The 71,933-nt window shown below is 34.9% G+C and overlaps 5 protein-coding genes across 17 annotated transcripts in view; all 5 read left to right on the plus strand.

The window, feature by feature from the left end:
• Positions 1-2,375: 2,375 nt before the first annotated feature.
• On the plus strand, positions 2,376-21,504 carry LOC120344328 (uncharacterized). Of its 3 annotated transcripts, XM_078112776.1 has the most exons (29): positions 2,376-2,529; positions 3,042-3,224; positions 3,505-3,645; positions 3,927-4,100; positions 4,533-4,672; positions 5,878-6,004; positions 6,506-6,627; positions 7,214-7,397; positions 7,483-7,627; positions 7,810-7,951; positions 11,028-11,187; positions 12,220-12,333; positions 13,004-13,117; positions 13,700-13,813; positions 14,195-14,308; positions 14,403-14,516; positions 14,831-14,944; positions 15,089-15,202; positions 15,382-15,495; positions 15,707-15,817; positions 16,129-16,269; positions 16,495-16,668; positions 16,892-17,040; positions 17,323-17,473; positions 18,109-18,230; positions 18,930-19,128; positions 19,783-19,912; positions 20,111-20,255; positions 20,639-21,504. In XM_078112776.1, the coding sequence occupies exons 1-29, from the start codon at positions 2,466-2,468 to the stop codon at positions 20,780-20,782; spliced, it is 3,960 nt and encodes a 1,319-aa protein (XP_077968902.1). In that variant the 5' UTR covers positions 2,376-2,465; the 3' UTR covers positions 20,783-21,504. The 3 variants fall into 3 exon arrangements, with proteins under 3 accessions (XP_077968902.1, XP_077968903.1, XP_077968904.1); XM_078112777.1 differs by lacking the exon at positions 15,089-15,202 and having other exon boundaries at positions 2,377-2,529; XM_078112778.1 differs by lacking the exon at positions 20,639-21,504 and having other exon boundaries at positions 2,377-2,529; positions 19,862-19,912; positions 20,111-20,240.
• A 4,151-nt stretch (positions 21,505-25,655) lies between these two features.
• LOC120344327 (uncharacterized) lies at positions 25,656-43,345 on the plus strand. 9 transcript variants are annotated; one of them, XM_078112768.1, is made up of 32 exons: positions 25,656-25,746; positions 26,234-26,416; positions 26,682-26,822; positions 27,116-27,289; positions 27,759-27,898; positions 29,049-29,175; positions 29,575-29,696; positions 30,282-30,465; positions 30,554-30,698; positions 30,871-31,012; positions 31,710-31,863; positions 32,201-32,308; positions 32,677-32,790; positions 34,063-34,176; positions 34,257-34,370; positions 34,698-34,811; positions 35,484-35,597; positions 35,901-36,014; positions 36,449-36,562; positions 36,658-36,771; positions 37,075-37,188; positions 37,334-37,447; positions 37,623-37,736; positions 37,838-37,948; positions 38,853-39,026; positions 39,253-39,401; positions 39,674-39,824; positions 40,409-40,530; positions 40,832-41,015; positions 41,288-41,417; positions 41,614-41,761; positions 42,104-43,343. In XM_078112768.1, exons 1-32 carry the CDS (start codon positions 25,683-25,685, stop codon positions 42,245-42,247), a joined length of 4,251 nt encoding a protein of 1,416 aa, XP_077968894.1. In that variant the 5' UTR covers positions 25,656-25,682; the 3' UTR covers positions 42,248-43,343. The 9 variants fall into 9 exon arrangements, 8 of the variants coding, with proteins under 8 accessions (XP_077968894.1, XP_039269422.2, XP_077968895.1 ...); XM_039413488.2 differs by having other exon boundaries at positions 32,195-32,308; positions 42,104-43,342; XM_078112769.1 differs by lacking the exon at positions 37,334-37,447 and having other exon boundaries at positions 32,195-32,308; positions 42,104-43,342.
• Positions 43,346-51,757: 8,412 nt separating this feature from the next.
• LOC120344348 (chymotrypsin B-like) lies at positions 51,758-58,166 on the plus strand. 3 transcript variants are annotated; one of them, XM_078113045.1, is made up of 11 exons: positions 51,758-51,907; positions 52,438-52,548; positions 52,868-53,008; positions 53,520-53,693; positions 53,924-54,072; positions 54,359-54,509; positions 55,111-55,231; positions 55,590-55,747; positions 56,244-56,373; positions 56,565-56,712; positions 57,119-58,166. In XM_078113045.1, exons 1-11 carry the CDS (start codon positions 51,844-51,846, stop codon positions 57,260-57,262), a joined length of 1,491 nt encoding a protein of 496 aa, XP_077969171.1. In that variant the 5' UTR covers positions 51,758-51,843; the 3' UTR covers positions 57,263-58,166. The 3 variants fall into 3 exon arrangements, with proteins under 3 accessions (XP_077969171.1, XP_077969172.1, XP_077969173.1); XM_078113046.1 differs by lacking the exon at positions 52,868-53,008; XM_078113047.1 differs by lacking the exon at positions 56,565-56,712 and having other exon boundaries at positions 57,119-57,242.
• A 3,788-nt stretch (positions 58,167-61,954) lies between these two features.
• Positions 61,955-64,669, plus strand: LOC120344360 (uncharacterized). The gene is made up of 6 exons (XM_039413550.2): positions 61,955-62,554; positions 62,675-63,156; positions 63,236-63,394; positions 63,530-63,588; positions 64,093-64,256; positions 64,390-64,669. The coding sequence occupies exons 1-6, from the start codon at positions 62,273-62,275 to the stop codon at positions 64,534-64,536; spliced, it is 1,293 nt and encodes a 430-aa protein (XP_039269484.2). The 5' UTR covers positions 61,955-62,272; the 3' UTR covers positions 64,537-64,669.
• Positions 64,670-68,095: 3,426 nt separating this feature from the next.
• Positions 68,096-71,933, plus strand: part of LOC120344347 (uncharacterized) — a 9,421-nt gene continuing 5,583 nt past the window's right edge. The window contains exons 1-2 of the mRNA XM_039413524.2: positions 68,096-68,356; positions 68,665-69,416. Of these exons, the coding sequence (XP_039269458.2) occupies positions 68,144-68,356; positions 68,665-69,416 (965 nt within the window). The 5' untranslated portion in view covers positions 68,096-68,143. The remainder of the gene's footprint in view (positions 68,357-68,664; positions 69,417-71,933) is intronic.

Raw genomic sequence — 71,933 nt, forward strand, 5'->3', positions numbered from 1 at the left:
TCGACTTGAAATTACCTATTTTTAGTTGTGAATATGCTAGGACTGTTTAACTTTATGACGACTTGTTGTAGGAAGCTACCGAAGACTAACAAACTACAACCCTTTTTGATGTGCTTCAAATATTTATACCCTCGTCCTAATGAGCAATAATATAGTGTTCAGTCGAAATTTACCTTAATAACCGTCGGGTAAGAGCAATCACTTCGGATTTCCGTGTCAAAGAAAACAATAATCATCAAAGAATATGTGGAAGGAAACATATTATGTCTTAGCTACCGCGAGATAAAACTATTTCGTCTCGCCGAATTAATACCGGTAAGCTTAATTACTTTTTAATAGCCGCTTAACTTGTCGGCGGCAAAGTTCAACTTTTTTCTTGTCTGTTTCAGAGCGAAAAGGAAAATGCGCTCACTCTCTCGGTAGAACACGATTGACAATATGCATACTCTTCCGTTTCTTTCGTTGATTCCATCATTTCTTATTATTATATTGTCAGTCAATCTAAGAATAAATATCATTCTGCGGGATATTCATAGGTATTTTTTTAAGCTACACTCTTCCATAATATACTATACATAATTAGGGCCGGACCATGCCTTTTAGAAGAACTTAAGAATTTGGTGCCCTATATATAAAATATATTAATTAATAAAAATGGTGTTTCAGTAGTCATCTAAGGCTAGGTTACGATTAATTTACATGATGTTTTTCGAAAGTAATTTTCGTGCCTACAAACATTTATATAGAAGTTTTCAATCCGGTTGATATTGAAGTACAAATATGAACCTCACTTGGTACCCTAAGCACGTGCTTATTTTGCTCAGTTATTAATTAAGCCTTGTACAATAATATAGTTTTAACCGCGAAAACTGGTTGCACCTGACCGTCAAACGATTTTTTTCGTTCTATTCTAATCAGAAGTTAGAATGCGGGTTGTCACCACGCAACACACTTTAGTTCACAGAAACGAACTTTTATTCGGCTTCCCTTTTACTAAGCTGATCACCATCTATTCAATTATTAAGGAGAGGTCTGAATTTGAAAATCGCAACAGACAATGATTAATGATAAACTGGAACCAGTGAGGTAATAAATAAGCAAATACTTTGCAAGCTACTCTTGCAAGGGGGGCTTATAGTGAACACTGCAGCAGACACACGTTTTTACAAAGTCGCCCGATTCTGAATATATACAGGTAAACTATTTCGTACTAAGGTTCTTAAATTTATAGCTTGTTTTTTCAAGTTGAATTAGAAAGAGTATCGATTTCAGTGCAATGTAGCAATGTTGTTGTGGTTTCAAGATAGAAATGATCATCAGTGCATCCACTAACTTTTTCTATTTGAATAATTTGATACAATGAAAGAATATGGCTGCGGTATGTGTAGCCAAACTGATACACATTGAAAATAACGTGCACGATTAATTTCGGACTTTTTTTTTAGCAAGTAGCCTATGTTTAAATTCATAAGGGTCAAATCGAACCCCAACCGCAATGATCATCAATAATCGTTATACCTATGATCCTACTTAAAAGCCCCAAAAGAAGATTATGGATGGCATCTCAAATTCAACATCTTATGCCAAAGTTATTTTTAGGGAGCACTATATTAGCTAATGCAGAACGATTATAGATTTGTTGCGTTTCGATCGAGCTAAAGTTGAAACGTATTTTCAAGTGACTTTATCTTCAATCTGTGACGAGATGCTATCTTGTACGTCGTATCGCATGTTACGATGTTGGATTCAACATTTCACTAATGTAGTAGTGCAATGGAAGCAGTAGAAATTTATTTTGCGAACAAATAATAGGTACGTAAATCATGATAACTTTTTTTTAAAATTGGGAAACCGCTGCTTACATTAATTTCAATTAGTTCAATTAGCTCGGTTTTTCACGAAGCATACTCTTTGCTTTGCGGTTGCAAGCAATTATGGTTACACTACAACTTATCGAAAATGATAGATTTGATTTAGTGTTGTTTATTTAAACGCTGTGATATCGATCAGAACATATATTTTGGAAACCCCCTGGGCTAAAATTTTTTTGGTGGTCAGAGCCGCAAAGTGTCTGTAGATTAGATAAGCTCGTATTAATTTTAATTGCCCTGTTATTCCGCGAGTAGGACCTACAGCGATCGATGGAATTTATTAAGAAGTATTTTTTTTTTCATAAGGTTGAGGCAGTTTATACACTGGCCAAAGATATTGACATCTTAGAATAGGCTAATTGCGGAACCCGTGATAAAAATAGGTTTATTTATAGTACTGTAATATATTCGCATGGAACCAGTACATGCAAATATTACATATGTGCATTATAATGAATTGACGCTAAAATACTGAATGTCTGAACCTCATATGGTGGCTTAATTTGCGCGGAACTGTTCACTTTATTAAAACACTATTCATAAATATATATTTTGGTTTTTAATTACAGTTTTTTATTAAATCTGTCGCGGGCCATGCTTATCCCAATAGTATTTCTTGTTCTTGTTTATAATATTGAAGAAACAAATGGAAAACAAGGTAAGTTTTGAGCTCATAAACAATTTTCATTTATAACTTGAAATGTGACAACTTAAATTCTGGGATATATTCCAAAAAGGTTCAGGTACCATATAAACTGAAATTTAGTCAGATGCAAATATTTTCAACCAAGTTTAGTTTTAGAATCATGCCGACTTGTTCGAAAAAGTTTAACTGAGAAAATATTAAAAATATAATGATGAATACAAAATTATCAACTAGCCTTTATGGCCGAGTATGTCGTATTCCGTTTGCATGAACACCAACTTCGGTTCCTGAAAGTTACCCTATACACATGGGTTTGGTGTTGAATACGACCTAAATATTGCATAATGCATGAACTTCCTTTTTGTATAGAAAGTCTATTTTAAATTATTTGAATATTTGACCATTTCGTAATGAAAATTACGACGTGATCCGAAAATGAACAATATGGTAGTTATCATTCATATTCGAATTAGTTCTAGAATAGATTACCGTATAAACTTATAACTATAGGTATATTATTATAGTAGTTTACTGCGGAGACGTAGGATTTTTACAATACGGAGACATTATAGCTTCGAGAGAACCTCCCTACACAGTGGGCATCGTTCTAGAATTTGCTTGTGATAGGGGTTTTAAAGGAAAAGGCAAGAAACGCATTTCATGTTTGAAGAGTGGTCATTGGTCGGATCCTGTACCGTATTGTGCACGTACGTGTTTATTATGTGTATTTTTCTTGTAGAGTTGTTTTTCAATTAACTTAATTCAGTCGCTGTTATATATATACGTGATATATATATGTGATTTAATAAATCACAGGACAATCGTAATTATGGGTAATGTATAATGCTGAGTTCTTGGAGTAGTAAATTAAGTTATTTGTGATTGCTTATATTTTTGTTCATTTATTTTCAAGATTTTTGTATTTTCAATTTAATAAATCCACTAACAAAAGATGATCTTTTTATGAAAACAATTTTATTTATAAAGCTGATCCATGTCAAAGAGATTTGACAAGGGTGGATGAACGAAGAAAATGTCGCAAGCCTTGTATAACTAACCAGAGTTGTAGAGGAGGTTTTAAGCGATGCTTGTGCGATGATTGGTGCGGAAAATCATGTTTTAATCCAGGTATAATTGTTCTCGTGATTTACAAGTGTAAAAAGTGCATAATTACGTTAATTTCGTCACTTATAGAAGGTCTTTTTGCTTAGTCTTTTTCAGAGCGATTGCACGAAGAATACTTTTAATATTCTGTGCCGTTTCTGTAAGTTATTCTAACAGTTTTATTCACGATTTAACAATTTCGATCAGAGCCAAAATAAAGAACAAGGTCCTCAACTAATCTTTGAGTACCATGACTATTGTGGTTTTGTGGCTAGCTAAATCGAAAATCAAAGGCCCTATTTTAGATGCGGATTGCGTTGTACCAAAAGTTCCAGAAAATGGATACATTATCAAAAATAAAATATCATATGGAAACACAATAACGTATGGGTGCAATGAAGGATTTACTCTTGCTGGCCCAATAACAAGAAGATGCCAATCTGACAGGAAATGGTCAGGGGTCGAACCAAAATGTGCCGGTAAGATGGTGTTGTTTTTTACATGGTAATGCCTTATTTGAATGTACAGAACTCGAATATATCATACTATTTCGATATTTGCTTGGAATATTGGTAACTGAGGTATATAGTCCTTTGTTCATATCCCACTTGTTTTCATTCAAATAAGTTAAACGTACATTCGCATTGCAAAGTTTCATATTCTTTCTTAAATTATACCTCAATGAACTGAACAATTTTTCGTTTATATAAGTTCAGTGCTTCATATATCAATAAATCACACCTTACATGTGTCAGTTACTAACTTATACACATTGCCTACAATTGGTAAAATACTTATATCAACATTTCTATACTTTTTGAATAGTTTCTCAAGTTAGATAGATAGAAGACTTCTGTATAACATTACATGAACGTTTCATAATCACTGTTCCAACAAACTTTTCCTAAAAGCTTTTAGTTCATGTGGACATTCCACCTACGATACTCATCCTAAAATTTCTGGGAATGTGATTGAAGGAACAGATGCTGAGATTGGGGAATGGCCGTGGCAAGTGTTGTTGTTCCATAAGAATAAAAAACTCGTTAGAGAGGTATAGCAATGCATACTTTTTTTGCATATTTTTTACAATAATTATGACACCCATTAATTTAAATGAATCATCTATACAAATATATTCTCCATGCCTTGGTGCATCGGCAAGTCCCGCCTTTTAACTCTGAGAAGCTGCTCATCGAAATGATCGGCTTGCAGACTGTGAAGCTGGCTGTATTCCTGACTTTTTTCTTCTGTCTAATATGACTGGCACTGACTTGCAATGTATCGGATTGATTTCAATATGAAATATTCAATTTATTTTGGTACCTGATTGTCGAAAGATGATAGGGCAATTCAAACAGATGAAAAAGCTACAGTATACTAGTCCACGCTGCGGTTCAGGATATTATGATAGGGTTAGGTTTTACTGTATAGTTTCAGATATTGCTTATTTTATATTCAGTTAACGAATTTTCCGGTCTATGAACTACAAGTCTGCGACTGTTATACAAATATGGTTTACAAAGTAGACAAAGTAAACAAACAGCCTATGAATCAATGAAAAAACTTAAATAGACATCCAAGAACGACAAAGTAAATTCAGAAAACTAAGCCATGCTTTGGCCTAAATCCCAAACTAGAAAGACGCTGCCAAATGCGAAGGGCAACCTGAAATAACTAACCGACCTTGAGTCTGAGTCGGTAAAAGGCGGGGGAAACTTGAGCTCGAGGCACGTGATATCTCTGTGATGTCATAATTGGTACAGTATTCAATGACCCGTGACGCTACTAAAAATTTAATATGGGAAAGGTTGTCCTTTACCGATCTTTTAATACTTGTTTCCGTGATATGTAGAAATGTCGGCACAACAATTTCGAAATCGAAGTACATAAAAATGTATTTTTCCACTAAAATTTCTGTCAAATATAAAAAAAAACGAAACGAGCAAAAAATGGGAATTCCGCATCACCATAAAAAAAATTGAACTAAAAAGTTATTCATAGTTTAATTTAACGGCACTCAAATTGATGTGTCAATAATTGGGGATTAATAAGCTGCTACAATGTAAAGTTTAATATGACAGTCCAATATTCCTCTAAGAACCAGGCTATTTAAATTGGAACTATACATCAATCACCATTTCAAAAAAATTGCAAACATGTCTGATTTGTGTGTGATAGATATAAAAATCAGAAGGAACCAAAACATTGACCCAAAAGTGACACCAAGCTATTTCATTAATTGGTGTTTTGTTGAAGTTTTATGACAGAACATCTGGATTTGGTGGTGGATCAATCATTAATAGCCAATGGATTTTATCAGCTGCTCATGTATTTGACATTCTTCCGTATCGTAATCCCGAAAAGTATTTTTTAATGGCTGTAGGTAAGTTCAAGAAGAACGGGTGCTTATATAAATAGAGAATGTTTGATGGTATTTGATTGATGGGATATACTTCAATATTGGGTTATGTTTTACGCTTGGCTGAATAAAAACAAGTACTTTCACTACCTTGATTTACACATTATCTGAAATGAAATCAATCAATCTGATGGAGCAATTAAAGCATTTTGCTGTTCTTAATCTACTCTGTTTTTGAACAGTCTCTATAACTGTATCGAACAAATAAAACGTATGTATAAAATGTAAAAGTATTAAAAATGGATAAAAACTTTATAAATTTTTTTATTTAAACATTGAAGTTTCCTTCGCCAAATTTTTTTTGTGCAAGTATCTACGTAATTGTTTAATAGTTTTAAAAAATCACAATTGTTATAACCAAGGATGGTTTCAAGTGTTTGATTTTCTCATTTGCTATAATATATGAAAGCATGCAATTTTAATCTAATGATTCATCATCACCCATTTTCTGCTAATGTTTTTTAGGAATGACCAAATATCCCAACGAGGACCAAGGCATTCCAGATCAAATCAATTTTTATGAAGCCGAAAAAATACAAAAACACCAAGATTATGATTCATCGACTTTTGACTACGATATTGCAATGGTATGTTTCAGAACATGAATAGCGCCTAAGGTGGTTAATGTATCTCACCGTGTTGTGGTAAACTGAAGGCGGCAGCAATTGATTGTAAACAGTCAATTTGCAAGGTTTACATTTACAATGGCGTACATTATACAATTGTTATAACTTACCATTAGTATTAGCGCTATATTTTCATCCCCGATTACACCACATGTCAACCTAACACTATCCACGTGCCTTGCATATACGCATTGTCAGTTAGCCTTGTTACAGTGAAACTTTTTCAGTGAATTGCTTCTTGCATGCCAATACCATTTCTTCTGACTTTGTAAGAAATCACCATACTTTTGAGTAAAGGCAACCAAGGCCTTACTCTGACCAAAATTTCATAACATATAAAACCTCAAAATTAATTCAAGAAAACTGCAGTATTTCAATTTGAGCTGTATCAGTTGCAGTTGCTTGATCAAAATAGTAAGTTAACAAATATAGTAGTTGGCGGTAATCGTATTTAAAACCATTTTCTCAGTTTTTATTAAAATTTTCTGTAAATGTAATTCATACATAACCTTGGCTTTTATTTCATGTTGATGTCATGTTTTGGCAGATTAGAGTTGGAAAAAGACTTAAGCGGAAAGGAAATATTTTTGTACACGATATAGAAGAAATAGACGGTTCAATATCATTCTCACAGTATATTCGTCCGATATGTCTTCCGTGCATGAAAGGCGATATGTTGCAAAAAGTTGATATTTGGAAAAATTTCGATAAAAGGCTTTGTAATTTGCAAAGTGAGTAGTCTGATCAGATAAATTTATAAGAACAAATTATACCTGCGCAGTTCTTTACGCGAAATATATTTGTATATGTTTTCAGGTAGATCGTCAACACCGTATGGTGTCAGTGCAGGTGAAAAAGCAATCGTTACAGGGTTTGGAGAGAAAAGGGATTTTGATTCTGAACACCACTACCGACCGAAGTCATTGCAAAGAGGCGAATTGGAAATTCTGGGTGACAACAAGTACATAAAAAAGTTTCTTTCAAATTCATTTAAAATTCAAAGGTTTTGTTTGAAACAATTTAGAATAGTGACCCGATGTCGAGGCCTTATGCACTGAATGAAACTGCAAACGACTCCATTGTCTAAATTTTATTTACTTTTTGGAATGTCGTAATGAAATTGGGTCATTTTGTTTCAAAAAGATGTGTCGATGCGATAAGAAAAATCCAGGTAGAAGATCGTAATGCTCGATATACAAACAGGATGATTTGTGCCAAAAGTGCAAATAAAACTTTAAAAGTTGATGCATGCAAAGGAGACAGTGGGGGACCTCTTGTTAAACAGGTACTTCTTTATTGAACACTGGCCTATGTTTCCAGAACTTAAGTTAACATGGTATATATCCCCAACTTTGGGATTATTTACAAATTCTTCATTATCTGTAACTTGTCACATAGGACATAGATCAAGGGTGGGCAACATACGGCCCGTGGGCCGGATCCGGCCCGCGAAGAGATTTTGACCGGCCCGCTGACTATATCCAACCACTCTCTGTAATGAGGTCCGACGCATCATTCCTGAAAGTTAAAGATAAATAAAGCACAACCGGTGTATAGTAAAACGATATAATTTGCCGACGTTTCAAATTTCTATTCAGAAAAACTTCATCAGGGCATGATATGAAGAGTACACTATCGTATATATATGGAGTAGAAAAATAAATAAAAAAAGATAGTAAAAATTAAACGGCGTGAAAAACTGAAAAAAAAGGGACAATATGATAATAGATCCGAGTGAATAAGCGCAAGTTCAAACAATTACGCGACTATCTAAACAATGATTTATATACATGCGGGAACAATGTAGTTTCTTTATCGTTCATTCGTTCAATTTTTCTCTTTGTTGATATCATAAGATTCGAGAAATAGTCTTTTTCTGTAGTGAATTTCATGTTCCAATATCCTGCTGTTATCCCAATCAATGCTGTGATCAGTAGAAAGGGCATGCTTCGAAAGGGCCGATTTTTCAAATTTCTTTTGTTTTGCATCACGCTGATGTTCTTTTCTTCTAGTTTCTAGACTTCGTTTCGTTTCTCCAATGTAGATAGAGCAACAATCAACGCATGGGATTGCATATACCACGCCGTTTTTCTTGTTGGGGCAAGGGCGGTCTTTGACATTAGAAAGTAGTTGGCCAATTGTGTTTTGGGGCTTAAAACTAACTTTAATCCTTACATCTTCCAAAATTCCTTTAACATATGGAATGGTAGTTGACGTGATCGGTTTCAGTTCTTCTTTCGTATCTTGACGGTTGCTCTGATTACTAAACATTTTCTTTGGGTATCCATTATGTCTTTTTAATGAATCATGCGCTATTCCTGAAAGTTGCCTATCTACTCTCACCGCACTGTCAGTGCAAGCTAGTAAAATAAACAATTGCCTTAGTGAACAAACAATTGCGTTGGCACACTTGTTAAACAAACAATATAAGGTCAAAGCAGAAAGCGTTGTAAACATTCCATAAACATAATCCATATACACATAAACAGATTTATTATTTTGTCAACCAAAAACAAACGGCAAATACATAACACAGATAAAATTGCTTCGGTATTGACAGGAGAGAGCGATACGATCATGAGGTCATCGAGGTCAACTCCCACCTTATTTTCTGAAGTGATCAAGTTTCACACTGAAGATGACTATTAGAAAAGTTGGTCTGTCAAATAATACTTTTAAAAATTCGATGTAATCTCAGAAAACTATTGGGGGAGGGCATGTTTTATTGAGAACTCATTTACACAATAAAAGTTCTATATGCTTTAGATCAGTGGTTCCCAATCGTTGGTCCGTGGGCCGGTGCAGGTCAGCGAGGCTTTTTTGCCGGTCCGCGGAAAATTTCATTTTGTTTTTTTTTTACCGTCTCCAATGAACAAAAACAGCTCATTAAAGCACGAAGTGTTTTCTCTTCATACATGTCGTCCAGGTTTATATTTTCACATATATCTCATTCGCCAGCTAATTTGTCCACATGAATCCCATTTTTCATACATCTCATTCACCAGATATTTTGGCCATATATATCTCGTTTTCCTCATGAATTAGTTGCGGGAATTATTCGCTCTTTAAAAAAACGACTTTTTCAGCGAGACTTTTCTGTTGCGTAAAATATTCAATTTACTTAATTGTGTTTAACGCAAACTCACGATGGCGTCTTTATTATTACTCTAAAAAACAAATTTAATATGGGACATAAACACATGAGATAAATTGCCGAGTTATATTTAGTTTTGATAGGTATGTTTGCACGGGACACTTGGGACATGTGGAACAAGTAGGACACGTGGGGCAAGTGGTTACAAGTTGGGACACGTTGGACAGGTGGTACACCTGGGACACGTGGAACAAGTTGGACAACTGGGGCACGTGGGACACGACATTTTGGAGACACCGTTGTTTTTTCTGTTCGTACTTTGCAATCGTGTGCATGTTATTTTTGCGTTAAATAAATTTCTGAAATTTAGTTACTGCGTGAAAATGCGTGTTCAGATATTCGCAAAAGCTTTGTGCAATCCAAGCGTTTGATTTAGCGACGCGCAATTGCTAATGTAAATCAGAACTGGTATATATAAATATATGTGTATTTGAGTACGCGTCCCGCCATTGGTTTCCTCATCTAGAAGTGGCCCGCGGAACAAAAAGGTTGGACATGCCTGATTTACAGCTTCCTCATTATATGTAACTTGTCACATAGAAGATAGATAATCTTCATTACAACTTGAAAATATGTCCACGAAAAAAAAACTCTTGTTCCACATAGCACAAGTTTCACTACGCTCTTTATATTCTAGAGTCTAGACTAATCTAGAGTCCACTCTAAACGAACGACTTACGAAGCAAAACTTTTGTTATATGAGATTCTGCTTACCTGTTGCTATAAACTCTCAACTTCTTATTCAAACCTCTCTGTGACACAGGTCATATACGTATATAGCATTACGCGAAACTCATATCGAAGGATAGTCAGTTCACCATGCAACGCGCAACACATTACTTGAAGATATATAAGAAACTTATGTAGAAGGTGGGAAAATACCGTTTTGTGGTAGAGTTTTATTCCGCAAGCGCCAGAGTCATAACTGATCGGCCCCGATACCGCGGCTCATTCATCACATTCTTATTGTTTTTTCTCGGATTCATGTGATATTTCAATTCTCTCGAATTGTTCGAAATTGCACCTCGATGGGATTTCTCTATTTTAGAGGAAAATCCACTGAATAAACAACGGCCTTGTTTGAGTTTCTAATGGCACGTCTATTGCCATCTTCATAATATGCAATCCATATTGTATTATATAACTGTCGCAAAAGGAGAATTAGTGAAAAAAATCTATCAAATTTAATATATTTTTTGGTGTTTAGTTGGGGAAATCGTCGGATTCCACACAGTGGTTGCAAATTGGTGTCGTTAGTTGGGGATGGGAATGTGGAAAAAAATATCCTGGATTTTACACATCTGTTCCGAAATTAATGCCTTGGATTTGGAAGACTTTAGACGATTCTAAAAATACAGCTAAAATAGGTGGGTTGTTAAGTTTTTAATAACGGTATTCCAACGGATATTCAATGATATTCACTTCAATTTATACTATTTTGTTCTATTTGATAATTATCAAACCAAGCAACGATTAATACAACCAAACACTTCAATGAAACGGAAAGCATACAATAAAAACATTAACACCAGGCAGCACAATGCAAGAAAAACCCTATACACAATAAAAACACTGACGGACCCTGAAATCGAAGACAACTTTCAATAGAAGCAAAATGATCCCTAGAATCCGGTACACTAAACTAGCTACTACAATTTGCAAAACAGGCTGAAAATAACTTATGACAAACATTTTAAAAGACAATAAACAATTCTATATGTGCACAACATTTGAACAGTACTGATGAAAGCTAATTCTATGACAACAACCCAAAACACAACCCTACATAATCTACGATGGCACTGTACTCACACAACAACATGGTCCCAACATCAACCCACTGTCAGGCACAAAAACATCCAACAAGTCCTCATCCAACAATCACAGACAACCATCCCTGATAACCCACCGAAGACCAAAGGCACTCCCCCACACACTAAAAACCAAAAGCCAATCGAAAACAACCACACTCTGACAACTGTACTCTGCCAACCCACCGCACACGCCAACCGGCCACACCCAAAAGACAGACCGACAGTGTCACAGCGCCCCCAGTGTCTTCAATGCCAAAATACTAAATATGAAAACAATATCACATGACATCATTTTACAGAAAAAAAAGGGTCGTCACACTAGGAAATGAGTTGGTTTGAACGGCATCAAGACTTAGGTGAAAACACTTTTAGTTGTGTTTAATGGGACTGAAACATATTACCAGGTGGATATTCACTAGGCTATCAATGACAGTCCCCCAGCTCGTAATAGAACTAAAACAAAAAAATCGGAACAAATTTATTGCCTAAGCCTAACACGATACATACTTTGGGAGTACCGATAGATCTATGCTTGTGTATTGTAAACGAAACACAAACATTGCTAAGAGTGGCGTTTTATTGCAGAAATAAACAACTGCAAACCTAATCCATGTAGGAATGGAGGTCGGTGTGCAACAAAACCAGGAGGGTATTCGTGTTACTGCTCTATCGGTTTTCGAGGAACGAAATGCATGTCAAGTAAGTAAAACGTTTGGATTTAGCTAAGCAGGCGATTTCCTGCCTATTGCCTAACAAAAGATGGCTTTATTTATCCCTTCTTTTTATCTTCTCTTTTTTTATGTTTTTTTTTATGGGGGGGGGGGGGGGGGGGGAGGGGGCAACGTAACATGAAATGAATAATTTATTGTTACTCATCGATATCTCACGAAAGCGAGGTTGAGTCTGCTTTAAAATTTACATGTGCTTTCATTCATCCTATTTCATCCTAGATTTTTGAAAAAGCGAGAAAACGTGTATGACCTACATTTTTGAAGCGAGAGCACGCATGTGCTGAATGTGTTTGCTACATTGATAAATCGGCCATCTCTGATCGCTATCTCGTTTATTTTATTGGTGGCTCCAAAGAAAAGCCGTGTTAAGTCAGTGAATCAATGAATCCATAACAATGAATCTATTTTCTTTTTATTGAAACCCCATGGCAACTACCGTGATTTCTTGTCGTTTCAGTTCAGAAACAGAACACTGACTTTAATGCCTATAATGTGTTTAGTTTAATATACTTTACAGTTTGTGAACGTATCCATGCACCTATCTATCGCCGAAACTTTCATCAGCTAAATTCAATTTCATTGCCAGACGTATTATCATGAAGACTTCGCAATTTTATGAGTCATTATAAAATTTTTAGACATAGATGATTGCTCACCGAATCCTTGTATGAACGGCGGAATATGTGAAGACAAAATCAACGATTTTGTATGTAATTGTGCTGAAGGATACAGTGGAAAGAAATGCCAAACTGGTATAGAGAAAATATCAATAATTTTTTAGTTTATCAAAATAATATTTTACTGAGCAGCAGCATTTCCAATTTTTTTGCTTTGGAACACTTACGTTATTATCTCGCCTCGCGGAACAGCAAAAAATTAGAATGTTAGATTGATAAAGAAAAAATTGTTTAATAGATTTATTTTGTACATCATCTTGCACAACCAGTTTATCATGACATCTAGAAACTTTCAGTTGTGAGCCAACATTCCTTTGAAAAGGGTGGTTTCAAAATATTTCCTAGCCTATGGTATAATTGAAAAGGTAAAATTGAAAAAAAAAATGGTTAACAATATTGAACGGTTGACGAAAATGCTATGATTTCTATGCTGGCCCGCTTGTTTAGATAGCAAGACCTTTCCGCATGTTTGTCGCCAGTTGGGAGACGAATTCACGACCCAGGGGCGCCAAAGTATGGCCGAATTAACCATGGCGACTAATACAGTCCCAATAGCGATCGCAGTTCCACGGAACACTCTGAAGAACCTCTCGGAACACAGTTCAAGAAACGCTTAAGCGTAAACTGAATGTTTCGCATTTCCAATTTTCTCTGCAGACATCAACGACTGCCTTCCAAATCCGTGTCTAAATGGGGGAGAATGCGTCGATAGAGAAAATGACTTTTTGTGTTCATGTGCTGATGGATTCGATGGAAAAAAATGCGAAAAAGGTATAATACTTAAATAAGAACATGCTTGGTTGATTTTACTCAATATCAATGGAAATGATATGAATGTTGTATTGCATAAATAAACAACTGCAAACTTAATCCTTGTAGGAATGAAGGTCTGTGTACAACACAACCAGGAGGGTATTTGTGTTACTGCCGTAACGGTAACGCGATGCGAGTCAAGTAAATAAAACGTTTGGATTTATTACTAACTAAGCAGGGAGTTTTGTAGCAAAAAAAAAACACAGATCGATAAGTAATTACCGATCTAAAGATCGAAAAGTAATAGGCATAAATCTAACGCTCGATGCAGCTTATTCCCAACTACATCATATAGTGCCAAAACTAGATGATATAAATCAATTATTACAAAAATTATAGACATAGATGATTGTTCACCGAATCCTTGCATGAACCGTGGAATATGCAAAGACAAAATCAACAATTTTCTATGTACTTGTGCTGAAGGATACAGCGGGAAGAAATGCCAAACTGGTATAGTAAAAATATTGATACATTTTGAGTATTTCTTAATAACATTTTACCAATGGGAATAATGATTGTTTTACATTTCCTATTTTCTGTGCAGACATCAACGACTGCACTCCAAATCCGTGTCAAAATGAGGGAAAATGCGTCGATAGGCTAAACGACTTTTTGTGTTCATGTGTTGATGGATTTAAAGGAGAAAGATGCGAAATAGGTATAATACTCAAATATGAACATGCTTTGTTACTCGATATCAATGAGAATTGTTTTGAATTATTTTATTCCCGGATATTTGATGATTGCTCAACGAACCCATGTTTAAATAGTGTATTTCGCAATGATAATGTGAACTCTTTCTCCCCGAAAGGATGCAAATGAAGAAAGTGGGAATTTGGTACATTTACTGGTTCAGTTAAAGATAACACATGTAATAATCAACGCAAAATAGATAAACATGTAATTAATATATCTATGCTTGTGTATGTAACAGAAACAAAAACATTGCTAAGAGTATAGATTTTATTGCAGAAATAAACTACTGCAAATCTGATCCATGTAGGAATGGAGGTCTGTGTACAACAAAACCAGAAGGATATTTGTGTTTCTGCCGTAACGGCTTTCGAGGAACGCGATGCGAGTCAAGTGAGTAAATTATTTGAATTTACGCTTTATAAAATATTTGTATTTGCTAAGATGCTGGGCATTACCTGCTTACAACACAGGGAAAATAAAAGACGGTTTTCTCTTCCCATTTTCAGTGTCTTTCTTTTTTTATATTTCTTGCAGACATTAACGATTGCCTTCCCAATCCGTGTCTTCATGGTGGAAAATGTCACGATAAAGTAAATGACTTTTTTTGCTCATGTTTAGAAGGATACAAAGGGAAAACATGTGAAACAAGTAAATTTCCTAATTTTGTTCACCCCAGTTATACTTATCAATAATTTAAATTAATTAGGCTTATTCATGTTGAATAATGAGCATTAACGATTATAGAGCGAATATTGGCTTATAAAGTAACTAGAGAACATTTTGCTGACAATGCTAATGAATTGCTCTGGCATTCATTTTCATTTCAGGTACAAATTATTGTCAGAGCGCACCCTGTAAAAACGAAGGAAGATGTCAAAACTTACCTAGAGGTTTCGAATGTTTCTGCCGTGCTGGTTTCAGAGGAAATACTTGCGAAATAGGTGATTTGAAGTAACCTACTCTCTGCCCCATTCAATAAATGGTGAAGTATTACCATACAAAATATTACCATAAGCTTGGTTTTAAATGTATTCACTGTTAAATTATTAATATTGTTGCTTAAAAAATGAAAATCAAATCTAATAATAGCTCATGTTTCAAAAAAAAAAAATGGAATAAATAATTTTTTAAATCATTCAATTGAATTTTTAGGAAGATATTGCAGCCCAAATCCTTGCTATAATGGCGGAAAATGCTACGAAGCTGTTGATGGCTTTCTTTGCGAATGTCCTTCTGACTTCATGGGTGGAAAATGTGAAGTGGGTAAGTTTGAAGATGTCGATTGCTTCCAATCCAGTCGATATTGATAAATGATTGAAAACTAGTAGGTGAACTGAAAACCTTCAGCAGAACCAGTAGGGCAATATATATGAGCTAATACAATAAAAGTTTTATATGCCAGGCGTTTTAACTTTGCGTACAACAACTAAAGCAGCGAGGGTGAATAGTCCGATGAACAGTTGAATTTTTATCATTTATGTTTTTGTTACAAATGAGAAATCATTCGTTTTTAGAAAAAAACTATAATTAATTTTTGCTATAGTTTGGAAACAAACCTCTGGTTTTTCTATTAGCTATGGCGTGCAACAGACATTTAGGATTGGTCGAAACAGGTCATAGATGTCGCAAGCAGTGCTCAAGAGACATAGAGTGTGTTGGATCAATGAAAAAATGTCGATGCGATGGGAGGTGTGGGATGTCATGCTTTAATCCGGGTAACCATTAATAAGTAACTTAATTATTTCAAAGATCGTAAATTATTGCTCTAAAATTCGGAAGCTAAACAGAAATTTTACGGACAATAAGATGCCAATATGTGGCTTTGTATTGCATTTTTTAAATGTCAGTTCTCGAAAAAATTAGTAGTCAGTCTAACTCTAATGTAAGAAAAAGACCCGATTCATCATTTTTTCGAAATTATGAGAGACTTTTCACCACAGACGCAGAATGTCCACCATTAGAAAATCCAAGAAATGGATACGTCGTTGTAGGAAAAGTTACTTACGGAAGCGTTGTCAAATACGTTTGCAATGAAGGATATACTCTGGTTGGTCCGGATGAAAGAGTTTGTACTTCAAGCAGAAAATGGTCTGGACTTGAACCAGCGTGCGTCGGTACGTTGGAAATTTCGGTTGAATTGCATCAAAAATGGTGTCCTATCATTCGTCAAAAATATTGATAAGTTAATTTTGTTCTTTTTATATTAAAGCATAATTATTTTATTATAAATATTAGCATTCAAGTGAATTTTACTATATATGGTAGATGCATTTCATATACACCTGCAATATATATTAAATTTATGAATCAAAGCAAGAATAACATTCTCATATGCAGATTTTTCCGAATGTGGTGTAACTGGGCCCCTAGATCCAAACCTTCACAACCAATTGGCAACCAGACGAGTGAAGAGAGTGGTAGGCGGCGATGATGCACCGGACAATGCTTGGCCTTGGCAGGCATCGATTTTAACCGCAGTAGTAGAGGTACATGGAAACTTACATATTTTATACACCAGTGGTTTCCGAATACGAAAATACTTTTAAGATTGCCGAAGAATTTACAAATAACACATTTTTTTAATTATTAAGAAACTATTGAAAACGTTCTCAGCATACAACAATGAAAAATATATTCAAGTGTGTATTTTGATAAGATAGAATTTACTTCCGGAACAGATATGAGTAGTCTTCTTCCTTTTATCATGCATGTTTTACTGCAACTCCTACTCTGACGTATTTCTTTTTTTACGCTTTCTTGTATTTCAGTCAGGTAATATCAATGTCGCTGATACTTTAAAGCGATGGGAACTGAAGGCAGCTGGAACAATAATAAACAAACAGTGGATATTAACATCGGCGCACTTATCTAGGGACGTGGGCCTGAAAGATTTTGACCGTCATTACGTCATTGTAGTTGGTTAGTAAGCGAATATGCCGTGTTGTATTGTGAAGCCTGATTACAGAAAGTAAAGCCAGTAATGACAGAAAAAACTTCTAGAGTCTGATTACAAAAATTAAAACGTTCATTCTTTATATGTATGTCACTATATACGTTAAAACTGCGCAGGAATAATTGCATTTTTCGTTTGTGGCGATTATTTAGATTGCTCATTAAATACGAACCAGTTCGTATATATAGTGCTCGACAGTCTTTTTGAAATACCAAGTTAACATTAATATGTCGAGGCAAAATCTACAATGAAGGAAGTGTTCTGCGTAAAACAAAGCTTGCCACTTTTGCGCACGGGAGAATCTTGCGCACCAGAATCTTGCTATATATATATACTGCATATAGGCAAAACATAACATTAATATGTATTAATATGTTAGGGTAATTATTGCAACCCGTTTGGAAGTTAAACTCTGGTTGACAAATAAATTGGCCATTGTCGTTTAATAATAGATTATTATTTGAACAGAATATTTGCAAAAGAATTGAAAAGTGAAAGATGAATTGCAAATTTATAGATTCTAAACTTCTGTGCTGACTTTAATGTTTTGGATTACAAAGGTTTAAACGTCCATATAAATTCGCTAATTTTGTTTTCTAAGGAGTTTCTAGTCGGTCATCTGTGAAATACACAATAAAGGACTCAGTACAAGTGTTCAGCCCTTTGAAATATATTCTGCACGAAAAGTATAACAAGACCACATTTGAAAATGACATTGGCCTGGTAAGTTTGAACTCTATCATCACATCATATTCAGCAATGAAAGGGGTATAAAAAGGGAGTATCAAATATGTCGCGTGTTACTTGTATGAATCTCCCTAATATGAATACTTCACCCTTTACCAAAGCATTATATCTATCCCAACATGGAACATAACATAAATTCCACTTTATATGATTATTCAAACCATTTGTCTGAAATATATATTCAACTCTGACTCAGAACAGTGAAACGAGTATGGGAAATTGAGACAAGTCTGCTCTAATTACTTATCGATCTTGATTGGTAAGTATTTTGATAGGTATTTGTTTGTTTGTCTGTTATTAGATACACGCGATATCTCACGAAAGCGAGGTTGAATCTGCTCCAAATGTGCATTGATTGCAAATTGCAGGTGCATCCATCATACCTCGGACCAGAAGCCTATTGATTGTGGATGAAATATGTCGTATAATTAGCGAGTTATTATTTAATTAGTGAGGGGACACACGGTGTCATTATGGCGTAAGAGCGGTTGAATCGAAACCGCAGTTTCTGTTTTGAAGGATTCCCTAACTTTCGATCGATAAGTCTTCGGTCTCCGACCGATATTCTCGTTTACTTTTTGGTGTGAAGACTACACATTGGACTTGAATTTTAATGTAAAAACGAACATTGTACCTGGCCATATATTTGTTTTACCTACTACAAGTTAAATTTAGATAAAACTTGGTAAAAGACGGCTTCCAAGATCTACTGTTCCTATCGTCTATATAAAGGAGATAACGTTTAATGCTGCTGTGCGACCGGTTTGCCTTCCCTGTACAGATAAGTGTGTGACGAGTAGCCACATGGCTGACAATTTTAAGCGTACCAAAGACAAGCGTTGGTGGGACAAGGAAACGAAATGTGAAGCAGAGGGTAGCTATACGTCTATATAGTTTTGTATTTGTTCATATATTGCGTTAGAGATGACTTATCCTGAATTAACGCTTACGATAATGTGTATAATCGAAAATTGTCGGTTTTGAAATATGTCTAACTGCCGGATAATATGTGAATAACAGGTTATTAAAATTTGAGTAACATCCCAGCCTTGTTGAGCTCAATTTTAAGCTCAATTCGTGTATTTTTGATATTTGAGTGCCGGAGTGTGCAATTTGCGGTCGGGGCCAAAAGCGGCCCTCGAAAGAAAATTGTGCGACCCCTGGAAAAGTGCCATTTTCTGAATGATGTTCGGCCTGCGAAATCAATCGTTAATTTATTTTGGTACGTGCGATTAATTCCAATCCTTTTGCGTTGCGAAGCCTATACCTGAGTCCAATTTATTATCTATGCCGATAAATTTATAATACCTCAACAACTAGTTTGTGCAAACAATGCATGTCACAAAATCATTACGCAAAGTTTTGTGCCTGCACCACTAGATAGTCGATGTTAAATAAAGGTGCGGCCCGCGGTCACACTCAGTTATTTCTATCGGTCCCTCCTATATTAAAAGTTGCACACCCCTGCTTTAGTGTAGTCAACCGTTGGTGCAATGTCGACCATTAACTTTCATTTTGTTTTTCGAAGGTGATTTCCTCGTGAAGCCAGGGGTTAAGATTGTTTTAACCGGGTTTGGAATAAATGAAACTGATTACTTTATTCGTAGTTTTAGGGATCGTCTTCAACAGGTTGTTTTAGAAGTGGGTGATAAAAACAGGTAACTGAACTCATTTTATTATACTACTGAGACTATAGACAGAAACACAAGAAAAAGAATTATATTTAATCTAATGAACATTATTAAAAATCATCAGTATATGAGTTGTTATCTTATTATTCAATATATATTTTCAAAATCACAAAATAAAATTCCTGGGTGTTTTCGATATAACTTATAAGGATAAAATTATTTCAGTTGCCAAAAAGGAATAGACGACATTATCAGCCATAGAGCTAATTCTTTCGACGTGTATAATTCATCTTTCTGTACCGTTTCACCAATACCACATAAAGTAATGACAGCTTGCGACGGAGATGGTGGGGGACCTGTCGTGAGGAAGGTAGATTTGTTACAAAATGGCATCATTCTATTCCATTAAATAACATGCTATTCATATAGCCTACTTATTGCCATCGGAAGTTTGAAAACCTTCTTTCCTCGATATGAGCAAAATACTGCTGTACCTGTACTCGCAATTTCCCAGATTTGAAGTTCTGATATATACGCAGCAACGTTTGACGCGTTTATGTAAATGGGTGCCCTATCCCACCTAATCGGCCAGTTTCCATGAAATATGGCAAAAGACCAATGAAAAATGGATGATACTTTGTGCAATTTCATCTCATCTTTACTTGTAACAGTTAATTAGTACAGAATGGAACAATAGATCATTTCAATAAGTCGCATTCATTCAAGTTATTGAACATAATGCCTTGTTGCCAGATAACTCAGAGAGATGGAAGAGTTTGCTGGGTTCAAGTTGGCATCAACAGTTTTGGAGCTCAATGTGATGGAAAGATACCTGAATTCTTCACAAAAGTTTCGAGTCATACAAATTGGATAAAAGAAACAATGCAGAAAAATTAACCCTCAAATTTTTTTTTTTTGATCTGGCGAGAATCCGTCCAAACAATCGTCCATATTTTTGTATCTCTGGATCTGTCACAGACGTGTGTGTATAAATAGAAGCAAGAATTTAGTACTCATTTCATATGGCACGATTATTTTATGTATATTATTTCCGCAAAAATCTCCATTAAATATGTATTTCGTAGAAGCCAACTTGTTTGAAGAAAACAGGCCTCAGCAAGTCGATGGAGTGCTTCGTCGCGAGTTTTTGCCATCCAGGCCTGTGGGGAATCCATTTTACAAATTGTGTTGCCTTACCGACAACTCCATGAGTTGCGTACTGGTGGACATTTGGGTAAAGAAAGAACTTATCATAAATTGAGAGAACGATTTTATTGGCCTAGAATGCACAGTCAAGTATCGTCTTGGTGTCGTTATTGTAAAGCTTGCACTGCTACCAAAACGACTCATGGGAAACGACGTGCAGAAATGTTGTATAATATTGTGCTTTTTGTTTCACTTGTGATCTGACCGTAATCTTACTGCATTAAGAATTAAGTGTGTACAATTTTATCTGTATTTGGAATTTGGATCGTGCATCTTTTCAATAATATACAACAATTCGACAATCAACATCGTGTGCTTATTATCGTCTGAGGGAATCCAGATTGGAGTCACATTCCATAACACGTGAAATTAATAACGTGGGAATTGAACTTTGAATATTAGGGTGAACAGTCTTTATCCCTGAGACCGCACCTTGTCTGAGAAAAATATATCATAAAGGAAATGAATTGGGACAACGACCTTGTTTCAGGCAAATAACATGCACTACTAACAATAAGTGGTGAAAATAATAAAATACACAGTAACTATCCTTATGTACTTGCTACAGTACTGAGCCACTTCTGAGCCAAGTATTAGTCGATCAAGATTTTTACGGCATAGCGGGCCACGCTTACGAAAACAATCGAGATTTAAACAAAATGCAATCGCAAACCCCTTAGCGACTTTATTTTTCAGTGGCCAAGGGCCGAGGAAACGTCCACATTCATAATAACTATTAAAAAATGAACTGCTTTTAAATTTACATAAATTCATTTGTACTTCTCCATTTTGTTTGAAACGTTAGGCAAGCCAAGAAGTCTGTAATTGTTGCTTATTTTTAACACACAGTAAATAATTTTCGCATCGCTCAATAGTGATGAAGTAAACAATTGATTGAAATTTTAAGTTCTTATGTAAACGTTTAAGCAGAAAATACATTAAAACATAGGTTCATTGCGTGTTTAGTTTTACTTAAAAATTAGTTTGTCTTTACCAGGTACTACAAACTGAGGGGAAATACGAGAATGTATGATGACCAACCATTATTTGGCTTTATACATACGACAGTGAATGGCAAAGTTGTACTCCGAAGCGTTTTATGCCTAAACAATCTGAGCAATGACGATATGAGACCAACACTCTTATAGTGCCATCTTATTAAATAGCAACCTGCCCATCGCAAAAGCATTTTTTCAAAGCAAAAATAGGGGGGGCGCGAAGTTTGTAAATATTTTCAAAGGGGGGCGCGGCTCAAAAAGTTTAAGAACCACTGGTCTAGAATGAATGAGACCTTGCAGCAAATGCTCAAAGCATTTGTGGATTCCAGCCGTACAGACTGGGACGAGCACATTCCTATCTTTTAATGGCTTATAGATTTACTGTACATGAAAATACAGCTTTTACTCCGAATCGTTTAATCTTGGGCCGTGAAATTTCATTGCCGACTGATTTACTTTTTGGTAAACCTCCTGATCATAATGTTCCTGAGTGTTATGATGAATTCGTTGAATGGTTTGATAATGCTACATCTGAAGCTTTTGAATTTGCTCAAGAACAGTTAGGTAAATCTGCTGTTCGACAGAAACGTTATTTTAATGCAACTGCTAAGCCTTTATCTTTTAAGTACTAATATTTCAGCAATAGTACAACAATTAGCTTATTCTTTTTAAAACTCGACTTGAAAATAACTATTTTAGTCGTAACTTTGCTTTAACTGTTTAACTTCATGACAACCGATGATAGGAAGCAACTAAAAATAGACTAACAAACTACAATCTAATACATTTTTAGTGTGTTTTAAATATTTATACCTTCATCATAATAAGCAGTATTTTAGTGTTCAGTCGAAATTTACCTTAATAACCGTCAGATATGAACAAACACTTCAGACTTCCGTGGCGAAGAAAACAATAATCATCAAAGAATATGAGGAAAGAAAGATATTATGTCTTAGCAATTGCGAGATTTCTCTCTGGGTGGAACACGATCGGCAATATGCATACTCTTTAGCTTTTTTCACTGATTCCGGCTTTCTTTATTATTGAATGTATTAGTAATCTAAGAATAAATATCATTTTGCGGTATATTTTTAAGCCAAACAGTTTCATTATTATACAGGATCAGGACCGGACCATGCCTTTCAGATGCCACTAAGCACTTATGAATTTGGTGCCCTAAATAATATAAAACATAATAATAATCAAAAATGATGTTTCAGATTGTCGAAAATTTTCGTCTAACTCTACGGAAATTATTTGGTGCTCTTCTTCATTTGGTACCCTATGCAGGTGCTTAATTTGCTCAATGATTAATCAAGTCTCGTTCAGGATAATATAGTTTTAACCGCAAAAACTAGTTGCACCTGATCGTGAACAATTTTTTGTTTGTTCTATTCTGACCAGAAGTTAAAATGCGGATTTTCACCCACGCAACACACTTTGGTTCAAAGAAACGAACTTTTATTTGGCTTCCCTTTTGCTAAGCTGGTGACCATTTGTTCAATTATTAGGAAGAGTTCCGAATTTGCAAAGCCCAACAGACCATAACTAATTGTAAATTGGAAAAGGTAACCAACAGATAAAACGAGAATATCGGTTGGAAACCGAAGACTTATCGATCGATAGTTAGGGGATCCCCCAAAACAGAAACTGCAGTTTCGATTCATCCGCTCTTGTAACTTGCGCATTGCGCATCGCACACACACACTCGGCGGGTTTCAAAATTCTCTCGCTTTACAAAAATCTAGATCACTATATCAATAATTGATTGATAACTCGCTAATTATACGACATAATTCGCCCAAAATCAATAGGCTTCTGGTCCGAGATAAGATGAATGCACATGCAAAATCTGGAGCAGATTCAATCTCGCTTTCGTGAGATATCGCGTGCATCTAACAGACACACAGACAGACAGACAGACAGACATACAGACAAATACCTATCAATATACTTACCGATCTTAAGATCGATAAGTAATTATATTATACATCCATCATAAAGGTTATCATTTGGGGTACACGATACGAACATAAAATTCCCGGAGAAACTTGAATATGGCCAGTGAGGTGATAAATGAGCAAATACTTTCCAAACTTTTTGTGTAAATAGAGAAATTACATTTTTGTCCCAGAATGAAGTATTCCCTTGAATCGCGGTTCTGCCATGTCCAAGCAGGACCACAATTTGCCTACTTTATTTTTCATAATTGCCACCAGACGACTACGTGACATTTCACCTATCAACGAACTGGCGGTCTCTTGAAGATATTTATAACGATCGCCTAATGCGTGGATGCTTTTCACGATTGAACCACGTGTTATATCAAATACTCTGTTTTTGATCTGGTGTAATGAGGATATAACACAAACTTTTATGCAATATGTATATTTTTTTAATTGAATTTACATTTCATCACCAAACTATTCCGTATCTGATATCAAATCATTATGTAAAACAAACTTGAATTACAAAAGTACTCGCACGCAACTTATTTGTCAAGTTAAGTGTTTTCTCTTTAAAAACAAAATCAAATATTCGTTATAAATATGATCTTACACTTAAGAGCAGGATTACGAGAAGATTATGGGTGTCAGCCTAAATTCAACATCTCATACCGAAATTAATTTTATAAAGATTTTTATATATATATAACACATACTAGCCAGTGTACCATTATTATAGATTTGATGCGTTATAATCGAACTAAAGTTGAAACGTTTTTTCAACATAAAAAAACTGACTTTGACTTCATTCTGTGGCGAGATGCTATCATGCACGTCCTATTGCATGTTACGATGTTGGATTTACGTTTCCACTAATGCGACGTATTGTAATGAAGGCAGTAGAATTTTTTCTAGATTTGTTTCGAAAATAAATAATAGGTAAGTAAATCGTGTTAACTTATTTTGGAAATTGAGTAATCGCTACTTACATCAATTCATAAGTTCAACTAGCTCGGGTATTCACGATCTTTGCTCTGAGGTTGCAGACAATTATAATTACACCACAACTTATCGAAACTATAATATATTCGACTAAGTGATTTTCATGCGGAATCTTACTGGCGTTGTTTAATTAAACGCTGTGATATCGATCAAAACATATATTCTTGAAATCGCCCTGGGCTAAAAAATTTTGGTGCTTAGAGCTTTAACGCGTCGGTAGATTGTTTCATCAGATATGCTCGTTTTAAATCGCCCTGTTTTTCCGCGAGTAAGACCTACAGCGATAAAATTTATTAGGCAGTATTTTAATTGTTTTCATAATAATACAAAATTTTCGATTCGAAATTCGGAAAGCAAAAGTTCAGGCAAGTTTATACCGTGACCAGGGATATTGACATCTTAAGTAGGCTAATTGCGGAATCCGTGATAAAAATAGGATTATTTATAGTACTGTAATATATTCGCATAGAACCAGTACATGCAAATGTTACATATGGGCATTATATTGACTTGTCGCTCAAATAGTGAACTTCTCCACAACATATAGTGATTTGATTTGCGCAAAAGTGTTCACTTTGCCAAAACACTATTCATAATTATATTTTGGTTTTTAATTACAGTTTTTAATTACATTTGTCGTGGACCATGCTTATCTCAATAGTAGTTATTGTTCTTGTTTATAATATTGAAGAAACAAATGGAAAACAAGGTAAGTTTTGAGCTCATAAACAATTTTCATTTATAACTTCAGTGTAATGTGAATAATTAGGTTCTGGGAAATATTTTAATAAGGTTTAGGTATCATATAAACTGGAATTGAGTCAGATTTAGACATTTTCAGCCAAGTTTAGTTTTGGGATCATGCTGACTTGCTTGAAAAAGTCTAACTGAGAGGATAATAAAAATTCAACAATGAATTAAAAAACTTTCAACCAGTCTTTATGGTCGAGTATATCGTATTCCGGTTTGAATTCATGAACACCAACTTCGGCCCCTAAGAGTTACCCCATACACATTTGGGTTTGGTGTTGAATAAGGCTTAAACACTTGGCATAATGCATACTCCGTGTTTGTCTGGAAAGTTTATTCTAAATTATTTAACTATTTTGTAATGAAAATTACGACGTGCTCTAAAAATAAACAATATGGTAGTTATCGTCCATAATAAACTTATAACTATAGTTATATTATTATAGTAGTTCACTGCGGAGACGTAGGATTTTTACAATACGGAGACATTATAGCTTCGAGAGAACCTCCCTACACAGTGGGCACCGTTCTAGAATTTGCTTGTGATAGGGGTTTCAAAGGAAAAGGCAAAAGACGCATTTCGTGTTTGAAGAGTGGCCATTGGTCGGATCCCGTACCGTATTGCGCACGTAGGTGTTATGTATTTTTCTTATGTTGTTATTCAACCGAGTAACTTGCTTCAGTTACTAATGTGTATATATGACTATGAATGGCATAAATCACAAGACAATCGTAATTATAGGTAATGTATTATGTTGACGTTCAGGGTGTAGTGAATTAAGTTACTTGTTTATAATGTTTTTCATTCATTTTCATTCAACTTTTTTGTATTTTCAATTTAATGAATCTAATGAATAAAGATGACCTTTTTATGTAACAATTTTATTTAATAAGCTAATTCATGCCAAAGAGATTTGACGAGGGTGGATGAACGAAGAAAATGTCGCAGGAGTTGTATAACTAACCAAAATTGTAGAGGAGGTTTTAAGCAATGCTTGTGCGATGATTGGTGCGGAAAAACATGTTTTAATCCAGGTATCCCTATTCTCGTTATTTACAAGTATAAAAAGTGCATAATTGTGTTAGTTCCTTTATTTAGAGATTACTTTACTCAGATTTTTTCAGAGCGATGACATGAAGAATACTTTTAATATTCTGTCCGTTGCTTTTATTTATTCTAACGGCTTTGTTTACAATTTAACAATTAAAATTGAATGAATCCGACCAGAGCAAAAATAAATAACAAGCTCCTCAACTGATCATTGGATATTCCATGACTATTGTGCTTTTGTAGCTAGCTAAATCGATAGTTAAATGACATACTTTAGATGCGGATTGCGCTGTACCAAAAATTCCAGAAAATGGATACATTATCAAAAATAAAATATCATATGGAAACACAATAACGTATGGATGCAATGAAGGATTTACTCTTGCTGGTCCAATAACAAGAAGATGCCAATCTGACAGGAGATGGTCAGGAAACGAACCAAAATGTGCTGGTGAGATGGTGATGTTTTTTTACATGGTAATACCTTATTTGAATGTACTGAACTCAAATATATTATTCTATTTCGATACTTGCTTGGGATATTGGTAACTGAGGTATATAGTCCTTGTCCATTCCTGTACTTGTTCTAATTCATATAATATTAAACGTACATTCGCATTGCGGAGCTTCGTATTCTTTCTTGAATTATACCCCAATGAACATGAAGAATTTTGCGTTTATATGAATTCAGATATATAGATATTATTAAATCGCACCTTTCAAGTGTCAATTACTATCTTATACACATTGCTTACAATTGGTAAAAATATTTACAGAAACATTTCTGTACATTTTAAATAGTTTCTCAAGTTAGATATATAGAAGACTTCTGTATAAGATCACATGAACATGTGTATTGATCAAACTCGTAAGGTTAGCAATGTTTCATAATCAATGTTTTTACAAACTGTTCCTAAAAGCTTTTAGTTCATGTGGACATTCCACCTTCGAAACCCATTCTAAAATTTTTGGGAAAGTGCTCCTCGGAACAGATGCTGAGAATGGGGAATGGCCGTGGCAAGTTTTATTGTTCCACAAGAATAAAAATCTCGTTAGAAAGGTATAGTAATGCATACTTTTTTCGCATATTCTTTGCGACAATTTGGACATTCATTACTTTAAATGCATCATCAATACAAATAATTCAATAGATTCCGACTACCTTGGTGTATCGGTAAGTGACGCCTTTTAACTCCGAGAAGCTGTGAAAGCGACTAAATGTAGCCGGTCGGATTGTAAACTAGGCTATGTAGCTGGCTATATTCCTGAATTATTTCGTCTGTCTAATACGACTGGCACTGACTTGCAATGTATCATATTGATTGCAATGTGGAAAAAGCTACAGCATGCTGCGGTTCAGAATATTGTGATGGAGTTAGGTTCTTCTGTATAGCTTCAGGTATTGCTTACTTTATATATATTTAAAGAATTTTCGAAGCTTCCAACTACGAGTCAAGTGACTGTTGAACAAACCTGCTTGATTAACGTTAGACAAAGTAAGCAAACAGCCTATGAATCAATAAAAAAAACTCGAATATTCATCCACGAACGGCAAGGTAAATTCAGAAAACTAAGCCTTGCTTTGGCCTAAATCCCAAACTAAAAAGACGCCGCCAAATGCGCAGGTAAAAACTTGGGATCGATGCACGTGATATCTTTATGATGTCATAATTGGCACAGTATTCAACAACCCGTGATACTACTAAAAATTAAATATGGGAAATGTTGATCGTTACTGTATCTTTTAATGTCGACACAATAAATCGAATGACATACAAATTTTAACTTTTATTTAGTAGCGCAATTGCGAAGTACATAAAAAAGTATTTTGCCACTGAAAATTCTGTAAAAAATAAATGATAAGTCAAGAAAACGGAAGGATCAAAAAACGGGAATTCCACATTACCATAAAAAAAAAATTCGAACTTAAATGTTATTCATAGAATTATTGAACGACACTCAGCCTAATGTGTCAATAATTGGGGATAAGTAAGGCTGCTACAATAAGTAGGCTGCTACAGTGTAAAGTTCTATATGACAATCCAATATCCATCGACGAAGCAGGCTATTCAAATTGAAACTATACATACATCACTATTTCAAAAAAAATTCGCAACCATGTCTGGGTCGCGATAGATATAAAAATATGGTGCAAAACACTGACCCGAAAGTAACACCAATCTATTTCATTGATTAATGTTTTGTTGAAGTTTTATGACAAAACCTCTGGATTTGGTGGTGGATCAATCATCAATGGCCAATGGATTTTATCAGCTGCTCATGTGTTTGACCCTCTTCCGTATCGAAATCCCGAAAAATATTTTTTAATTGCTGCCGGTAAGTTCTAGATTTGGTTTTGTAAATAATGAAAAGATATCAAATTTCGAATTTGTAAATTCGGAATTGGTATATGTGTAAAGTCTGGTTTCGCATGTGTATGAAAATAACTGACTAGAACCTTTGTTTGCGGAATACGTATAGGGCAACAGTTTCGGGAGCGAAACAGGTGGTTACATAAATAGAGAATGTTTGATAGTACTTTTGTTTGATGATACTTCAATATTAGGTTATGTTTTACGCTTTTGCAAGTATCTATGTAATTGTTTCATAGTTTTAAAAATTCATAATTGTTATAACCAAGGATGGTTTCAAAGATTTTTTCATTTGCTAATATGAAAGCATGCAATTTTAATCTAATGATTCACCATCACCCATTTTTTGCTAATGTTCTTTTAGGAATGACCAAATACCCCACCGAGGACCAAGACATTCCAGATCAAATCAATTTTTATGAAGCCGAAAAAATACGAAAACACCAAGATTATGATTCATCAACTTTTGACTACGATATTGCAATGGTATGTTTCAAAAAATGAGTAGCGCCTGGGGTGGTTATGTATCTCAACGTGTTGTGGTAAACTGAAGGCAACCGCAATTGATTGTAAACAGTACGTCAATTTGCAAGGTTTACATTTACAATTGTTAACTTATCATTAGCATTAGCTCTTTATTTTCATCCCCACTTACACCCCGGGTCAACTTAACACTATCCACGTGTCTTACATATCCACATGAGTTTCAGTTAGTCTTGTTTTCAGTGAAACTTAAACTAATTCATATGAATTGCTTCTTGCGTGCCAATACGGTTTCTTCTGACTTCATCAGAAATCACATATAAATCATATTTTTGATTGAAGGCAACCATGAACTTACTCTGACCAAAATTTCATAACATTTAAAACCTCAAAATTAATTCAAGCAAACTGCATTATTTTAATTCGAGCTGTATGAGCTGCAGTTGCTTGATCAAAACAGTAAGTTAACAAATATAGTGGTTGGCTGTCATTACATTTAAAACCATTTTCTGAGTCTGTAGAAAAACTTTCTGTAAATGCAATTCATAATTTTGGTTTTTATTTTATGTCGATGTCATATTTCTGCAGATTAGAGTTGGAAAAAGACTTAAGCGAGAAGGAAATATTTTTGTACACGATATAGATGAAATAGACGGTTCAATCACTTTCTCCCAGTATATTCGTCCGGTATGTCTTCCGTGCATGAAAGGCGATATGTTGCAAAATGTTGATATTTGGAAAAATTTCGATAAAAGGCTTTGTAATTTTAAAAGTAAGTAGTCTGATCAGATTAATTTTTAAGAACAAAATATGATACCTGAGTAGTTCTTTAAGCGAGATATATTCGGATATATTTTCAGGTAGATCGTCAATGCCGTATGGTTTTAGCGCAGGTGAAAAAGCAATCGTTACAGGGTTTGGAGAGAAAAGGGATTCTGATGCTGAACACCACTACCGGCCGAGTTCATTGCAAAGAGGCGAATTGGAAATTCTGGGTGACAACAAGTACGTAAAAATATTTCATTTAAAATTTAAAGGTTTAGTGTGAAACAAATTGGAATGGTGACACACATTCGAGGCATTATGCCTAGAATGAAACTACAAACGACTCCAAAGTTTAAAATTTAATTACATATGGAGGTGTCGTAATGTAACTTGGTTGTTTTGTTTCAAAAAGATGTGTCGATGCGATAAGAAAAATCCAGGTAGAGGATAGTGACGCTCGATATACAAACAGGATGATTTGTGCTGTAAGTGCAAATAAAACGCTAAACGTTGATGCGTGCAAAGGAGACAGTGGGGGACCACTTGTTAAACAGGTACTTACTTCTTTATTGAACACTGGCCAATGTTTTTCAGAACTTAGTTCCAGAACAGAGTATATATTCCCAACTTTGGGATTATTTACAACTTCTTCATTATCTGTAACTTGTCAAATAGAACATATATAATCTTCATTACAACTTGAAAATATGCCCACGAAAGAAAAATCTCATTCCACATAGCACAAGTTTTACTACGCTCTTTATATTCTAAACGAATGACTTAAGAAGCAAAGCTTGTGTTATATGAGATTCTACTTTCCTGTTGCTATAAACTCTCAATTTCCTATTCAAACCTCTCTGTGAAACAGGTCGCATATGTATATAGCAGTACGCGAAACTCACATCGAAGGATAGTCAGTTTGCCATGCAACGCACAACACATTACTACAAGATCTATAAATATCTTATGTATGAGGTGGGAATATACCGTTCACCGGATTCATGTGATATTTCAATTCTCTCGAATTGTTCAGAATTGGCTTTAACATCATTGCGTGTCTGCGACAAAATAGCGAAAAATTACCATAGCTCTTCGCCTATAGCTAAACCGTAGCAGCTCGACTATAACAAAGCCGGAGCGATGGCACGTAGATTGCTATTTTTATAATATGCAATCCATATTGTATTATATAAATGTCGTAATAGGAGAATAACTGGAAAAAAAAAAATTATTATCTTTTTTGCGTTTTAGTTGGGGAAATCATCGGACTACACACAGTGGTTGCAAATTGGTGTCGTTAGTTGGGGATGGAAATGTGGAAATGAATATCCTGGATTCTACACATCTGTTCCAAAATTAATGCCTTGGATTTGGAAGACTTTAGACGATTCAAAAAATAAGATAGGTCGGTTATTACAATAGTTTTGAATAACGGTATTCATGCCGAATATTCAGCGACATATTTGCATGTACGAAGCGCACCAGACAGAAGCCCAGTCTTACACAGAAGATGTGTTATATTTGAAGAATGGAAATCTTTACACACAATTCAACTCGGCCTCTATCTATTTCAAGTAGGCTATAACGTTTGAAATATTATGTGAAACAGGGCAAATAGAACGTTATTCTAGAAAATGAGTTGGTTTGAACGGCATCAAAACTTAGGTGAAACACTTTTAGTTGTGTTTATGTGTCATTTCTCTGTAATTCATATTGAATATTAAATAATATTACAGTTTTAGATTACTGTTTGTCAAGTCCATGCAAAAATAACGGTGATTGTCAAAATAAAAAAGACGGATTCTCTTGCTCTTGCGTTTCTGGATACCGTGGAAATCGCTGTGAAATTAGTAAGAATATTTGTCGATATTGTTTATATTATAGGGTGAAACAGGACACGGATCGTACATAGGAATTGTTTTGCTAAATTGTTATTGTTGTTGTTGTTGTTGAGGTGATGAAACAATTGCTTTACTTCAATAAATAATGAGTCGAAAGTTTTCGAAATTTCTTGATATGTCCAAAAGAATTCACCGCTTGAATTTGATTAAAAAGGAAAACCTTTTTTTTTAATATTGCTCATCTTATCGAATTCGGAATTAATGTGTCGATACCGATGTCATCTCTTTGTGTCCAAATTTTTGAGCGTTATCTCTTAATTCACCTTGAATTATTCGGCCTCCTCCATTAACCAACTTATGTTATATTTTATTTGTAGAGATAAATGACTGTATTCCGAACCCGTGTTTTAATGAAGGAACTTGTCATGATAAAGTGAATGATTTTTCGTGTTCTTGTGTTGACGGATACAAAGGGAAACTATGTGAAATTGGTAAACATGATATAAAATAATGAGAAGACATAGTTAAAACCCAACACAGTCGGATGGCATATATACAGTATTATTCATGCCTAGTCCAACTCTATAAGGTATTAATGGTGTTTTCCAGTTAATGTTCAATAGTAGAGTCGTATATTTCACGAAAAAAAGACTCCAGCCGTGACGCAAAGTGCGAATGGTATAAATAGCGTCGATTTTTCAAAATCGCCAGTCAGAAGTGTGATATTGTTGACGCGACTCAGACAGGAAATCAATAACATTAACTCCTTTTAGCATGTATTTTCAGTCATATATACCATCCCTGGCGCTGCGATGTTTTGATAAATATGATTTCGACTGCACCCTACTTGGCAGAAGTATCGAGATTTTTTAAACGTGAAAAAAACGTAAAATGAATGGTAATTTTCACGCGTAACGGCGCGCATTAGAATGTTTACGTCTTTCTACGCGCATATTCGTCGGAAAAAGTAACATTTTTTGCATTGAGGGGGACGTGTGCAGTAATAATTAGAGGTGTGACGTCATCAAAATTGTCAATTGAAGCCTTGAACTTATAAATTCGGAAAATGCAATCGTGAATTTCAGAGTAACCATTTTTGCTATAATAGTGGTTATGGTGTTGTTCTGTTGGAAAATAACACAAGAAAACGTTGAAACAAAAATTTATTAATCAGGAATAATTATTAACCTTCTATTAGACACAAAATCTCGCAAGTTCAATGAAATTTTGGAATTTTGGCGTATAAAAAATCTTTTTAGAGGAGTGCGTTTTACGTATATTGCTGAATAGAGCTCTATAACACGCTATTAAAAGGCCATGAGTGAAGCTTTAGGGCTTGATGGTTGACAAAAAAATGACCCAATGGTACCAGACCGACCGGCTGTGTTGGGAGTTTAGTGAATTAATTAACCACGTCAATGCACCAGTAACCTTTAAATGGCAATCATTCTTGTACTGCTTTATACTCTGCCTTGTAACAGTCTGTATGTTGCTAAACGGTGTTTCGGTCTACCCATTGATTCCAATTTCCTATAGTAATAGCTACCGTAATAACTTTTAATTTCAGCTAAGAAACATATCACTAACTTTAAATTCTATAATGTCTATAGTTTATCTATTTCAAGAGAGAAAATGATTTGGACTGCGTTTTATGTCCAGTAAAATATTCGTAACTCTGCTGAAGCTCTTGTCAACTCTATTCCACTGCTAGACGTATTATTGTGACGACCCCTCAATTCCTTTAATCATTATAAAATTTCTAGACATAGATGATTGTTCACCAAATCCTTGCATGAACGGTGGATCATGCAAAGACAAAATCAACAATTTCCTATGTACTTGTCCTGAAGGATACAGCGGAAAGAAATGTCTAACTGGTATAGTAAAAAATTCAATAAATTTTGAGTATTTGAACAAATATTTTACTAATGTGAAAAATGATTGTTTTACATTGCAGACATCAACGACTGCCTACCAAATCCTTGTCAAAATGAGGGGAAATGCGTCGATAGAGTAAATGACTATTTGTGTTCATGTGTTGATGGATTCAAAGGAAAAAGATGCGAAATAGGTATAAAATTAAATATAAGAAAATGCTTGGTTACTCAATATCAATGAAAATTGTTTCGAATTATTCATTCACGGATATTGAATATTGCTCAACAAACCCATGTTTAAATGCTGGATTTTGCAACGATTTTGCATTCCGTTTACTTGTTTCTGTCCGAAAGATTACAAAGAAGTGTGGATTTGTTATATTTACTGGTTTAGTTAAAGATTACAGATACATACAATAATCAATTTGAGAAATATGAACATGTACCGGTAATTGATAGATCTATGCTCCTGTATTGAAAAAGAAACACAAACATTGCTAGGAATTAGAATTTCATTACAGAAATAAACAACTGCAGACCTAATCCATGTGGGAATAGAGGTGTGTGTGCGACAAAACCAGGAGGGTATTCGTGTTACTGCGTTATCGGCTTTCGAGGCACGAGATGCGAGTCAAGTAAGTAAAACGTTTTGATTAAGTATTAGCTAAGCAGGGGAATTCTCGCCTATTGCCTAGCAAAAAAAACGTCTTTGTCTGCCCCTTTTTATTAGCTTTTTTTTCATGTTTTTTTTTTTTTTTTTTTTTTGGGGGGGGGGGGGGGGGGGGCAACAGGACATAAATGATTTAATACTGTTGTTATTGATGGCTCCAAAAAAAGCGGTGTTAAGTCAATGATACGAATCTATTTTTCTTTTATTGAAACCCCGTGTCAACTACCGTGATAACTTGTTGTTTCAGCTAAGAAACACAATACCGACTTCATAATCTATAACGTGTATAGTTCCAATATACTATATACAGTTTTAAACGTATTCATATCCCTGTCTCTCGCCGAAGCTTTTACCACCTCAAATCGATTAAATTGCCAGACGTATTATAATGAAGACTTGACAACTTCATGAGTCACTATAAAATTTTAGACATTAATGATTGCTCAATGAATCCTTTCATAAACGGTGGAATATGCAACGACAAAATCAACTATCTTCCATTTACTTGTGCTCAAAGATACACGAAAAGAAATGTTAAATTAGCATAGTAAAAATGTCAATAAATTCTGAGTATTTGAATATAACATTTTACCGAGAGAAAAAATTGATTGTTTTACATTTCCAATTTACTCTGCAGACATCAATGACTGCCTTCCAAATCCTTGTCAAAATAAAGGGAAATGCGTCGATAGAGTAAATGACTTTTCGTGTTCGTGTGTTGATGGATTCAAGGGTAAAAGATGCGAAATAGGTATAATACTCAAATAAGAACATGCTTGGTTACTCAATAACAATGAGAATTGTTTTGAAATATTTATTCACGTATATTTGATTATTGCTCAACGAACCCATGTTTAAATAATGTATTTTGTAGCAATAATGTGAACTCTTTCACTTGTTGCTGTCCGGAAGGGTACAAAGGAAGAAAGTGTGGATTTGGTGCATTAACTGGTGGAGGTTAGAGATGTTACGTGTAATAATCAACTTAAGAAATATAAACATGTAATTATTAGATCTAAACACGAAATTTCTAAGAATGGCGATTTCATTGCAGAAATAAACAACTGCAGACCTAATCCATGTGGGAATGAAGGTGTTTGTACAACAAAACCAGGAGGGTATTCGTGTTTCTGCCCCAATGGGTTTGAAGGAACGAGGTGCGAGTCAAGTAAGAAAAAACGCTTGAATTTAGTATTAGCTTAGCAGGAATTTCCTGCTTTTTTGCTAGAAAAAATAAAAATAGCTTTTGTCTGCCCTTTTTTATTATCTTTTATTTTTCTATATTTGTTTGGGGAACGTACCATGACATAAATTATTTGATGTTTCTTTAATTGGTGGATGCAACGAACTGCGGTGTTAATTAAGTCGACAATGAATCTATTTTCCTTTTATTGAAACTCTGTGGCGACTACCGTGTTTACTTGTCATTTCAGCTAAGAAAGGGGGCACCAACGTTAAAGTCTATATGTGCATAGTTTAATATACTACATAGAGGTTATAAACCTATTCATACTCCTGTCGCTCGCAAAATCTTTTCCCAAATGATTTCCATTGCCCGACGTATTATTATAAAAAGTTGACAAGTCTTTATAAAAAATTTAGTCATCAATGATTGTTCACCAAATCCTTGCATGAACGGTGGATTGTGCAAAGACAAAATCAACGATTTCCTATGTACTTGTGCTGACGGATACAGAGGAAAGAAGTGCCAAACTGGTATAGTAAAAATATCAATAAAATTTGAGTATTTAATCATAACATTATACTGAGGAGAAAAAATGATTGTTTCACATTTCCAATTTTCTCTGCAGATATCAACGACTGCCTTCCAAATCCGTGTCTAAATGGTGGGAATTGCGTCGATAGAGTAAATGAATTTTCTTGTTCATGTGTTGGTGGATTCAAAGGGAAAAGATGCGAAATAAGTATAATATTTAAAAAAGAACATGCTTAGTTACTCAATATCAATAAAAATTGGTTCCTAATTATTTTATTCACGGATATTGATACGGGTATTGCACGAATATTTTGCAGCAATAATGTGAACTCTTTCACTTGTTTCTGTCCGGGTGGATATAAAAGAAGAAAGTGTCAATTTGGCATATTTACTGGTTTAGTTAAAGATGATTCATGTAAAGATCTACTTGAAATATATAAACATGCAATTAATAGATCTATGCTTGTGTATCGTAAAAGAAACATTGCTAAAAGTGGCGATTTCATTGCAGAAATAAACAACTGCGATCCTAATCCATGTAGGAACGGAGGTCTGTGTACAACAAAACCAGGAGGGTATTTGTGTTTCTGCCCTAACGGTTTTCGAGGAACGCGATGCGAGTCAAGTGAGTAAAATATTTGAATTTGAATGAAATGAAATATTGTATTTGCTAAGAGGGGCATTTCCTGCTTACTGACTAGCGAAAGCAAAAAAAAACGGCAATTTCCTCTCATTTTCAGTATCTTTACTTTTTCAATATCTGTTTGCAGACATCAACGATTGCCTTCCCAATCCGTGTCACCATGGGGGGAAATGTCACGATAAAGTAAATGACTTTTTTTGCTCATGTTTAGAAGGATATAAAGGGAAAAAATGTGAAACAAGTAAATTTCTGAATTTTATTCAACTCCATTACTTATCATTTTATTAGATTGAACTGGCTTATTGCTGTTTATCAATAAACACCAAGGAATATAGAGAGGATATTGGTTTATTAGAGTAATTAGAGATCATTCTGACAATGATAATAAATTGATCTGTCATTTATTGTCATTTCAGGTAAAAATTATTGTCAGAGCTCACCCTGTAAAAACGAAGGAAGATGTCGAAACTTACCTAGAGGTTTCGAATGTTTCTGCCGTGCTGGCTTCAGCGGAAATACTTGCGAAATAGGTGATTTGGAAGCCATTATTGTTGTTTGAAAAAATGAAAATCAAATCTAATAATAGCTTATGTTTGAATAACTTTTTTAAATAATGTAATCGAATTTTTAGGCAGATATTGCAGCCAAAATCCTTGCTCTAATGGCGGAAAATGCTACGAAGCTGTTGATGGCTTTACTTGCAAATGTCCTTCTGACTTCATGGGTAGAAAATGTGAAGTGGGTGAGTTTAAAGATGTAAAGGTGAACTAAAAACTTTCAGAAAAACCAGTTGTGCTTTGAATATATAAGCTAATGCATTAAAAGTTTTGTATGCCAGGCGTTTTAACTTTGACGACAACAAGTATAAAACACTTGAATTGTTCTCATTTATATTTTTGCTACAAATGAGAAATAGTTTGTTTATATTATAAATTATAATTGGTTTTTGCTATAGTTGGAAACCAACTTTGGGTTTCTTATTAGCTAAGACGTGCAAGAGAAATTTAAGATTGGTCGAAACAGGTCACATACGTCGCAAGCAGTGCTCGAGATACATTAAGTGTGGTGGATCTATGAAAAAGTGTCGATGCGATGGCGGGTGTGGGATGTCATGCTTTTATCCGTTTAACCATTAATAAGTAACCTAATTATTTCAAAGATCGTAAATTACTGCTCTAGAATTTGGAAGCTGAACAGAAACTTTTTGGACATAACTTAACGTTGTATATTTAACTTTCCCAAGTGCAAAAAATGCATAAAAATTTCATCTAGAAAAACTTTTGATATTGACCAAAATATCTGGATTTGATATCCACGTACGCTTAAAAATGTAACAGTATCTTAGGATAGGATCTTTGCATCTTATATCAAGAATAATACAAATCTTTTAGGGTAAAATTAGAAAAGAATGCGTAACAGAACGGCAAATGTTGGGTCTCGTTTTCGGAATATCGCTAGATGTGTCTTAATTCATACTATCAACGAACAACGCACAATTAGTGCCAATATGTGGCATTGTTTTGCATTTTTTAAATGTCAGTTCTTGAAAAGATTTGTAGGCAGTCTGATGTAAGAAAAATCCCCGATTCATCATTTTCCTGGTAATATTTGGATTATCTGAAATTATGAGAGACATTTTATGACAGACGCAGAATGTCCACCATTAGAAAATCCAAAAAATGGATACGTCGTTGTGGGAAAAGTTACCTACGGAAGCGTTGTAAAATACGTTTGCAATGATGGATATACTCTGGTTGGTCTGGATGAAAGAGTTTGTACTTCAAGCAGAAAATGGTCTGGACTTGAACCAACGTGTGTCGGTACGTTAGAAAACTATTCGGTTGAATAGCATTGAAAAATGATGTCGTAGCATTCGTCGAAAATATTGATAATCTATTTTTGTTTTTAATATCAATACATAATTATCTCATCATATATATTAGCATCCAAGTGAATTTTACTATATATAGTAAATGTATTTATTATATACCTGCAATATATATTAAATTTATGAATCAAAGCAAAGAATAACATTCTCATATGCAGATTTTTCCGAATGTGGTGTAACTGGGCCCCTAGATCCAAACCTTCACAACCAATTGGCAACCAGACGAGTGAAGAGAGTGGTAGGCGGCGATGATGCACCGGACAATGCTTGGCCTTGGCAGGCATCGATTTTAGTCGCAGCAGTAGAGGTACACGGAAACTTACACCAGTGGCTTTCAAATACGAAAATACTTTTGAGATTGTCAAAAATATTTTTGAATACCACATTTTTTTAAATTATTAGGAAACTATTGAAAACCTTCTCAGCATACAATAATGAAAAATATATTTAATCGTGTATAAAAATAGATAGAATTTACTTCTGGAAGATATATAGGTGGTCTCCTTCCATTTATCATGCATGTGTTACTGCAACTCCTACTCTGACCTTTTTCTATTTTCACGCTTTCTTGTATTTCAGTCAGGAAATATCAATGTCATTGATACTCTAAAGCGATGGGAACTGACAATAGCTGGAACAATAATAAACAAACAGTGGATATTAACTGTGACACATCCAACTGAACACATGCCCCTGGAAAATTTTTACCGTCATCAGGTCATTGTAGTTGGTTAGTAAGCAAATATACCGTGTTGTATTGTCCAATGAGTGTAGTATTTCGCTGCTTCTGAATAAAACTCTAAGGCCTAATCCCAAAATTCACAAATAAACTGTCATTTTTATATGCATGCGAACTGCGCTGGAATAATTTACTTTTTTCCTTTGTGGCGATTATTTAATATTCTCATTAAATACAAAAAAAAACTGTTACCTAGAGCTTATACGACTGCTCGACATTTGTTTTGAATCAGCAAGTCAACATTAATATGTCGAAACAAAAACTAAAACGAAGGAAGTGTTCGGAGTAGAATAAAGCTCGCCTCTTTTGTGTGTGAGAGATCCGAATCTTGATATATATATAATATTGGATGTATTATTGCAAACCTTTTGGAAGTAAGACTCTGGCTGACAAATAAATCGGATATTGTCGATTCGTTTTATAATAGATTACTACTTCAATAGAATATTTGCAATAGAATTGAGAATTGAAAGATGAAGTGTAAGTTTATAGATTCTAAACTTCCGTATTGACTTTATTGATGCAGATTACAAAATTCAAACGTCCATTTAAATTTGCTAATTTTGCTTTTTAAGGAGTTTCTAGTCGTTCATTTGTGAAAAACACAATAAAGACCACTGTACAAATGTTCAGAATTTCGAAATATATTCTGCACGAAGAGTTCAACAAGCTTACATTCCAAAATGACATTGCTCTGGTAAGTTCGCACTCTATCCCCATATCTTATTCAGCAATGAAAGAGGTATAATGTTGGTGTCTCAAATATATCATGTGACTCTTGTATGAATCCCACTTTTTATGATTACTTTTATTATTTGTGTCTACCTTCGACTCAGAACAGTAGAACAAGTATGGGAATTTGAGAAAAGTCTGCTGAAAGGCCTAATTTACTTATTGGTGTGAAGAACACAGTTTGGACTTGAATTATAATGTCAAAACGATTCAAAACATTGTACTCGAGCCATATATTTGTTTTACCTACTACAAGTTATATTTAGATAAAACTGGGTAAGAGATTATTTCCGAAATCTACTGTTCCTTTCGTCAATATAAAGGAGATAACGTTTAATGCTGCTGTGCGACCGGTTTGCCTTCCCTGTACACAGAAGTGTGTGACAAATAGTCACATCGGTTACAATTTTAAGCGTGGGTGGGACAAGGACAAAAAATGTGAAGCAGAAGGTATCTACAACATCTATATGTTTTTGTATTTGCTCATATATTACGTCAGAGATTTTGATTAACCCTGAAATCACGCTTAGGATGAAGTGTGTAATAACAATTGTCACTTTCGACATTATGTCGAACTACCGGATAAGCGGATAACAGGTTATTCAAATTTGAATAAATTGGGCACAATTTTAAGCTCAATTCTTGTATTGTTGATACTTTAGGGTGGTCAACTCAAACTGTTTGTGCAATGTTGAACATCAATTTTTTTTTGTTTATTGAAGGTGAGTTCCTCGTTAAGCCAGGGATCAAAATTGTTTTGACCGGGTTTGGAACAAATGAAACTGATTACAATATTCATACCTTCCCAGATCGTCTTCAACAGGTTGTTTTGGAAGTGGGTGATAAAAACAGGTAACTGAGCCCATTTTATTTTAAAATACTCAGACAATAGACACAAAAACAAGAAAAAATCTAGATTTAATCCAATAAACATTATTGAAAATCATCAGTATGTGAGTTGTTATCTTAATATTCAATGTATATTTTCAAAATCGCAAAATAAAATTCCTCGGTGTTTTCGTTATAACTTAGGATAAAATTATTTCAGTTGCCAAAGAGGAATAGACGACATCAGTTTCATTCGTAGAGTTGATTCATTCGATGTGTTTAATTCAACTTTCTGTACCGGTTCATCAATACCACATAAAGTAATGGCAGGGTGTATAGGAGACGGCGGGGCTCCTGTCGTGAGGAAGGTAGATTTGTTATCATATGGCATCATTATGTTCCATTATATAACTTCAATATTTACTGTCCATATAGCAAAATACTTCTGTAACTGCACTCACAATTTCACAGAATTCAATTTCTGATTTATACGCGGCAACAGTTTGACGCATTTATGTAAATCGGTGCTCTATCATCACCTCATCGGACAGTTTCTAATAACTATGAAAAAATACCAAATGAAATGTGTGATATTTTATGCAATCCCATCTCATACTTAGTTGTAATTAGTACAGAGATAAAACAATCGATCATTTTGATGAATCCCATTCATTTAATCAAAGTTATTGAACATAACGCCCTGTTGCCAGATAACTCAACGAGATGGCAGCGTTTGCTGGGTTCAAGTTGGCATCAGCAGTTTTGGAGCTCAATGTGATGGGAAAATACCAGAATTCTACACAAAAGTTGCGAATCATATAAACTGGGTACAAGAAACAATGCTGAAAAATTAACCCAGAAATCCTCCAAACAATCGTTCCATATTTTTGTATCACAAAATTGTGTATATGAGATGAAGAGTGAACATTATCAAGAATTCAGTATCTCATTTCATACGATACGATTATTTCATGTCTATTATTCTTCCAAAAATCCCCGTTAAATGTATATTATGTAGAAGGTAACTTGTTCGAAGAAACCATATTACAGCAAGTTAAAATGCAATCCACAAGTTGATGAAAAAAATGAAAGCAAAGCGAAGCTGCATTCTTCAGTTAATGTGATAGTAATTGTGTTAAGGGTTTTTAATAAATATATTTTGAGTTTGGACTATTTTTTTACTCCTATCAAGTTTAGAAAACAATTCAATAGCACGTACGGACAGCGAGTTTTACTGAACAACGCACTCACTATAGGGCTTGAATATGATATCGCTGAACTAGCTCTACACACATACACTTTATATCCGAAAATTTGAATTCACTAAAATTTGTATAATAATAGGCACGGAAATAACAGTAGTCATCTAAATATTGTGATCTAAAAGTAACCAACAATTTTGAAACTGAGAATTTAAACTGTTAGAAGAGGTGGGGTGGGAATTAGAATTACTATATATATCGATATGCATGATTCGCTGTTAAGGTTCTATATATCGAATACAACAGTTATTAATACAATAATACATCTCTACATGTAAAAAAGAAAATTTAGAAATCTACGGAGTCCCTCCCAGCGAAAACGAATGTACCGATGAGCTTGTTATGAAAATATCGAAACTTGTGAATGTGAATATTACACAACCCGATATCTCATTCAGTCATCGATTTTCTACTAGAAATATCACTAGCAGGAGAATTCAGTACAAAATATTCAAAAACCCGAGGCGTTTAAAACACACATCAAAGTATGATAGACATATCAAAAATGTTATTGCATAAAACTTAACAAAAAGAAATAAAGATCTATTTTTTTTAACCAAATGTCTTAAAAATAAATTCATACAAGCCTCATTACGGACTGTCGATGGCAAAAAAAATTACTCAAACCGCTATTAATGTTTTGCTATTTATGGCTAAACTATGACATCTATTAATAACTCAGATGTATTCATCACCCACCAACAACAAACTCTCTTGACCAACACCACTTGGAAATCTTTAACCATCTCTTCAACGATTTGTTCCAACAAATGAAATTACTTTGATCCCAGTAATATTAGATTTAAACCTTCAGATTTGATTACAATTTACTCGAATGTCAGATAAATTACGAAACTTATCGATAGTCTAATCTAACTGTTAACTTACTTTTATTATGCCCCCGTGTTTTAAAATTTGGGTCATATAGCAGTAATCTATGGATATATGAAATAAATGCTGGAGTACATATTGTGAACTACTTCCGTGACCGACAATAAAATAGATGAATGAATGCAATCCCATATTTGATGTTAGTACGCTGTTAGTTGGCATATACAGGTGGGTCCACAGCTACTAGACTACAGTCACTCTTACCTAAGTTAGGCATTTAAGGATTTTTGATACCAATTTTTCACGAAGTATGCAAACACCACAGCATTTGTTAGGGTGCATGTGGCACATACTTGTCTTAGGCCAGTAAGGTATTGGACATGTATGCCGTCTTGGTCATACCGTTTAATTAGTATGTAGATACTGTTACAAATAAACACACATACATGTTAACCTGAATTCATACCAAGAACATGCCGAACTAATGTTAACGAGCAAAACTTTCCCCTCGTTAGTTTGCGAGCAATCTGGCGCGTTAAAGAACTTTCGAGATTACCGATTCTCGGTAAAATGAGAGAAGAAGGCACTTCACGAGACGTCTGTTTTGGCGCGCAAAAAAAATTCTCTCAAATAATTTCTCCCGAATATTAACGAAACTTCGAGAATACTATTTTTGGCTTTTACGAGAAAGTAGGTGCTTAACTAACACGTTAAAGATAAAAAAAAGTTTGGCGAATGGCGCCCCTGGTCATTTTGCAAAAGGTCAAATGAAGTTCGGAGAACCTGTACAGATTACTGGTGTACATGGTCCTGCTACCTATTCTACAAGTGGTCGTAGATGGAATCAATCCAAAATGTTTCCATGTGCTAATCCTTTACCTGATTCTAATGATGCTTTACCTGATTCTAATGATACGTTACCTGATTCTAATGATACTGTTATACCTTCTGTTGATAACACTGCTAACGATAATTCTGACACTGTCAATTCTGGATTGCCTCGTAGAAGTTCTAGAATTCGTGTGTCTCCAAAAGGACGTAGAGATTATTAAATGCGATACATGCATGCTTATATATTGCTTTGTACTTTCCTAATGTACATATTTCTTTTTCAAAGGGGAAAATATGGTAGACTGTGTTATGGCTCCCATAGTTTTCATGCATGAGTGACTTTGGTTTTCTCCCTCGCTCTTCTTTTGTTAATGCTTGAGTCGATGAATATGTGTTTCGGTAATACAATTTGAATATCTACCAACATCGTCTATTCTTCGAGTTCACAACCAAAGGGCATAATAATATCAATAAGGCACAAGGAACTGTTACGTAAGATGTATGTATGTTTATTTGCCTCAAAAATGTAACAGTATCTGCATAATACTTAAACGGTATAAAAGAGACGGGATACATGTTCAAGACCTAACACTCTTGCACACATTGTAAGAAGATCCAAATGGAATTACTATTTCAAAAAACTGCAAACTAACAGAAGGGACATAAAACATACCTTACATACTATAAAAGATATTGTGAACATAAAATCAAATACAATAATACCAGAACTCAACCTTGGTAACGGCACCCGAAGCACCAACCCTAATGCAATTGCTAACGAACACAACCATTTTTTCAGTTTGTTGACAGTGTGCCTTCGACAAATAAAAGTTTCATAGAATTTCTTCGTTCTCTCACTAAAGAGTCAATATACCGACGAGAAGCGTGTCATAACAATTTCATCGCTAGCAGGGGGGGGGGGGCCGAATTTGCGAGGTATACGTATAAGCAGCGCCGCATTAGCCATTAAACAATTTAAGCACGTGCTCAGGGCACCAAGCAAAGAGGGGCACCACAGAATTTTAAATAGTTTATCGGTGTTTATTAAAATATTACAAGTTCACCAAACGACTCAAACTTCAAAATGTTCTTGAAGTTACATTCATCAAACTTCTTTATCAAAAATAAACACTGAAACGTATTTATTGGACACAAAATGGGCCTATTAGTCGTCTTCTTAAACTGTTGTTGTTTTTTATTTTTAGTATTCACCTTGTTGCTGCATTTTTGTTTTAAAAAAATTTCTTTTTTTTTCAACAATTGGATCAATGAGCTACCCACACTATGTGGTGGTTTCGCAATCGCATTTCAACGATCTAGTGGTCAGCGAAGTCGGGAGTTTTTTGATAAGGTAGACCAGGGTGGTCCACACCCTGTCATGCTGATAAATTTTCGTGCGGCTCACACGGATGGCTTTTTGGCTATACCAACTGTATATACCAAACTCGTTTCCTTGCCCCTCACACAGTGTCTGGTTTGATTTCAAGTAATATCTGTCACGAAAGAATATAATTTGAAGCGACAAAACGCGAGATGCGCAAAATACAACGGTAATTCTCGGGAAATAACTGTAGGCTTTATATATTTTCTTTAAAAGAACGACATCCATGCAACATAATAATAGTCCGATTAGAACGATAAACTCTCGTTGTTTATTAAATTTGAAGTAAGTATACTCGCGATATTTCGAACACTTGGGTTTTCTCCGACTTGCGGCCCGCGAGACCTCCTCGAAAGTTTTTGCGGTCCTTCAACCTAGCAACCTTGAACCACTCTGAGGTAGACTACTAGGTACCAGTAAAATTTCAAACTACAGTTGTGACTTGTATACTTTGGTATTTTGATTCACGTTGAGACTGGAGGCATGAATCTTTATTGTCACACTCCCTCGAAATTTGAGACATTGAACAAAATTATCGTCAAATAATGACGAATCAAATCATCGCATTCCCGAAAACTAAGATCGGTTATTTGGGAACTCAAATGTCATATACTCATATATATTTTTATAGTATTTATATAGAGAGTTTTATTTAGGCCATGTGTTGTGAGCTGAAACGAAACGCTTGTTTATTAAGAGTCATAGCGGCCTCCAATAACATAGCGCGATAGCGTAGGCCCGTAGGGAGTGAAGCGACGTGTCAATTATGCGATAAGGCTTAGGCGTTCGACGCTCGCTCCGATTCCATTTGCGGTTAACAATGATAAGAAATAGGAATAAATCAATTTTAGAATTTATCAACCTCAAATAATATAATTATCGAATAATAAGAAATTAAATGATAACTTTTTTAAAAAATTCAAAATATTATTCAGTTACTTTATAGTACTGTAACTGTATACAGGTACACGTTGCTTGTGTACACCATAACGGCCTATTATACACGTATAATAGCTATAAACATCACATTCTCATACTCATTGTGCAGTACTAATTGTAAGTTACTCGACGCGAAATGCATGGCATAAATTTCTGACCTACTCAAATACAATTTTAAATTACGCGTCAACGGATTCAGCAAGAACGATGGCTTGTGTATCGTTGTGTTGCAAATTTACACAAGAATACGCTAGGAATAATAATAATTATTCATAACTAGCTCTCTCAAACCTCTAGGTCCATGTTTACTGAACTACAGAAATTTGCTTCACAAATTTCGAAGCATTACCTCGCGGCAAAGAATATAAAAAGCCGTGGGTGAAGGATAGGGGCCCTCATGGTTGACGAGAAATAAGATTTTGAAAATGATAATAAACGTGATAGGGGTGACAGCTGGAAGAGTGTTAAACCTCAAAATGATATATAAGAAAACCACCATTCTGAAGCTTGATGATATTTGCAAATGAGAGGTCTGTACGTTCTTGCACAGATATCACAATCATTGCCAACCCATTGCATCTGATTGCTATTTTACCAGGCAAAGTAACATCCATACATACAACACAAGATAAGCAGCCCCCCTCCCCCTCCCCTCTTTCTATTTACCTCGCCGCGACGCAAATTTGGGTTGCGAAACCATCCACTCTGGGTCGCAAAACAATTTAAATTTGCCGTAAATAAGAGCATCGCGCCTGCGTACCGTTTTTATGTAGGCCACTACGACTTCTAATCAGAATTATGGATGTTTCTCCGGGCATCGACTTCCTTATTTACTGTCGTAACATTGGCTAATCAGCATAGGTTCAAAATTTGACGTTGCAATAACGTTTCAGCAGCCGCTCAGACACTTTTGTCACTCAGATAGATTTTTCTTGTGAATATTACCTCGTTTTCGCCAATCATACGTTTCAGCAAATATCTTAAAATGAGGAAGGAGTTGACGCAGAGGAGCGTTACTTTTGCACAAAAGCCTTCCGCGTGAATATATGGTCTGAAGAATTGTGATTGTGGATAAAATTAATCGCAGGTTCTGATTGAAAATAGGAGTTATGGCAAACTTGGTCATTCGCGCATTATTTTTTTTCAAACAGGACCAAGATGAATTCAAGTTTAGTGGTCGGAAACAAGATACCGATATGATCATGATGACCTCAAAACGTCTTTAGTGAGCCCGGTATCTCGAATGTTATCACAGCGTGTTATAAACTTGATAACAAACATCTTTGTCAGTTTATTTTTATTAGCAAACCATATTTTCTGAATCTACATTTCATCTCAAAAAAGATCAGTGCCCTCTCACTAGTTATTCTGTTAGCTGAATAAACGGTATAGTCATGAATGATCATCGGGCAGTATTATGTCGATAACTTTCATAGAATCCCCTGAAAACATCTAAGCGTAAAACCGTTGTTGCTATTTGAAACTTGTTGTTATGATCACGATAAGAGACCTTTTTTTGGCTTTGAAGTTGAGGGTATTACGTCATGGTCTTCAATATTGTGTATTGTACTGACTGGCGTTGTACAAACGCTTTGATATCGATCAAAACATGTATTCTTCGAACCCCCTTGGGCTAAAAATTGTAGGTACTTTTAACGCTGCAAAGTGTCGGTAGATTGTTTCATTAGATACGCTCGTTTTAATTTTAAGTGCCATGTTTTTCAGCAAGTAAGACTCACAGCGATGAAGTTCATTAGGTACCGGTAGTATTTTGATAATTTTATAATATTGGAAAATTTTCGATTTGAAAATCGGAAAGTCAAAGTTAAGGCAAGTTTATACACTGACCAGCAGTGGCGGCGCGTCAATAGGGCCAACCGGGGCAATGCCCCGGTTGTTTTTTCGGTATAATAAAAAATATTCGAAAAATACCTCAATATCGGTTGCACAGACTGTCTACACTAGCCATATTCTCCCGACATGGTTCATTTTTCGCTCGCAAAGCCTTCGCCGAACGTCGACGGGGCGACGCCGATTTTGCCCCGGTTGCTCATTGTATATCGTATTCTCTCTTTTATCTTCCATTCGCCGCGTTTGTCTCGTTTGTTTTCTGTTTCTTTACTAAATCATCGGGGCTAGCCCCGAAATTATGACGACACAATGCCTTGAAGAGTTGATAGTTTCCTCGCCTTTGTTTTTGTCGCTTGTTTCGCTATTTGAATCAGTTAGAGACCTTTATCCATTTGCTTTCGATTTTCCACATTCCTTTTGAGCTCCTCATTTCTTTTCGGCTTCGCATTTCTTAGCCTTAGACCTCATAATGAATAAGGTTGATGCACTACTTCGCACTCCGTTTTCGCAGCTGCCGCTGGAACAAAAATTAGAGGTACAACGTCTTGGGCCTTATCAACCAAAAAATTGTTCACTGGAACAATCCCATGACGGAGGAAAGCGTCGGCGTACATTCTGCGCAGAACCGTATAAAAAACACGAATCCGGGAAACAATAAAATACGACGACACATGGAGTGCTTTTTTACGCCACGGGCAAACAACGCAGCGTTTGATTTTGTCTGCAAAGGAATTCTGTGACATTCTGGTGAATCAAATAGGCGATCGTCTGCGCACTGAACACCTTGCCGCGTTCTCTTTGATGAACCCCAAAAATTTTTCAAAATTTGCACGTCAATTTCCCATCCATTTGTTGGCTACTGTCTCCAAATTTTACCCCATGATAAACGTGGGTAAATTGAAAAATGAATTGCGATGTATATACACCAATCAAACTTTTTTGAACATCACATCAACTTGCGCGCTCTATGGGTTTCTCATTGATAACACTCTAGTAACTACCTTTGCGTCGTCTGCAAAATTTCTGGACATCATTTTGACGACGCCTATTTTTTCCGCCGACGCAGAGCGAACATTCAGCACGCTGAAGCGTATTAAAACGTATCTCAGAAACACAATGAAGCAAGATAGATTAAATTGCTTGGCTGTTTTATCCATTCACAGAGACGTTATATCTGGGATGCATGACTTTAATCAGCGCGTTATTGAGCATTTTGTATTTTAGGTTTTGTCTGCTTTCCCGAAGTTTCTGTTAATATGTCATTGTATTTATCTGGGTAAATATTGCCTTTCCCTTTGAAAGAGGTGTCAAAATAAACTATGTCTATATTTATTAATCCCTTGACTTGGACCGGTTTTAAAGACACTTTCTTATCGTTAAAAATTGTCGCTTTTGCCGATTGGTTGTTACCGATGGAATGGTTTTTATACTCATAAAATGATGGGAGAACTTACAGCGCTCATCCTGTCCCCGTAGATGGGGGTGACTTGGTCCCGCAGTAGCTTGCCCCGGTTGTCAAAATGACCACGCGCCGCCACTGCTGACCAGGGATATTAACATCCTAAATAGGCTAATCGGTGGTGAAAATAAGGGTATTCATAGCACTGTAATATATTCGCATAGAATCAGTAATGCAAATATTACATATATAAGATGTGCATTATAATGAATTGTCGCTAAAATAGTGAACTTCTCTACCTCATGTGGGTGGTTGTTTTACGCGAAAGTGTTTACTTTCTCAAAACCTCGTAGCTATAAACCAGGGGTCACCAAACTTTTTTGACCGCGGGTCAGGTATGACTCAAATTGTGTTGAAACGGGCCGGATGAATATTTTTGTCAATGCAATACAATAAATTCACAAATGTTGGGAATATCGCAGAATATAGATCGAGAACATCCTAGGAAAAAAAATTAACAAGATTTATATATCTAGACAACTATCCTGAGTTTAGCTGTTATCAAAACGTTGCTGTCATGAATTAGAAATGTTACAAAATCCGCGGCAAAAAATGTACGCATCACGTCTGCTAAGTACCGTTACGCCGTGTTGAAATACCGCTCATAAAAACGACTGCCTGCTGTAGCTTGGAATTCTATTATTTATTATTCTATTCTTGGAATTGACATAATTTAGATAAAATAAACAACTATTATCTGGTATTTGAATTTTTTCATTAGCGCATAAATTTCCCAACATTCGACGCTTTTAAAAATTACGCCCCAGTTATACGTAGTGCAAATTATTGATATTGTCTATGGACATCAATAAAATTTATATGGACGTGTGTATTTCTTGTCTAACTTGATACTTACCAATTTTTATGAAGTTCGTACAATCAGAACATCGTTAATTATTACCCACAATGAACCACTGTCAAACTATCATGCACAACTCCAGCGTTTATTTGCGACGATCTTTCGGCGGTGTCAATGACCGTTGCCAGAATAAAATCCTGAAATTATCTCAATATACCATAGATGTGACGCACATCGAAAGATTAGTGATTGATATGTGTTATTTTTCCATATTTAGTACAGTTCTTATCAAAAAAGTAATACAATCATTATGGAAAAAATTGGCTGTCGGGCGGTACTAAAATTCCGATATCTCCGTTATTTCTTGACCGTTTATTCCAAACTTGGTATTGTTTTCTTTTTTTACTCAGATCTTTCCACTGGAGCAGTTTTTATTTAAATCGGATGAACTTCAATTTTTTTGTAACATACCTACATGAATATCCGCATTAAAGCAGTACAAAAGTTAGTGTGGCTTTTGAAATTGGAGAAGTACGCGAGGGATTACAGTACTGTTAGCACAAAATGCACATTCGACGTTTATTTTAGCACGAAAAACAAACAGTTTCGTAGAAAGCAAGCGCCACGAGTGTACAAGTGTATCGCAGAAAACGTTACGTACTGGTAGCATTCAAAGTCGCAAAAACGAAGTTTTGTTTACAACCACGACTGAAAATCTGTCAGGGTGACAAAAGTGTCTGAGCGGATGCGGAAAGGCCTTTTATTACGTCACTTTTCTGCATCTTGCCGATTGGCCAATGTTACGAAATAAACAAGGACGACGATGCTCGTGAAAATCTTCCTTGGAAAAAAATTTAGCCATTTTTGCGTGTTATTGCGAACCGGATAAAATGACGCCGCGGGCCGGATAAAATGACGTCGCGGGCCGGATCCGGCCTGCGGGCCGTAGTTTGGTGACCCCTGCTATAAACACTGTTTATAAGTATATTTTTGTTTTTAATTGAAGTTGTAGATAATTTTATTTATTTGTTAAAAATAAGTAACAATTATATCAATAATCTATAGCCGCGTGTTAATCATAAACTTCGTCGTAGGCCATGCTTTTCTCAATAGTAGTTTTTGTTCTTGTTTATAATATCCAAGGAACAAATGGAAAACAAGGTAAGTTTTGAAATCATAAACAATTTTCATTTATAATTTTAGTGAGATATGAAAAATAAAATTCCGGGATATATTCTCATATTGTTCAGTATTCGAGATTGACTATTTGAGATTAAATAGACCTATTCATGTTTATGAATGAACACTAAAGATTATAGAGCGAATATTGGTTCATAAAGTAATTAGAGAACATTTTGCTGACAATGCTAATGAATTGATCTGGCAATATTTTCCTTTCGGGTACAAATCATTGTCAAAGCTCACCCTGTAAAAACGAAGGAAGATGTCGAAACACCCTTAAAGGTTTCAAATGTTTCTACAGTGCTGGTTTCAGGGGAAATACTTGCAAAATAGGTGATTTGCAAGTAACGTACACTCTGCCCTATTTAATAAATGTTGAAGTATTGCCATAAAATAAGCTTAGTTTTGAATGTTAAATGATTATTATTATTTTAAAAAATGGAAATCAAATCTAATAAGAGCTCACGTTTGAAAAAAAAATAACCTCTTTGATATAATTGAATTTTTAGGCAGATATTGCAGCCCAAACCTTTGCTTTAATGGCGGAAAATGCTACGAGACTGATGATGGCTTTATTTGCGAATGTCCTTCTGACTTCATGGGTAAAAAATGTGAAGTGGGTAAGTTAAGTTTAAGTTTAAAGAAGTCCATGGCTTTCAATCCAGTCGATATTCGTAAATGATTTAAAACTAGTAGGTGAACTGAAAACCTTCAGAAAACGCAGTTGGGCAATAAATATAAGCGAATACGTTTAAAGTTTTGTATACCAGGCGTTCTAACTACGCGTACAAAAACCAAACCAGCGAGGATTAATAGTTTAATATACGGTTGAATTTTGTCATTTATGTTTTTGTTACAAATGAGAAATCATCCATATGTAGAAAAATTAGAATTGGCATTTGCAATAGTCTTGGAAAAAAACATCTGGTTTCTTATTAGCTATGACGTGCAACAGAGATTTAGGATTGGTCGAAACAGGTCATAGATGTCGCAAGCAGTGTTCAAGAGACATAGAATGTGGTGGATCAATGACGAAATGTCGATGCGATGGCTGGTGTGGGATGTCATGCTTTAATCCGGGTAATTTAATTATTTAAACCAGCGTAAATTATTGCTCTAGAAATCGGAAAATGAACAGAAAGTTTATAGACGTAACTCTTTGTATATATATTGATCATTTCCTAGAGCAAAAAAGCATAAAAAGTTCATCTAAAAAACTACCCTTTCGTCGTCAACACTTGTGATAGTGATCAAAGTATCAGGTTTTTGATATGCACGTACGGCTAAAAGCGTATCGGTATTTTTGCATCTTATATCAAGAAAAATACAATTATTTTATGGTAAAATTAGAAAAAAATTAGTAACGAAGGAGGGAGGTTTTGTGAATATCGCTGTGTGTTTTCTTTTTTGCAAAGAGACTTGATTTAAACCTAATGGCTCGAATACTAGTGTTACTAATGTTTCGAATACTAGTCGAAATGTTAGTGCTCGAAAAGATTTGTAAGTACTTTATTGTGAGAAAATGACCTGATCAATCATTTTCCTTATAATATTTGGAGTATTATAAACTATGAGAGACTCTTTATGACAGACGCAGAATGTCCACCATTAGAAAATCCAAGAAATGGATACGTCGTTGTAGGAAAAGTTACTTACGGAAGCGTTGTCAAATACGTTTGCAATGAAGGATATAGTCTGGTTGGTCCGGATGAAAGAGTTTGTACTTCAAGCAGAAAATGGTCTGGACTACAACCAACGTGTGTCGGTACGTTAGAAAACTATTTCGGTTGACTAACATCAAAAATGATGTCGTATCATTCGTCAAAAATATTGATAAGCTATTTTTGTGCATTTAATATTAAAGCATAAATATTTTATTATAAATATTAGCATTCAAGTGAACTTTATCATATTATATAATATATGTATGTCATATACACCTGCAATATATAATAATTTTGAGAAACAAAGCAGAAATATTATTCTTATATGCAGATTTTTCCGAATGTGGTGTAACAGAGCCCCTAGATCCAACTCTTCACAACCAATTGGTAACCAGACGAGTGAAGAGAGTGGTAGGCGGCGATGATGCACCGGACAATGCCTGGCCTTGGCAGGCATCGATTTTAGTTGCAGTAGTAGAGGTACATGGAAACTTACATATTTAATACACCAGTGGTTTTCAAATACGAAAATACTTTTGAGATTGCTAAAGAAAAATTTTGAATAACACATGTTTTTTTAATTATTAAAAAACTAATAAAAACGCTCTCAGCATACAACAATGGAAAATATATTTAATTGTGTATTTTATTAAGATAGAATTTACTTCCGGAAGAGATATGAGTGGTCTCCTTTCTTTTATCATGCATGTTTTACTGCAGCTCCTACTCTGACCTATTTCTTTTTTCACGCTTTCTTGTATTTCAGTCGGGAAATATCAATGTCGCGAAGACTCTAAAGCGATGGGAACTGACAACAGCTGGAACAATAATAAACAAACAGTGGATATTAACTGTGACACATCCAGTTCAACACATGGTCCCGAAATATTTTTATCGTCAGTCCGTCATTGTAGTTGGTTAGTAAGCGAGAATACCGGGTTCTTTGAGTCTGGTATTTCCATGCTTGTGAATAAAATTCTAAAGCCTGATTACAACATTTAATATTGAAACTTTCATTTTTTATATGTATGCGACTATACACGGAAACTGCGCTGGTGAAATTGAATATTTTCGTTTGTGGCGATTATTTTGATTACTCTTTAAATACGGACAAACTTGTTAGCTAGAGTTTTTACGACAGCTCGAAATGCTCTTAAAATAGAAAACTAACATTAATATGTCGAGGCCAAAAAAAATGAAGTAAGTGTTCCGCGTAGGACAAAGCCTGCCACTTTTTTGCGCAGGAGACCAGAATCTTGTTATATATATAGGCAAACTTAACATTGGTATTTAGGGTATTATTGCAACCGTTTTGGAAGTAAGACTGGTTGACAAATAAATTGGATATAGTCGATTCGTTTAAGAATAGATTACTGCTTCAATAGAATATTTGCAAAAGAATTGAAAGTTAAAAAGTGAATTGCAAGTTCATAAATTCTAAACTTCCGTGCTGACTTTATTGTTATTATAAGATAGATTACAAAGGTTCATTTAAATTTGCTCGTTTTGTTTTCTAAGGAGTTTCTAGTCGGTCATCTGTGAAATACACAATAAAGGACACAGTACAAATGTTCAAACCGTTGAAATATATTCTACACGAAAAGTTTAACAAGACCACATTTGAAAATGACATTGGCCTGAACCACATCATATTCAACAATGGAAGAGGTTTGAAATGGGAGTATCAAATATGTCACGTGACGTGTTACTTGTATGGATCTCACTGATATGAATAGTTCACCCTCTATCTACCCCAACATGGAAGAATAGCATACATGTCACTTTATATGATTACTAAAGCAATTTGTCTGAAATCTATATCCACCTCTAACTCAGAACAGTAGAACGAGTATGGGAAATTGAGACAAATCTGTTAAAAGGTCTAATATACTTTTATGTGTAAAGATTACACTTCGGACTTGAATTATAAAGTTAAAACGATCCAAAACATTGTACTCGAGCCATATATTTGTTTTACCTACTACAAATTATATTTAGATAAAACTGGGTAAGAGATTATTTCCGAAATCTACTGTTCCTTTCGTCAATATAAAGGAGATAACGTTTAATGCTGGTGTGCGACCGGTTTGCCTTCCCTGTACACAGAAGTGTGTGATGCGTGGATGGGACAAGAATAAAAAATGTGAAGCGGAAGGTAGCTACAACGTCTAAATGTTTTTGTATTTGCTCATATATTGCGTCAGAGATATTCTGACTTATTTTGAAATCACGCTTACGATGAAGTGTAAAATCAAAAATTGTCAGTTTTAAAATTGTTTCTAACTACCAGATAATAAGTGGATGACGGTTTATTCAAAATGAGTAGTATCCCAGCCTTGTGGAGCACGATTTTAATTTATTACGTGCGAGTAATTGCAATACTTTCGCGTTGCGGAGCCTATACCCGAGTCCAATTTATTATTTATGCCTATGACTTTACAATGCCCTAACAGGTAGTTTGTGCAAACAACGCATGTCACAATATCATTAACCAAAAATTTTCTGCCTGCAACAATTAAAAGGCCAATGTGTAACAAAGGTGCGACTTGCGGTTTCGCCCAGTTATTTCTATGTGGTCATCCTGTATTAAAGGTTGCCCACCCCTGCTTTGGCTCAACATCGAACATGAATTTTTACTTTGTTTATCGTAGGTGAATTCCTCGTTAAGCCAGGGATCAAGATTGTTTTGACCGGGTTTGGAACTAGAGAAACTGATCACAATATTCAAAGTTTTCCAGATCGTCTTCAACAGGTTGTTTTAGAAGTGGGTAATAAAAAAAGGTAACTTGGCGCAGTTTATTAAAAGAGATAGAGAAGAAACACAAGAAGTAAAATTGACTTAATCTAATAAACATTATTAATAATCACCAGTATATGAGTTTTTATCTTGTTATTCAATATATATTTACAAAACCGCAAAATAAAATTCTTGGGTGATTTCGATATAATTTATAAGGATTAAATTATTTCAGTTGTCAAAGAGGAATAAACGACATCATTTTCTTTCATAAAGTTGGTTCGTTCGACTTGTATAATTCAACTTTCTGTACCGTTTCATCAGTACCACATAAAGTAATGACAGGGTGTTACGGAGACGGTGGGGGACCTGTCGTGAGGAAGGTGGATTTGTTGTTATATGGCATCTCTATGTTACATTAAATAACTTCAACATTTGTTGTTCATATACCCTACTTACTGTCATGTAATGTAATCGGATGTTTGAGAACCCTATTTAACGATACGAGCAAAATATTTCTCCGTACTGTTTCTGTATTCAAAATTCCCCAGAATTGAAGTTCTGATTTATACGCAGCAACAGTTTGACGTATCTATATAAATCGGTGCCCTATAATAACCTCATCGGACTGTTTCTATGAAATATGAAAAAAGACAAAATAGAATTTGTGATACTTTATGCAATTCCATCTCGCCATTATTTGTAATTAGTATGAAGCTAAAACAATAGATCATTTAATGAATCTCATTCATACAATCAAATTTATTGAACATAACGCATTGTTGTCAGATAACTCAACGAGATGGCAGCGTTTGCTGGGTTCAAGTTGGCATCAGCAGTTTTGGAGCTAAGTGTGATGGAACAATACCTGAATTCTACACAAAAGTTGCGAGTCATACAAACTGGATAGAAGAAGCAATGCAAAATAATTAACCCAAAAAACGTCAAATAATCGTTTCATATTATTATTGTATCGCTGGATCTGTTACAGACGTGTGTGCATGAGATGAAGAGTGAATAGAAGCAAGAATTCAGTATCTAATTTTATATGATACGATTATTTCATGTATATTATTCTTGCAAAAATCCCCGTAAAATATATATTCCGTAGAATGTATGTATGTTTATTTGCCTCAAAAATGTAACAGTATCTGCATAATAGTTAAACGGTATAAAAGAGGCGGGATACATGTACAAGACCTTACTGGCCTAAGACACAGATGTGCGACATGCACCCCAACAAGTATAACTGCAGGATAGGAATGCTGCGTTATAGTAGGACAACAGACATGAAATATACAAATAAAACTCTTGTACAAGTACAATACACAGGACAAAGAGGTACGGCACCGCGATGATATGTACAACAGGCAGTTTATGGCACGTTCATGTCCCAGGTTCTGATGTGAGGGGATGGGAATAGGGTATAAATCGCATTTTTGTGATTTTTACCATAGATTGTACGAAACAAGTAAAAAGAAGCCAACTTGTTTGAAGAAACCAGGCAAGTAACATTGCTTGTTACAACCACGAGTTTTATATATTTTTTATTTTATTTTGGGAAATCTAGAAAATTATAACGCTTTGTTCTTCCTATTATCACTTGCATAATTTCAAAATTTTTAAAAGCATTTGTGGGACGTGGGATTAGGAACGAGGATTAATGTCTTTCCACTCAAATGAATAGAAGAAGTTTTATATGCACGTGCAACGTTTTTTTCAAACTATACAAACTCGCGGCGCAATATATATATATATATATGGAAACGCTGTACGGGTGGGGGCATCGGGATGCAATAATAGTGCATGATTGCCACCAGGTAAACTCATGTTGATAATAAATGTAGCACAACCGGTGTTAGCAAATTACATCGTTTTGCTAACACCGGTTGTGCTTCATTTATTGTCAACGGGATGCAATAATGTCATAACAGACCTGCAGCCTTTATGAGTGTGCTATTTCATTCGTTTCCTTTGGGCAAATAATTATAGGGAACGTTGTCCTGCGGTAACTTATTTTCTCTTTTTTTTATACATATTTATTAATATATAAAACACAGTTGATCGGTACATCTACAATATTATTAATCACTAATCATTGACATTACTCAATTCATCATATAAAATAACCAGTAATTGTATCATAAAATTTTCCCTTCTTGATCATGTTTCTTCATTTTGCCATTTTTATATGCAATGAACCGTTCAATTTCCCTCACTTCATACAGATATGAGATAAAAACACTAAACAGTGGTTTATTTTTCTATATCTTACAACGATATAGATAAACCGGGCAGCAAGAAGTATACAGTTACACAATTTGTTATAAAAATTACAAACATATCCCAACATGCAATCTCTCTTTGAAAAGTTAAAATTAATCCCTATTTTTGAGTATATTCACATGTTTAGAGTTTCCCAAAACTGTTGAACAACTATACAATCATAGAAAAGGTGGCTGGTAATTTCAACATTCAAATGACAGAAATCACATGACTCTGATGAAACAAGTTTAAATTTATACAATCTATCGTTTAGTACTATGGCACCATGGAACATTTTTACATGAAAATATTAATAGTACAATAAAAGATATCCATATACAATTTATTCCAATTAAAATCACTCTCTAAAAAAATAAGATCTGCACATTTTTTTTTTTATTTATCGGGGGATATAAATTTGATCAGGTTCAACCTTTCGTAGATATTTTTATTTACATTTTCTGATTCGAATGTTTCAGAAATAAAATGAGTTCAATTCTCTTCAGGGTCACTTAATACACTAAAATCAATACAGTTTCCAATATTGCATAACCAATCGTCAGGTAAAACTCCAGTGATGCGATAATAATTTACATACTCTACAATCTACATCACTATATTGCATGCTATATTTTTCAGTCAACTCTCTATGAGTAAACAGATTACCCACATTTGCTAAGTGTCCTACTGCTTTTATACCATGATCAGAAAAAATTGTTTTCTGGCATAAGAAATACTTTTGTTGTACCACATAGGTTGATCAAAATTTGACATTTTCCCCTCAAAAAAGCACATTTTTTACAGAAATACCAGTTCTTTAATATATTTCGTATGGATGTTAAAGGTAAATGTTTCACAACATATGAATTTGAGCTCAATTTTTCTTCAAGCATTGCTTGAAAACAGTATTGGTTATTATTACTTCCATTTCAATCAATTTCCGCACTGGGTTCTCATTCAAGACTGTTTGAATGTATTTCATTTTCTGGGCAACAATACAATTTTTCATATCTATCATATTAATACCCCCTTTTTCTTTGGGGCCAATCAAGGTATTTCGTTTGATCCGCTCCCAAGTTGAACCCCATACAAATACATATATAGTTCTCTATTCAATTCAAATAAGAAACTTTCAGGAACGTCAATTGGTAAAACAGTGGCATGGTATAATATCTGGGGTGGAATGAGAGACTTTTTTTTGAAATTGAACATAACAGACGCATCCCATACGTTGCCATCTAACGGAACGATGAAATACATGTTGTTTAAAAATACTGCGCACGCCCATGCGTTAGTTCTACAACCATTGGTGCGTGCTTGGATTACTGCCAGGCATATTAATAATAGTGGGTCACTAACAAAATGTGTAACAAAATAATGCAGTAGCTTTTGAAACCCCATTTTTTGCTACAACTGCAAAGAGTGAATACCATCCATTTTTCTCTTGCCATCATTTTGAGTTTCGGTTAATCTCAGACATAATGGCGAGCAGAAAACTTAAAAACAATAGTTCAGAATTCTCTTTTTCAAAATTGAAAATAACCTGATTCAGCATAAAATTTCCAGCATTTGTTTACAGTTTCGTATAGCGTTTCCGGCTACATTTTTGTAGTCCAAGTTTTCGTTAGATGAGACTGTTGTTGTAACGCTTCCAAACCGTATTTTGGTCGTTTATTTCCGCCACCGTAATAGAAATACCTCTAAATTGTCAATTGAACCTCTAAATTGTTTTGAAGAAAATGTAACATATATTATTATTAATATGATAATATCAGTACACTATCTTTTTTATCAGTGACAAAGTAGATCATTATCATGCATAAAACAAGTAATGTAATACAAAATCATGTCGATAGTTGTAGGAAGAAATTGAGGATATAATCAGAAGAATTCATTTACTATATCGTTATCGTTATTACTTCCGATGCCGAATTAAGATAATTGCTGGTGTAGCGATTAAAGATTACTCGGCTGATAGCAACTGAAACTAATGATCGAGTTCACTTGATGAAGCAAAATTTTCATTGTGACGTAATTAATTATGTCCGAAATTGTTCTTAATAACAGCAGTGCTTGGAGGATGGCGGCAACAGAGCACAGCGAGATAAAATGAGATCCATAATTCATACATCTGCGCACATGTGTCGTATATTTTGTGAAACGCTCACGCTGATTTGTTGTCAGCCGCGGGAAATTCCTTTAAAATCAAGGATTTGATTCGATTTTATTCGATCCACATTTCAATATCAATAGTGTCCAACGTTTGTTTTTAATTTCATTTTTTTTTTCAAATTAGTCTTCTCTGTTATTACTACCACAATAACAGTATGCGAAGAGCAAAACGAAAAAAATTGACTATTGAGGGTGAAGGTACGAATATGTAAACAACAGTTAATTAAATATCGTGGTAATATAACTATTCTAGTATAAATCGGCTTGCAAAAAAAAACAATATATATGCTATGCCTTAAAAATTCATATCAATCGCTAGATGTAGGTTTATAATTTATTAAATTATTGTATTGTAAACCTCGCAAATTTGTCAAATGACCACTAAAAAAATTAACTCGCTTATTTCAATAGAAACTCGTTCTTCCCTCTGGAGTGGTACAATGGTGTATTTCAGTACATCATATACATACCATTTGTGCGTGTATTTTTGTTTGGAAGTGAACACTATTTAACCATGTCAAATGAAAAGCAGCATGTGTTTTATTGTGAAAAAGTCCGTGTTGCCCTAAGAAATGGGCTCTTTCTTCGTATTCTCCGATCGATTATGCATTAATAAAGTTATGTATTATTATTAATTTTTTTTTTCAATTCTTCAGGATTACAAAAATCAAATCGAATTTTTGAAATTATAATTATGTGTCGCAAATCTTGTCGGATCAACCGTTAGAGCGCTAGAGATGAACAATTCTGGAGCACATATGATAACGAATCTTCTTATCAAGTCATGCTGAGTAAACGGTGCAAACGCGACTAATAAAGTACAAGATAAGAGAGTTCATATATGTTCTAATATTTTATAACGAGTCATTAACTCCTTCCAACAATGGAACGGCGGCATAACCATTGTTGCAGCTTAACCAGCATGTTGCATTGTCCAAACTGGCTTATCTCTTTTGAAGCTTACTATTCTTTGTGTGAGCTTAATTGGCGCGAAATCACGCAAGAAGGTGACACATGTTCTAAAAGGGTGGTAATTTTAACTCATGCGGTCGAACAATAGTCAGGGGCAATCTTTTTCTTTTCGCCCAATCTCTCACTTGTTTTGATTGAGTACAAAATCCATTTCGATGAACTAATCTTTTATTTAGTTTTATGCTACTCCAGGTGTTAGAATATGAGAATAATAGTAATGAATGAAAGTATGAGTAATTCAACGCAGTTTAATATGATAGCCAGACGAAACATTGCAGAATTAAACTTGTGTAATTGTTTTAAAATATCTAATTCTTTTGCCGTATCCATTTCCATCAAAGTATCCATTTATTTTCAGTACAGCCTTACTATGGTATCAGTGCATTTAGTGAAGTTTACTCACACTGTGCTGTAGGGAAAGAGAAATAGTCACTTTCTCACGATTGGTATATTTCTGATAATTTGAAGAAACGTCATTAATTTAAATATCTATTTTTGTGTTGATTGTGCAGATATAATAAAAAAAATCGCGGTATGAAACTAAAAATCAATAAAGAGCATGTACGCCCTTCGCCTGTCGTAATTCGGAGTAGCAGACGAAGTTTTGATTTATCTATCTTGAAGAAAAAGCGATTCTCATTTGGAAGAAAACGAACGTCATCACCTCCAAAAGTTCGGGGCATCCATCAACGAAGCGTTGATGAACAAGAACAAACTACAAGAAATCTTTTACAAGGTTCACAAACATCCATAGTCGCAGCTTTACTAGGAACATGGAAAGCAGAGGATGGCACTTCAAAACCTGAAACTGAAAAGGTATGAACCCTATCGTTATAGGCCCTACTAGATTTGCTTTTAATCTAACAATTTCATGAACACTGATTTAATGTATTGTGTGTCTAGTTTACACGATTTCATATTATGTTTATTTTGTAGAAAACACCTCGAAGATCATCAATAAATATGGAGTTTGTAGCTGGAAATCACGAACCTGGAACTTTTACAGTTTTAGAAGCGGAAAGTGTTGACGATATGTATGTGACACTTCGTCCGTCATACACAAGTAGTGGTTCTATGCAAAAATTTACAAGGGACGATTCGCCGTTACCGAAGAAAAGCATGTTTCGTTCTGTGAAAAAAGTTGCAAGTACCAACACAACTCGGTTAATATCGTCCCCACTAGTTCAGCAACTCAGACGTGTATCCAGCAAATCTGTTTCACCAAACAGACGCAAGCGCCTCCGCTTGACTTCTGATTATGCCGGATTTTCGGACTTACATCCAAACCTTAACGAGGAAGTGATTTTGAAAGGATTAAGAACGCAGTCATCCGGAATCAAATTCGGTCGCCCACAACTTATTACATCAAGATCCTCGTTAGGCCATTCCACACCTGAACGTTACACCACAACACATAGGTAGGTGTTCCTAACCCCCCTGATTGCTGTTTTTGAGATGTTATTGATCAGTTTAAATTCAATATATTAATTGTCACAGAGTAGAGCCACATCGCGGAATCTCACCAATGTCATTTAAAAAACAACGAACGTCGTCCAGTCCGAGATCTTTTCAGAAATATACGAGTCTCCCTCTTCTTTCGCGAAGTCCACAACGGGATAGTTTGGGGCCGAAAGCTCCAAGAAAAAAGCAGACTAGGTGAGACATTAGAATATACATATCAGACATAATATAATTTATAAATAGATTGGTTTTAATAATCAATCCGATTTGAATCTAAGTGATTGATTGAATCTAATGTATTTCCCCCCATAAACCATGTGTGTTTTACAGAACATCAGCCCCAACACCGCCACATCAGATCACGTTTGACATTGTTCTGAACAACCAAGGTTTGTATCAATCAATTCAAAACTTTTTGTAAAATTTCAAAATTTTCACACCGTCTCACCGCTTACGTTAGTCTGCTGGCTCAGGGCAGCCTATGTACCTACCTCATTTTACGACAGTTGTACTCTCAATCCTTATATTAGAGCTTGTTTCATTGAAGAGCAAGATTCAATGTCCTGGATTATAGCCATCCCACATATTACAGTTCCATGCCGAAATGGGCGGTTACGCATACTCGTATATACACTTCTTTCCACCTATACTTCAAACCAATACTAGCTTCTAAAAACAATGAGATCTCTATTTGGAATTTTGATTGTCACTCGGGAAATTGTTTTCTAAATAACGTTGAGTTAAAATGCCACCGAACCCTTTACATTAGTCAGTTTCGTTGATTGTGGTGAATATAATATACTGTTTTTGAAATTGCTTTCACGAAGGGTCACAGATTTTCATAGTGAGTCTTATTTATGTATATTTGTAATTATTTCTTGCATATCTTTCAGAATTACTGAATGAATTTCGATCATTTTTGAAAAAAGAATTCAGCGACGAAAATCTTGATTTCTGGCAAGAATGTGAATGCTACAAAGCGGAGAAAATGGAACGCCAACCGAAAATAGCACATAAATTATACATCAAATACCTAAAGCCTATGGCCCCAAGAGAGGTAAATTGGTATTTGTTAGTAAACATTGAATTTAAAAAAAAATTCAATAGTGATGTTTTGTCTATTTTGGAATTTTATTTGAAAATATTAATTTTATGTAATTTTTTAAATTTTATAATTTTTATTTTTCCAGGTAAATGTTGACGGAAAAATACGCGAAGAAATATCTAGAAGGATATTAAACGCAGATAAAGAAACGTTTATTCCAGCACAGAATCAAATTTATAAACTCATGCAAAACGATTCTTTTCCTCGTTTTCGATCTGATAGATTGAAATAATAACCTTGTTTTTGATTTTATTTTATATTTTCTGTGAATATTTAAATCTTTTGACCATGAGTTCAAGCTGTTTTTCATGTTCTTTCAATCTGCTGTTTCCAATATAAAAATAATACAATGTGATGTGACTCTACATGTTCAATATTATATCACAATACCAATGACTTCAAGAAAAGACGACATTAGGGTGATATGAGATGTGAGTGGAGTGAAAAGTCAAAAAAAAGAATTCGGTGAAGTTTGAATCTCATTAAATCTTGAGAATACACGAGTTGAGTGTCTAGGAACTACCGTTTTTTCTGTCATCAGATCCTAGATACAATTATCGCATTGAAAATCGCAAACCATATATTATAATATATATGATCAGGTGCGTCTTAGATTTGAGTTTTGCAAAAATTCGGGCTAGAATGCACGGTCTTTGACGCGTTGAGTAACTGTTTTGGGGCTATCGCAGGTTAGGCATATATATCTTCTGGAGCGCTAATAACATATTTTTTCATTCATAAATTTATCCAGAGTGTACCTGATGCAAAATGAAAGCACTATATGCCCTCTACGATGGAGGCCATTCTGAGTAGCGTCTGAACCAGGGGTGTGCAATGTTTCTGAACCGGGGGCCAAAAATGTTGCCCACTTAGACTGGCGGGTCATATAAGAGTGACGTAAAAAGTTACAATTTATGAACAGAATTTTATTTACACTATTACGAAGGCAAAAAAAGGAAAAGAATGAGCCTTGTGCTAACCAATATTTAGTCGCAATCTCAACAAATTTCTTGGGTCATTTTTTATTTAAAACATCAAGATTTGGTTTCAGTTTAGTTGTGGCAGAATCAGGCTGGCCTCTGATTTGACCCACGGGTAACAGTTTGCCCATGTCAGCCCTATACCTATATTTAGTGCGAGCGGAGTTGTACAAATAATAAACAAATTAAAAAGATATGTCTAAACCAGATCAATTATAAAAACAAACATTCAAATTATATGTAAACATGTATTATCAAATATTTTGCAGTGCAAAGTCTAGATTAGGAACGCAATTGTTTTTATTTATCTTTTTAAATCATATAAGATTAGGCTGGAACCTTCACAAGCGTAATGAATTGTATGTCTGGAGCGGCTATTTGAGCTATACAAACAAAGATATCCTTTCACAATAGGAAACGAACCCGCTTGAATAATTTTCTCTTCGTGAAATCGGATTGAGAAAAGATTGAAGCTACATTCTAAAAGGATTTATCAATACTTAAACATTGTAGTGGTTGTTTTTGGGTTGTAGGAGGGCATTAGCGAGGCTAATTGATGACAGTGTACATCTGAAACAATACGGTTGCAACGATTTTGTATTTTAACGAAGTCCTAATTTTGACGTTGAAAAACTTTTGCTCATATCGTATAAATGCAAGTTTCGCATTATAAATTATACACCTATGTAAAATAATCACGAATTCGCACACACTACCCACAACACCACCACTAGTGGTACGCGTACCACAGGTTGAGAACCGGTATACATAATCGTACCATACGTTATTAAAACACACTTCTGGTACATTTTCTGGAAAGCTACTTAGCATGTAAACTGCAACGTTGAGCCATACGTTGGTCTTTCTAAATTCTATAATACTATGCGATTGTATAATTTGATTTGGTGAGTCTGCAGTAGCAGGGCAGCACCATTATATCATATTTATATTCTTCAGAAACACCATTAGTATAATATTTTACATCATTATAAACAATAGAGTCAATAGTTAGAAAGGTATCAATTTGACCTTATTCTTGTCCAATTCCGAAATTTTTTATAAAATTTTCAGTTGAAAAACAATATGTCAATAGTATTTTTCACATCCTATCGGCCACGGAAATGGCAACGCTTGTTGCATTTCCCGAAAATTACTGAACATTCGTTAAAAGGATTTTGACTTCATGAAAGGAAATTGCCACAGGCAAAGATGTGATGACCGGATGGATTACCTGAAGATGAAAGGATGATTGGGCTTTTCATCTCTTCTATGAATTGTATATTATGTTTGTTTGATGTTATATAATATGGAATAGTTTTGTCATTGATCGCCATGATGGGAGTAACCCATGATTTGAAAAGTGGCTAGCAACGTGGTTCTCAAACTTTTCCTATGGCAGTTGTGGGCTAGTGGAAATTCAATGTAAATTGAAGTATTCTTTAACGTAGGTTTTTATGTTATTCAAAAAATAAGTTGAAAACCTGTTATACTTCCAAATTACTATTATAAAGCCGTCAAAAAAAAAATCAACATAATTAAATGTGTATTCAACTTTCATATTAAAGATTTATTCAGACTACTAAATATACATCTAGTTCAAGTCTAATGAGCACTTCAAATTCACTACTGCTACAGTTATTACTATATGGTAGGGTAAAGGGGGTCGTGTGATATGAGGACCACGCGTATTTCAATATTTGTTGAATTTTCATCATAATCATTTAATATGTTGTAAGTCTTACAATGTAAGAGTATGAATTAGATATCGGAATTCTGCTTTTCTGTTTTCAGTCAAGGGGTGATATAAATCGGTTATATGAAATTTTCATTGTTTAGTTGAGGAAGATATCACTTCTGTTCGATTTGTTTCGATAAGCGTGTTTATACAGTGCAATGAATTATGAAATCTCATATCGCTGCACTGAATCAACATAAATCTAGCAAAACAACCTAGATATCCATGTTTGCTCAGGAATATATGAAGAGATAGGAGAACTGTTCGATATGATAACAACATTTGGATCATTTGGATGAAAGTATAAAAGATTGACCACTAAGAAAAAAGTATTATTCAATAGCTATTGAGAGGTTGACGCAAGCTTAATGTTGTTACAGGCAGTTAAGATGAAACATATCAAAATAACTAGACGGGATAATAAAATATGAAAACAACAACGCACGACACTTGTAATTTGAAACAGTTGTTACAGTATTAATGTGAGTGGTATAATAACTATAAATGCTAACTACTAGCTAGGTGTAATCGCATGTCGCTTTCTATTGTCAACGCGTTCAAATCTGATTCATTTTGTATGGGTAATTAGCAATACAGCCGCGGGGTGTTTCGGTCCATATACGTTGCAGTAAGCGACAGTTTATTTGACTGCGATGAATTCAGTAGCGAAGAAAGAGATATGTGCAATGCAAAGTTTAGATTATCTCTCGCAGTAACTTCGTAGATAACTTCTCCACACGAAGACCACACGCTGTGAGTGAAGTGAGGAAGTTGCAACGCTCTCGCAGAGATGGTATAATAGGCTGTACACATGTGCTAAAATTCGGAAATTTGGCCAGATTGTGCCGGCATATTTAATATATATTAATGTAGTGCGCTTGTATCGTTACAGCGATCAGAGTCTCCGAGTTGTTCAAGTTAGCAGCAATATAAAAATAGATTAGTTTATTGGTTTTGTGCTTGTTCGCCCAGTATAGCTAGACACGGAATTAGTTCGTGCTCATTTAACATGATAGCAAGTTACAGTAAGCATTTTTTCATACTTGTTAAAACTTAACATTGACGAATTCATTGATATACTTTAGGTCAATATATTCATAAAAATAAAAGTTTTGCACAGCGATATGGTTTCTGCAATTTCGTCTGAGAGTACAGTCTCGTCTCAATATCATGATGTTATCAATCAATGTCAGAAAGCTTTGCGGCGAGGCAGTCCTATACACACAATTCGTCGTAGATTATCAATAGGAATACCAAAATCTGCCGAAAAGGAAAAGAATGCAGATTCAACAAGAATAACGGATAATCTTATAAAATTCAGAGTCCCAACTCAAAAGGTATGTCCTATTTTGTACTGTATTGTAATATCAGTGTTTCAATTTATTCTATCAAAGCAACAAATTACGAACGCCGTAACTAATTAGAGATCAGAAATTACGTGAAATCGCAGCCAAACATACTCACCCTCTCACATAAATATTGTTTTCTAACCTTTCCTCTGGGTTTGCATAAATATACAAATAAATATGCTTACATGTTGACTGAGTTTCATGGTGGCACAGTCAACAATTCCCTATTGATAGTATATCAATATAATTTGAGAAATATCACTTTTCGCATATCACCCATAAAAACTTTTTTTCAGATGAAATCACCTTTGCGAAGAACACGTTCATCAATTTGTATGGAAACGAAATTATCTGAAATCAATGGATGCGTTCCGCCAAGTAACCACAATTCAAATGAGAGCGCCAATCACAAGATGGCATCATTGATGCGCCGTTCCAGCTGCAATGGGAACGAAAATAAGGCAATCAGAGAAATAAAAACGAAAGAATCGGGAAATGGCAGATATACGTCTTTGGCAAAAACATTATCAAGCATTGCTAATTTGTCCAGTCGGAAAGAAAGCAGAATAAGGAGGCAAACTCCTTTTCGAGCATCCCTGCCGCTAAACAAATCATGCGTTGATTGTGAATCAAACAGAAACGCTTCGTTTTCGGACAATTTATACTCACAATCTCGCAAAACTATGAGAGGTAAATTGCCAACAGTAAACGAAAGTAGACTTCACAGCCAATCTGCAATACTTTCTAGTCCTGACTCTGGCCTCATATCTTCTTTGTCGAATGAATCGTTTGATCCGAAATCACTTGTTTCGCCTACTCGCTACGATGCTTTGGAGGATGAATCAATTTTGGAAAGTGATACTTCATTCAATATAACAATGGATGCCAACGAAACGGACAGTTTTGCATCGTTTTGCGAAACCGTTGGCAGCACAACTGATGCATTAACATGTCAATCAGAAAAGCTAAAACACAAACGTCTTTCACTTGATGCCGGACAAATTCGCAGACAATCGAGAGAATTGATTAAAACAACAAGTAGATTCAGGTTAGTTCCTTTGCTAAATTCTAATATATTGATATTTCACAATTCCCCAAGTATAGGGATAGACCGAATTTGATAAAACACCAGATTTTCCTACACGGATTCAAATCAGTAGACACAATGGTAACGACTCACGATGATGAGTCTCGCTCCTTCTTATTCACACCCTAGCTAGCCAACACGTAAACCAGATAGCTTCAAGTAGTAACATAGCCGCAATACGTCTTGTTCAAAATTGTTCAATTTTATGGATTCAGTGGTCTAATCAGAATATTGATGACCAGTGTTAATTTAATGAATTGTGACGTCATAATATTTATAAGGTGACGTCAAAAACGCGAGATTTATCCGATGTTTATGGATTGGTTAACCTAAAAACTGTTTCATTAAACGCGTCTTTCAAACGCAATTTGCATTAAGCGTGAGGTGAAAATAGCTACGCATTGAATGTAACTTTCTAACAAATTTGGCTTCTTTTGCGTCACCACGGTTTATTCACGACCATACTCAAAAATTCTATGTATCTCAGTCATTCTTCATTGTGCTTTACGTTAGCCAGACGTATTCCATAAATAACAAAAACAAATTATTTTTGTCTTGCTCCGATCGGCTACGCAGTATAATTGACGTTTTATCACATTAATTATTCAATATCTGAGCGAACATTGCATCGAATTCGAAACTTAGTAGACGGAAGTGCAGCATCCGCGTACCCAGAGTCACACAATTTTACATTGCTTTGTATAGCGTTTCTCTTAGGTTGCGAGTATCGTTTCTATTTTGCGACATCCATTAATAAATATTGTTATAGTTATAGAGTACGTTCGAATCACACACATATGTCGGTTAAATTCCCCTGTAACGTGATGCACACACCATTTACGTAATACCGGACGTCCGTTACGCTCCTCGTACAGTGCAAAGGCATAACAAAATCACACAAAGCTATGATTCACGCCACGTCTGATGCTTATATGAACGAGAAAGAAAGTAGAAACTGGTAGGACGTGCAAAACTAACTTTATTTGTAGATTTCAGTCAAAGATCAATTAGCCTGTTCTTTATCGGCGAGACAAATCGAGTTTAGAACTCAAGTTTGAGAAAATAATTTAGAAACTAGGTTTGGTGTTTTAGTTAAATCGAGTCACGAAGCGTTAACTTAATATTTTCATGCATGCATGTAAACCAGACATGTCAATAGATCAATGACCAGCATATTTCTTTCATTGAGAAATATTATAATTTTAACTAAATTACCAGTATATTTTCACATAGAACAATGGAATGCAAATCCAAGATCGCTTCCTTAACACAGCGCATAAAACGCTAATAAAAAAATATTATTGTATTTTAAAGTATTTCGAAATCAAGGCAACCAAATGGAACCAAATGTTGCAGCGATTTACTGATATATGCTGAATTTCACCTGCTTTTCAGCATAAAGCCGAAGCATGTTAATTTTACAATGAAATAATAATTTATATTAGAAATACTTTTTTTGAAGATATTTCATTGATTTTTGATTTCGTTGAAGCCAAATTCTTTCTAGTTTTTAAAGTAATTTCTTATTTCTTCTGCACGTATGTCTTCTTTGCATCTTGACTAAGATGAAGTCTTTTCCCCATAAACATCTCGAATCGAAATTACAATATGGCGACAAAGCGATCTATGCGACGGTCACAATCACAATCTGTAGTCGCACTATACTGTCATTGTGAATTATTTTTTCATTCGTAGATTTAGTAGGTATTCCTTTTTTTGCTTAAATGTCGCACGCATACGGTTCTCAATCAAACACAATTTGGTTAAATCGCTTCGATCGTTAAAGATGTTTATAAGGCTTGATGCGATGATGAACTGAGATGAATGTTGCATTCGTGATCGAAAATCAATTTAATGGCAACGAATAATGAATTGATTTTTGGATTACATCTCTGAAACCTCCTCATTCCTAATCAAAAGCGCCAGAATGATTATATTGAGTGCTCTTCTTACGTTTTCTGAAATAACTTGCAAAAAATATATTAAGATAAATTTACAAAACTATCAATGGAAATTTCTAGTAGTTGTAACATATAAAATCGTAAATTATACCAGTAGTGCGATCTATGTGACGTAGTCTTGCAGGGACCTGGAATTTTAACTCTATGGATTTGGACTCCAAATAAATGATCGTAGTCCACAGTGCACGGAGGCCTCATGTTGTGATTGCATTTACGCTTATTTTTAAAACAAAAACGTATAAATCCAAATTAGGTAATGACGTATCAAGGTTCCTCATTCTATACGCCTTTTTGCATATGTTTACTAATACCAAATAAAAACACACTGGCTGTTTGTAAGCCTCCCATATGAGTATATATCTATGCATAAGAACAACTTTTAGTAATTCTAAAAATACGGTATATGAGTTAGTGAGTATATGAGTTGCTAATAAGCAATTAACTCTTGCTGACGCATTAGGCTACATTACGAATGCGAAGGCACTCGATGACGATATGGTTGGCACAGTACATTGAT

This window comes from Styela clava, chromosome 5 (genome assembly GCF_964204865.1).
Source record: "Styela clava chromosome 5, kaStyClav1.hap1.2, whole genome shotgun sequence".
NCBI classification, from domain to species: domain Eukaryota; kingdom Metazoa; phylum Chordata; class Ascidiacea; order Stolidobranchia; family Styelidae; genus Styela; species Styela clava.

Excerpts from the sequence above, each read along its gene's own strand:
- LOC120344328 (XM_078112776.1), top strand. The coding sequence starts at position 2,466 with ATGCTTATCCCAATAGTATTTCTTGTTCTTGTTTATAATATTGAAGAA. Across the intron at positions 17,041-17,322 it reads TTTTAACCGCAGTAGTAGAG|TCAGGTAATATCAATGTCGC; the intron begins GTACATGGAAAC and ends CTTGTATTTCAG. Across the intron at positions 20,256-20,638 it reads GGGGACCTGTCGTGAGGAAG|ATAACTCAGAGAGATGGAAG; the intron begins GTAGATTTGTTA and ends CCTTGTTGCCAG.
- LOC120344348 (XM_078113045.1), top strand. The coding sequence starts at position 51,844 with ATGCTTTTCTCAATAGTAGTTTTTGTTCTTGTTTATAATATCCAAGGA. Across the intron at positions 51,908-52,437 it reads AGGAACAAATGGAAAACAAG|GCAGATATTGCAGCCCAAAC; the intron begins GTAAGTTTTGAA and ends TTGAATTTTTAG. Across the intron at positions 53,009-53,519 it reads GATGTCATGCTTTAATCCGG|ACGCAGAATGTCCACCATTA; the intron begins GTAATTTAATTA and ends TCTTTATGACAG.
- LOC120344360 (XM_039413550.2), top strand. The coding sequence starts at position 62,273 with ATGAAACTAAAAATCAATAAAGAGCATGTACGCCCTTCGCCTGTCGTA. Across the intron at positions 63,157-63,235 it reads CGTTACACCACAACACATAG|AGTAGAGCCACATCGCGGAA; the intron begins GTAGGTGTTCCT and ends TAATTGTCACAG. Across the intron at positions 63,589-64,092 it reads CATTGTTCTGAACAACCAAG|AATTACTGAATGAATTTCGA; the intron begins GTTTGTATCAAT and ends CATATCTTTCAG.
- LOC120344327 (XM_039413488.2), top strand. The coding sequence starts at position 25,683 with ATGCTTATCTCAATAGTAGTTATTGTTCTTGTTTATAATATTGAAGAA. Across the intron at positions 29,697-30,281 it reads TTGACTACGATATTGCAATG|ATTAGAGTTGGAAAAAGACT; the intron begins GTATGTTTCAAA and ends ATATTTCTGCAG. Across the intron at positions 37,189-37,333 it reads AGGAACGCGATGCGAGTCAA|ACATCAACGATTGCCTTCCC; the intron begins GTGAGTAAAATA and ends ATCTGTTTGCAG.